The following is a 72089-nucleotide window of genomic DNA, read 5'->3' as shown; positions in this document are numbered from 1 at the left end:
TGGCAAGCGTAATCTTCAACAATCGTCCTACAAAAACTAGTTAGGTTGCTAGAAAAATCAAAATCAGACAAGGTCTAGCATTAGTAATAGCCAAATTGAAGCATACAAACCCTTAAAATGCAAACTATTTTGAAAACCCAGAAGTAAAAACTCATATGAGTATTTTCATCTGATAGTATGAGTATTCTCACATACCCATACGACTGCACAAATTAACTCGTACAATGCTGCAAAGGTACTCGTATGAAATTTTGAGACAAATATGGCCAGAAACCTGTGAGATTGAAGATTTGATGATGCAAAGAGGCCAAAAATGAGATTTCAGGCCCCACGGTCGGTGCCAAAATGTTGTGAGTGTGAAGTAGGGTACCCACAACTGCAACACAAACACTCAATAGATCATTATAAGCATGGTTAGCAAATTGAAGTCAAATGAAAGATAAACCATGGAAAAGCGACCTATCAGCTCCTAAGAGATGCAAGTGTGGATTTTCTCTCAGATCTTGATGAGCAATCCTAGTGACTTGACTACATCAAGATGGAGGATTTAAAATGATATGATGTGCAAGCTAGATGAATGTATGATTATGCTAGATTGATCCAAGAAGCTAATTATGCTAATGATATGCATGATTATGCTAAATGATAGATGCAATTAAGCTAGATGAGAGACTGATTATGCTACAGGATTAGCAATTATGTTAGAAGATGATCAAATTAAGCTAGATCTAAGATGCAATAAATGATAACAATGTTAAACTAGAATGCTAGAAATGATATGTCTATAGTCACAATGCTTTTGAGGGGATGAGATGGATGCAAGAAGGAATCTGCCTATAATAACAATGCTTTGAGATTAGATGGGATTCATTATGCTCCAAAATGGGGGAGATTTATAGAATTTTCCAAGGCCAAGGATGAGGTGGCAGGAATCAATGGTCAATATTGAGTCTGAAGATATCAAGGGTGAAATTGGAGGAGTTTGAAGAAGAGGTTGGAGGGAGAGACATTTGTCATCTCTGTGGTGACAAGTGTTAAAGATTCTTGCTCACAAGAGGGAAAGTATCCAAGGGAGGAGACATGGGGCAAAAGTGCCATGTGTCTCAAGGGGAGAATATCCAACCCATAGGAGGTTTGGATGTGCAAGATAGGACAGGGTTAGTTAAAACCAGGACTAGGTGGAATGGGTTAGGTTAGGGGGTGGTTACGTTAGGTGGTTATAAGCTAGAAGGCGTGTGGGTAATTTGAATTTAAAAATTCACATAATAGGAAAAGGCTAATTAACTTTCAACAACTCATAAATTGATTTATTTTAATTAATTAGGGGATTAGATGAAATGAATTAAATGGGGGGGATTAATCAATTTAGATTAATTAATCAAAGGAACTATTGAAATGAACTTAATGAATAAATCTTTAGATTTATTGATAAGTAGATGAATGGGGAATTAAGAAAATTGCTAGTGAATTTGACTAAATTAGAAAGGGGGATTAATTAAATAATTGCTTATTTAATTAGTTATCTTCAGACCATTTTTAGGGTATACACAAACTACCCAGTACTACTTTTTTGTCCCGTGTCTATCCTCTTCTATATTGTCTGGCCAGGGTGCCTGCAAGAAGTTGTGTCCACTTTTTGGCCAAAAAGTGGAAGTTTTTTCCCTTTTATTTTTGATTTCGTCTTGTTTTACCTAAATATTTGAGGAACTTAAAGAATGATTATTGAATAAATTCAGTAATAGAAAATGTAGTGCTCAAAGTCTACTTTCCAAATATGTAATTTATTTTAATACCCAAATCTTAAAAATGAAGTTTGAATAGGCATCACTAAAACCTATAATTTAAAAGTCACTTTTTAGGACCATACCATGCCCGTGTACGGAAAGCATAATTTGACCTAAATGAAAGTATTTTTCTTTATCCTTTTGGGAAATGATATGTAAATCACTCACCTTTGATGAGGATATTTTTTTGCAATTTTTTTCCATATATTTTTTTTTTGTTATTTTTTAATTGGGCATAATCACTGTTTTGAAAAATCCACATGTACGGCAAGCATAATTTGACCTAAACTTAACATTTTAAAATTTTTTATTAACTGTATAGATTCATCTCTAGTTTGATGCCATATAATGTTTTTTTCAAAAAACTTAAAGACAAAAAGGTTATTAAAATTTTTTTAAAAACCCTGTTATTTCAAGCTTATGGACCTCTTTCATTAGAAATTATTTTAAAATTAAAAATATTGATCTATTATTTTTTAAAATTATATATTTGGAATCTAGACAATGTGTACTATAATGGGTTTTTGTTGTTTAAAAATCTTCTGAAAATTAGGAGTTCAGATATATTTTTTAAGTCATTTTTTTGTATGAAGCTTGATTTGGCCTTCAAGTTGTAGGTCAAACCAGTTCCAAGCCTCGGGTTCGGCTTTTTGAACCATTTTCCAAGCCAAATTCTGAACCTACAAGCAGGCCGCAAAAACATTTTTTTACAAACAAGATCCTGTATCCAAAACAGGATCCCATTCTATTTTGCCAATTAATTAAAAATGCAAAAACAAAATGGGATCCCATTATGTTTTGCATTATTTTATTTTTTTTCAAATTTGTATAAATAAGAGATATTAAAAATCATAAAACATGTCTTCAAATGTGCAAGTTTTTACATAATATTTTATGATTTAGTTGTCCTTTGGATGCTCTTTTGTTGTAATTTTAGATCCATTTTTTGAAGGTGGCATTTATTGCATAATTTTTTAGTCATGGGGTCTAAACAACATCAGAAGAAGAAACAAAGGAGGGAATTGATCATCGAGGAAATTCAAGCAAAAAGAGAGAAGGAAGCCAAACGTCAAAGAGAGAGAAGAATGAGGATTCGACAAATGAATAATCCTGATGCTTTTGGATGCACAACAATGGAAGAGGCAAACATTCAAGATGATGCCTTGGGGGATCAGATGGACATAGATGATGCAATTATGGATGATGTTGATGTGAATGAAACAATTATGAAGAATATTCCAAGTACTACATCCTCAAATACAGGTACATCTTCAAATTATCCAGGTACATCTTCAAATCCTTCTCTAGAAGACATGGATAATGTGATTATAGGTAATATTCATATTGATGATTTAGTAGAAGCTAGATATACCAATGTTGAGATTGATAGAATTTTTCATGAAAATGAAAACCTTCATGTTGGTAAAAATGAAATTCTTTTGAATGTTGAAAGTGAAAATCCTTTTGAACATGGTGAAAATGAAAATTCTCCAATTGTTGAAGATCGGGGAAACTTTTTTATAAAAATTTAAAAAAATGTTTTGGATACTCTTCTTGGTAAGATTTCTTGGAGATAGATAAGAACATATGGCAATAGAATATACAAAAAAAAAATATTGAAAAAAACTTGCAATTCAATGTCAACTTATGATGCAATTGATGAGAGTGTGGAAAATGAGAAAAGTGATGAAAAAAATAGGCATCTATGTGAAACCATAAAAAAAAGATGAATTATTTAAGCATGCTATGTCTACTGCTACAAGTGCCATTGAATCTATTGGTACAACGAGACGATCTAAAGATAAGAATGCGGCACAACGAGCTATAACAACTATCATAGTGAATAAAGCAACCTTGAATAAAAGGATGGTAAGCAACATTAGTGGGATTTTAAAGATGCATCCTAAAACATTGGTTAGAGCAGCTAAAAGAAGAGAAAGTATTGAAAATGATCCAATCAACCAAAGTTGGAGTTTTAGTGGTAGACTTTGAAAGTCGGATATGAAATTGAATATTGAAGTGAAATCTTTGGTTGAAAAGTTTTGGCATGATAATACAAGGGTATCATCTAATGCTAGAGATGTTCTAAAATTGAGAATGGGGTCTAAAATTCGTGACCCCCATCCAAAACACCTATTAGACACAACTCAAACTGAATTTTATAGAGACTTTTTGGATGAAATTGTGTTACCTGGAAATATTACTATATGTCAAAGATCATTTGAAAGCCCTGGTATGTGAAAATTAATAAGCAAAGGGTCTCTTGTTGTTGTAAAACGCACATGCAATTTCATTACTATTGTGATGTTTTTTGATACATACTTTGTAAAATAGAAAAAAAGTATATAATATAAAATATTATATCTTTTCTAAATAAAATCAAGGTATAAAAATGGAATCAATCAAGAATGTGTTAAAAATCAATCAAGGAACATCCACTATTACATAGTAACATGTTTATCCAAGAATGTGGTATTGATATGCCACCTGAATCAATCAAGGAATTTGTAACAATTTTATTTTGTGAAAAAACTAATGGGAAATTATTTTATTTGCATTCATGTATCTCTGGACAATGTTCTAGTTGTGGCAATTTTTCATAACTAGTAGAATGTATGCATGAGACTAGTGAAACTGATTTTGGACAACAACTAGTGGATGTTAGAAGATTTAAGAATGTTGAGTATCCCTTAAAGGATGGGAAAATAGGAAAGTGTGTCGATTTAATCACAGAGAAGGTTAGTGCACATGCAATCATGTCAGAATTTAAAAGTAAGATTGTACCAAAATATGTGACACACTCTCAATGTGCTAGATGGCTTGATTCTCAATTTCGCACATGTAGAAATACATTTCCAGTTGGAAGTATACTATCAGTGGTGGACAGTTTAGAAAACTATACCTTTAAGCCATGAGAGGAAATTCAATCTTAATATTACAATTCCACTCAAGTTGCTATTTTTGTTCATATTTTTTATAGACATGCAGATGATAGCACAGAGGATGATAGAAAAATCCTAAGGGAGTATCATTTCTATGTGAGTGATATAGGAGGCACTCATCAGAGTTTGTTCAATATTGTTTCAACATATTTTATAGAAATAAAAGAGAAAGAGGAATCCAGATGATAGAACATCTTATATGGTCAGATAATTGTACTAGACAATTCAAGAATGCTCGAATGTTTTAATGGTTAAGCAGGGCTCACAAGGAATACAATATCCAACATATATGGAGTTTTTTTGAAGATGGACATGGTAAAGGAGAACATGATGGAGTTGGTGCATGTGTTAAAAGAATTCTTGCTAGAGAGCGATTAAAATTTGAAGATAATGTAAAATTTAAAGATGCACGTGCAATTGTAGAATGGTGCAATACAACCTTATCTACTGGATCAGGTGTGAACTCTACAATTCAGCAATTCTTTTGGTTAGTTGAAGAGGAAAAGATTGTGCCGAAACTTGATTGAGAGACAATTAGCGGATTGACAAAATGACATTCATTTAAGAGTTCAAATGCAAGCACATGGACTATATGGATAACGGAACTTGCATGTTTTTGTCAATTTTGTATTTTAGGTGATTTTGATGTATGTGAGAATACTGAATGGGTTGAAGATTGGAATCAAAGATCATTGACTCCTACTCAAGCACAAGATCAGATTAACACAATTGAAGATAATGATCAATTGTTTGCATCAGATGATTATGATCATGTTTCAGACCTTGTACAAAAAGGTAATCATTCAATTTTTTTTTGACCATTTAATAAAATTAGTTTCAAACTTTTTTATATTTAATGTAAATTAAAAATGGTAATTTTTTAATTCTAAATTTTTATAATTTATTAATTTTTTGTTTGTAGGACATGTGTATGTTGTTGTTGCACATGAGAACAATGAAGAGGAAACAAAATAATGGTTGGCTCGATGTGTTGAGACTAAACAAAAATTAGTTAATCCTCGAGAAGATGATGATGGTTTTCATTATCCGACTAGTTTAGTGGTAGTTGTTGGAACTTGGCTAAGGAAATATTTGACAAGGAAGAATGGTTTGCCTGCTTTTGAAGATTATGAAACACACAAGAAGATAATACACTACTCACATTTGATTGTTGCAACAAATATACAACTAGTGAGATATCGCGACAAACCTAGTAATAAAAAGTTGTGGACAATTTCTATGGAAGATCACGAGACAATTATAGATTCTTTGGAAAAAAGAGAGGATGCAGATGGTACAATGGAATAAGTATTTAAATAAAGAGGTATGCATGTATGTATGTATGTATGTATGTACATGTATATAATATATATTATATATAATTTCTTTTTATTGTACCATTTGATGTAGATGGTTTAAATATTATTGTTTGATATATAGGTCCATCCCCTTATTGAGAGCTCTTACCCAATTGTGGTACATGTAATGGAATAAGTATTTAATATATAGAGGTATGTATACTTGTTTTAAAAAGTGCATGCCTTTCAATGATAAATTGATAAATTTCTTTTAAAATGTAGGTTTTCATAATTCATTTAAAATGTGAACAACTATTTTGCACTTCCATCTAGATTCTAATTTTTTTGTCCCCTTAAGCCATGTCCTTTTTATTTTGATCCCTTTAAGCCAAATGTCCCAATTGTACACCCATCCCCTTAAGCCTCATGTCCTAATGAGTTAATTTCCCTTTAATCCATGCCCTATTTAGAACAAATGATCATCTTTTAAGCCACATGTCCTATTTCTAGTTTAATCCCCTTAAGCCACATATCCCAATTATGCCCACCACTTCCAGCTTGCCTCATGTGTCCTAAATAGTTAATTTCCCCTTAAGCCATGTCCTAGTTAACTTAAATTCACCCCCCTATAAATCCTATATATAATCTATATCTAACTATTTTTTGTTGTTGTAGGTTTATCTTTAGTAGTTTTTTGTTGTTGGTGGCATGTGACATGAGTTCATGAATCTTTAGAATTAAATGAAGATTTCCAATGAATTGGTAAGCATCATTTTTTTTATTAAATGTTTAGTTTTAATTTCTATATTTGATGTTTTTCAATGATAAATTGTTAAATTGCTTTTAATAAATTTTGAAACCATTTTTTAAAGTTTCTATCTAGATTCTAATTTTATGTCCCCTTAAGTAATTTGATGTTTACTTAATTTCATATATAGTTAATAGGACATATTATGCTATTTAATATATGGCATTTAATAATATATATAGTTAATAGGTCCTCGTATGATAAAAGGGGTATTGTCGTAATAGTATGTTAAGAGGGGTATGGTCGTAATTAGTTAATTTCATGTACTTAGAATAGGAATTTCAAATTTAGCATCTACAAATTTTGTAATTAGTCATTTAAGACACATGACTTAAAGGGATTGGCCTAATTAGAATGTATGTGGCTTAAGATGATAGGCCTAATCATGATGTATGTTGCTTAAGGGGACAAGCCTAAATTATAGGATGTATGTAGCTTAAGGGGAAGAAGAACTACTTTAAATAGGACACACATGTGGCTTCAGGGGATCATTTTAAATAAATAATTATGACCATCCCCTTAAGACACGTGCATGTCCTAACTACATGTGTCTTAAGGGGACTTGGTCTTAATTAAATTAAATTTGAATGTAATTACTTAATTCCATACATAGTTAATAGGACCTATTATGCTATTTAATATATGGCATTTAATAATATATATAGTTAATAGGTCCTAGTATGTTAAAAGGGGTATGGTCGTAATAGTATGTTTTAAGAGGGGTATGGTTGTAATTAGTTCGTTTCATGTACTTAGAATAGGAATTTTAAAATTAACATCTACAAATTTTGTAATTAATCATTTAAGACACATGACTTAAGGGGATGGTCGTACAATTAGGACACAATATGAGATCTTATTTGGTCAAGTTGGGTCATAACGAGTACATGTTGTATACCATAATGTTAAAAAGGTGACATTGTGTCCTAAGGGAATGTTAAAAAGGTGGAATTGTGTCCTAAGGGGTTGGACGCATGTTTTTAAACTAGATATACATGTCTTAAGGGGATACAAGCCTAATTGGGACATGTGACACTTGAAAGGGGATCAAACTATTTATTAGGACATGTGGCTTAAACGGGGAATGAGACATGGCTTACGGGGACACACATACATGTCCTAATGTACATGCATGATCCCTTAGGACCACATAATATGACCCCTTAGGACACCATATGATCCTATGGGGTCATACATGTACATGGTCCTAGAAGGGGTTGAACACATGAGTTAGAGTGCGTGCATGTGTGTGACGGGCCTTTAGGACCACATTGTGTTATGAGGGGTCATGTATGTGTTCTAACACATGTGTGAACCCTTAGGACTACATATGAGCCCTTTTAACATCCTATGCTTAGTGTATACAATATACCCCAACTACTAGGATGTTAAAAGGACTCATATGTGGTCCTAAGGAGTCACACATGTGTTCTAACACATGTGTGACCCCTTAGGACCACATATGACCCCTTAGAACACAATGTGGTCCTAGTAAAGGCCCGTCACACACATGCACGTGTTCCAACTCATGATATAATATGGACATGGATCAAACTAAATTATAGGAAACATGTGGCTTAAAAGGGGAATGAATTTGAAAATATGAGATGGCTTAAGGGGAAACGTGCATGTGTTCTATAATGTACATCCGTGACCCCATAGGACCACATATGACCCAAGCTTAGAAAACAATATGGTCCTAAAGACCCATCACACACAAGCATGCATTCTAACTCATGGTATAATATGGAAATGGCTTAAAAGGGGATGCACGCCTAATTGGGACATGTGGCAAGAAAGCGGATCAAACTAAATTGTAGGACATGTGGCTTGAAAGGGGAATGAATTTGAAAGTAGGAGATGGCTTAAGGGGATACCTACATGTGTTCTATAATGTACATGTGTGACCCCTTAGGACCACATATGACCCCTTAGGGTCAACTATGTGATCCTATGGGGTCATACACATATACATGGTCCTAGAAGGGGTTGAATGCATGAGTTAGTTCATGTGTGCATGAGTGACGGGCCTTTAGGACCACATTGTGTTCTAAGAGCCATCAAATATGTGATCCTAAGGGATCATGCATGGGTTAGAACACATGTGTGACCCCTTAGGACCACATATGAGCCCTATTAACATCTTAGTAGTTGTAGTATATATATATACCACAACTACTAAGATGTTAATAGGGCTCATATGTGGTCCTAAGGGGTCATGCATGTGTTCTAACCTATGTGTGATCCCTTAGGATCACATATATGACCCCTTAGAACACAATGTCATCCTAAAGGCCCGTCACACATGCATCCAACCCCTTAGGACCATGTACATGTATGACCCCATAGGATCGTGCATAGTGTCCTAAGGGGTCATGTATGTGGTCCTAAGGGGTTGAATGCATGTGTTATAACACGTGTACATGACCCTTTAGGACCACATATTTAATGACCCCTTGGGATACTAGGATGTTAAAAGGGGTCATATGTGGTGGACTAAGGGGTCACACATGTGTTAAAACATATGCGTGACCCCTTACGACCAATTATGACCCCCTAGGATGTGATATGATCTTGTGTGGTCATAGGGGGTATGTTGTATACACTAGATGTTAAAAAGGGTCATATGTGGTCCTAAGGGGTCATGTGCATACATGTTAAAAAACACATGCATGACCCCTTAGGACATGATGTGATCCTATGGGATCATAAGTGGTCCTAAGCAGTCACGCATATGTTAGAACACATGCGTGACCCCTTAGGACTACATATGACCCCTTATGGTCCACTATGCTCCTATATGTTCATATATTAGGTCATATGGGTCAAATGGTCATGTATGTGATCCTATAAGTTTTGGTTTTTCAAAATTTTCATTTTATTTAAAAAAAAGGTTTTGGTTTTGGTTTTTCTACGTTTTAGTTAAATTTCTATGTTTTGATTTTCGTTTTGGTAAATTTTAACAATGTTTTAGTTTCATTTTTGTTGTAATTTTTTGGTTTTGGTTTTCATTTTTATTTTTGTTTTGATCTTGTATTGAATGTTTTGGTTTTGATTTTTTTTCGGATTTTGGTTTCGTTTCAAGGTTTTCAACATTTTTATTAAAATTATTCATTTAAAAAAATCCTAATCTAATTAATTCATAAAAAAATTCATTATCAATAATTAAAACAATAAATTTCAAACTAAATTTAACTAATTCTTAAACTAAAAACATACTTTTCTAATGAAAATAATAATTATTAAACTACAAATCAATTTTTTTTAACAAAAAAAAAAATTAAACTAAAAATCTAATTTTTTTAACTAAAAAAATAATTTAAATATGAATTATTGAAAAAAATGGGTGTTGGGCATACCTGGAAGACTTGCAGATGGCTTGTTGGCACTTTCTGGGGAGGGCTCCACTCCTTCAATCGGGATCCCATATGGGGTTCTAGGCTCGGGATCCTGTTTGTTTTTCAGCTCAGGATCCCGAGCATAGACAGGATCCCGATTCGTCTCCTATTAACTCCGCTTGATTTCCACTTTTTTACTAAGTCTAAAACTTCCACATTAAGTGGACACAACTTCTTGCACTTACCCGCCAGTCAGGTCAATATCTATTTCATCTTGTTTGTTCTTCTCCTCTCCTCATAGAATTCATTTTCTTCTTTTCATCCCACCACTATCTTCTCCCCTTTGTTTTCAACCTGACCTCTTATGCCTTATTTTCCACTTTTATGTTTCCACCGTTTGCATTTTTACACAATTGTCTCTACCAATTTGTTTCTAAACATGAGACACATAATTTACAATCACATACAGTAAACTAAACAAAGGAAATAAGTAGATCCATAGTGACATGATGCTCCTACATCACTTAACATTTGTACCTAGATAAAAAGAAAATTGTCTAACAAATTTTCAAAGCTCATCAACTACTCAATAATTTCAAAACATGTAGAAAATATTAACAAAGTGATGGAAAAATACTTTTTCAAGTAATAATTAGAGTATGTCATAGTTCTAAAGATTTCTTAAACAATTGAACTCCATAGAAATTTCAAGACTTATAGAAAAACTATAATAAAACAATGGAAAAATAATTTTTTAAGGTATATACTATATTTATTATATATATGAAGGTTTTGTATTTTGTTGGCCCCTTGCATTTCATACTAGGGCACTCCCACCCTCAACCTTCCACTCACCATGAGGGCTTGAACACTTGAAAGAAACATTATACAAATTATATAAAATGTGTGGTCTCATTAGTGATATAAAAATGATTCTCCCTATATCATCGATACCCCTGCATCCAAGTAGATCCACACTAAATTTCTAATGTGATGCAAGTCCTCTCCCCGAGGATTACTCAATTCCTCCTTTTTCTTTTATTGATGTGTCCTGATGGCGCTAGTGCTATTTACTATGTGCCTTAGCTTTAAAAGTGCACGATCTGAAAATGATACTGCTCCCAGCCAACGTAGCGATTTTTTATCAGCATCCGAAACATCACTCTCCTTATCTACATTTAGCTAAGCAGCAAAAGTGCCATTTTCCTCAACATTGTTGTTAGTATTTAAAGCTTGTCCTGTTGGATATTGCTACTGCTGGGATATGTTGTTGTCATTGATGTCAACATATTCTAATGTTGCAAAGAATTATTTTGGTGTTCCCATGATTGTTGTGAGTTGATTTGGTTGGTTTATCTATTTGATTTGTTAAATCAACTAGAGACACTTCATTCAGTGTTGGTTTCATGATGATATGTGGTGGTTTGATTGAGTTATGGATTTCGGTATGAAGATTGGTCTTCCAGTGTTCAATGTTGCATTGTTCTGGAGTTTGATCTATTGTGCTCTAGAATGATTATATCTTCTGCTACAAATTTGAGAAAGTGTTTGGGATGTTTGTGTGTATCTTCAATTCCAATGGTTTTTGATTTGGTGCTCTGCAAGTTATCTTTCTTGTTCCAGTTGTTGTTGTTCAAGTGTTCTTTTGTATCAGCATGTTGATTGATGGAGATTTGATTAAGTGGCGTTGGTGCAACTATTGTGGATGATTTTAACATGCTTGTTGATGTTTCCTAATCATGTCATATTTGTTTTGTTGGTCCACATTAATCATTGTGTGTGTTATTGAAGATCTTATGGGTCCAGTGATATTCTTCGTGCTATGCAACATTTTCGGTGGTGTAGCCTGTTGTGGTTGAACTTGGAGATATTTTTGGTGGTGTTGCGTATTCGAAGGATTTGATTTGGGTCCATGCTATGTCATCTTGGTATTGTATTGGTCCTGTGGTTGATTTATGTATTGTGTGATGCAATTTTGTAATTAGGTGTTAATTAAGGTTGAGCCGACCTTGTAGTCAAGGTTGATGATTTGTATAAATATATGTTATATTCATGTAATCTAGGGTATGGGTGTTGTGTCTACATTATCAAAGAGTCCAGTGTATGTGTGAACAACTGAAGTTATCTTTCGGTGTGAAGTGTAGAGCAAAGTGTGTTGCAGGGTAGACAATTGTGCTTAAGCGGAACTGTCATCAGGCATTTAGAGATGTTATTCTTTCAATTCATCTAAATCATATTGTACTCCAAACATTATTGTAAGGTAGCGAACCTTTCCTGAGGGTTGTAGTCTTCTGGGTCATTGTATTTTGAGCAGTGTTCTTGAATGCATGTGCATTGCCCATTGTAATATTTTCACATACTATTGCAGAGTATCATCTTATTATGGGTAAGATCCCATTATGGTTTTCCCTTAACCAGTTTTTTCATGCCAAAAATCTTGATGTTATGTGTGTTTCTATTGTTGTTCTTATCTCCATTTGTGTTGCACTTGATCAGATTTGAAATTATACTTAAATTGTTTAATCCAGTGAAAATTGATTCACCCCCTAGTTTTCCTTCATTATTGTTGCCAATAATTGGTATTAGAGCTTAGTTCCTCAGAAGAAGCCTAATAACTTGAGGAAGATCCGAAAGATTGAATCAATGGACTCTGGTTTGCAGAAGTAGCTTACTATGGCACTTGAAGATCTTGATGTAGTGATGAAGGAAAAGAGTATCTCGAGGAGAAGTATGGATGCTAGTGAGGATTTCATTGAATCTCTGAAAGAACAAGTGAGTACATATATAGAGAAGACAAAAGAATTGATGGATAAACTAAAAGAGAAGGAAGAACAAAGCATTGATAATCAAGCCCTACAAGACAAGATAGATGAATATGTGAAGCTTGCTAGAGATAATGCAGCCCTGAAGAATGAGATACAATCTATTGTGATGAAGCTGACAAAGGATATTGAGGACCAAAAGAAGAATGGAAGAAAATCTGACTCGGGACATATCTGATGAATGTTGCAGGTTGAACTATGAGAATGATCACTTGAAGCGTGAATTGGTGCAATGCAAGAATTATGGAGAAGAACTTGAAAGGTAGATCATAATTTTGAGAGATGAGCTTTCTACTGCTAATGAGTACAAAGAAAAGTTCAAAGCTAGCTCATCTTGGTTAGATTAAATGATGGCAAGTTAGAGACATGGGAAAGACATGTGAGGACTTGGCTTTGAGAAAGGAGAATCCTCTAGTACTGGACAAAGAAATCATTAGAAGAGAAAGAAACCTTCGGTAAGATAACCTAATGCCTATAAATTCAATAGTTAATGTTTTGTATGTGAAAAATTAGGCCATATGGCAAATCAATGCAAAAATATATGATTAATAATGTGGTGAATAATGGTCCTACCTTTGTCGGTCAATGTTTCATATGCAACAACTTTGGTCATAAGTCAAATATGTGTAGAACAGTGATAAATAATTTCCAAAATAAGAGATTCTATGCTTGTAGAATGTTTAGACACATTTCTAACTAATGTAGGTTGAGAAAAATCAGATGAATTTCAAGCCTATGCAAGGAAATTTTGTTTTCCATGCATGCAACAAATCTGGTCACATTGCAAAATATTGCAAAAGCAAGAATGTGAGAAAGAATGCTCTAGTGGACAAGAATAAATCAAATGAGAAAGGTAAAGTAAAGGTTGAAGAGGTTAGAGAGCGGCATAAGAAGATGTAGGTTAAGAAGGAAGATTCAAATGTTCAGAATGGCTCAACACCTAATTTTGGTGTTGGAACCTCATCTGGTAACTAAGGCATTTTGGCCTTAGAGGGAAGCTTTTCATAAAGATTCTTAAAACCCCCCTTTGGAGATCTATAACTGGCTGAGGATGGTTGCAGATGATTGAGATTAGACGTGCAGAGGTAACAGAGAAGGAGAAAGGAGAAGAGAAGGATGATCAGGCTCTGGTGACAGTGGCAAGAGACAATGATAAAGGAAAATAGGTTGCCAGTAATTTAGATGATTTCATGTTATGTGCTTATATTGATGTTGATTGGGTAGGTGATGTTGATGACCAGAAGAGCACCATTGGTGAAGCTATATTTTTGGGGAAGAAGTTGGTTTCATGGGCGAGTAAGAAACATGATGCTATATCTCTATCTACTGTTGAAGCTGAAGACATTGTTGTTGCTAGCAATTGTACTCGGGTAGTTTGCATGAAGCAGATGTTGAAGGATGTTAGAGTTGTATATGATGAGCCTACTATTATGTATTGTGATAATTCAAGTGCTATTAATATTTCCAAGAATCTAGTACAGCATTCTAAAACAAAGCATATATCAATTAATTATTATTTCTTGAGGGAGAAAGTCGGTGAGGAAGAAGTCAAATTGGAGTATGTATCTACAAAGGATAGAATTATAGATACTTTTACTAAACCTTTTCCTGCAAATACATTTGTATACTTGAGAGAAAAGTTATAGGTTTCTGCCCCTCTTGATGAGAACTAGATGCATTGAGATGCATCAATCCTATGGACTTCATAGTCTTATCTTCTTATTCGGGTTGATGAGTTGGTGCTACGACTCCCTTGGAGTAGTCAGCATGTGGTTCAGTGTTTGTGGCAGAAAAACATGATTTGTATATGTCTTTGGCATTGATGTCAAAGAGAGAGAGAAGCATGTGAAAAATTGCCTTATCTTGGAAGCTTTGTGTGTATGATCTTAGAGGGAGTTTGTTGGTGTTGATTTATTCCTTTGCATTGATTGTTTTTCACATTCATATGTTGCCATCAATGCCAAAGGGGGAGATTGTTGGATATTGTTGCTGCTATGATATATTGTTATCATTTTTGTCAACATATTCCTGTGTTCTAGTGTTGCAAAGAGTTGTTTTGGTGTTCCCGTGATTGTTTATCCTGTTTCATTTGCTGAATCAACTAGAGATACTTCATTCAGTGTTGGTTTCATGATGATATGTGGTGATTTGATCGAGTTATGGATTTTGGTATGAAGATTGGTCTTTCAGTGTTCAATGTCGCAGTATTCTGGTGTTTGATCCGTTGTGCTTTGAAATGTTTATATCTTGTGCTCCAGATTTGGGAAAGTGTTTGGGATGTTAATGTGTATCTTCAATTCAGATGGTTTATGATTTTGTGCTCTGCAAGTTATCTTTCTTGTCCCAATTGCTGCTAGTGAAGTGTTCTTGTGTATCAACATGTTGATTGATGGAGATTTGATTAAGTGGTGTTGATGCAACTATTGTAGATGATTCTAACGTGCTTGTTGGTGTTTCCTAATTGTGTCCTATTTGTTTTGGTGGCTTGAATTTATCATTGTGTGTGTTACTGAAGATCTTATGGGCCTGATGATATTCTTCGCTTTATGCAACATTTTCGGTGGTGTAGCGTGTTGCGGTTCAACTTGGCGATATTTCTAGGGGTGTTGTGTGTTCAATGGATTTGATTTGGGTCCATGCTATGTTGTCTTGGCATTGTGTTGGTCCGGTGGTTGATTTATGTATCGTGTGATGTAATTTTGTAATTGGGTGTTAAAGGTTGAGTTGACCTTGTGGTCAAGGTTGATGATTTTTATAAATAGGTGTTATATTCATGTAATTTATGGTATGGGTGTTTTGTCTACATTATCAAAGAGTGGTATATATGCGAACAACCAAAGTTGTCTTTCAATGTGAAGTGTAGAGAAGAGTGTGTTGCAGGACAGACAATTGTTCTTAATCAAAACTATCATCAGGCATTTGGAGATGCTATTCTTTCAGTTCATCTAAACCAGATTATATTCTGAATATTATTATAAGGTAGCGAACCTTCCTTGAAGGTTGTATCCTTCTGGTTCATTGTATTTTAAGCAGTGAGCTCTGGGTAGTGTGGCTGAATGCATGTGCATTTCCCATTGTAATATTTTTACATACTACTATAGAGTATCATTTGATTGTGGGTAGGATCCCATCGTGGTTTTTCCCTTAACCAAGTTTTCCATGTCAAAAATATTGGTGTTATGTGTGTTGTTGTTATTGTTCTTATCTGTATTCTTGTTTCAGTTGATTAGATTTGAAGTTGTACTTAAATTTTTTAATCTGGTGAAAACCAATTCACCCCGCTCTGTTTTCCTTAATTGTTGTTGCCAACATGGCCCACACATTTTGCCTTCATTCATTCATATTGTGCCCCCCATCTGGATTCACCATCGACTCAAATGTAACTGAACATCAAGAAAATATCCATGTGCAACCATCACCTCAATGCATTCCATCTCGTGGCTCCATATTTCATAAATCAAACGCGATTGGTTGAACAATCTTTTGCCACTGAATGCCAAATACATTTGGTGATCTCTACCTTTGCTGCAAAATTGGGAACGTACAGCCACATTGACATTTGATAGGATTCTGTCAATTTGCCTTTTCATAAATTACATATCCACCTTACTATCGTGGTGTCTCAAATAATGTGCTACCTCACTAGCCTCTTGGTATAGAAGTACATGCATTATTTTAGAGAATAAAGACTTAACAGATTTAATTGCAAGCATATTAATTTTCAAATCTTCCCACAACTGCACTAGTTTCTTGCAACTAGGAACACCTCTTCTTTGGAAACCAACATCAATGCTTAATTCACATATCCTTACACATGTCTATGTGGCCACATTTCTCATGATCTCAGCCAAAACCATGATATACACCTTCAAAATCCTAGGTAAACCTGCAATGACCATCACGAAATCACAATCAAGTGATACTATACTAGGATTTGGCAATGACATTGCAAATGGGTGATTTACAATAATTGGTTGAGTTGCACTTATCGCACTAAGGAGAATGTTTTTGTGTTGCTGGTTCATTCACAAAATTTAAATCTCTCCAATTTGAATCATCCTCTCCTTTTCTATGCATTTTACTCTGTATATATGCCTGCTAGTTAGTGAAATCCTAAAAACACAGAGCTCAGGATTGAGCAAGTACGAATCTATGGTTTTCCATCTGTAACAAGCTTGAAGTAACTCCTTCTGCAAACACAAACCCTAACATGTCTTTGCTCTTCCCTAATTCCTTGATCACTGCAAAGCCAAACGACTTCCCTGCAACATGTTTTGGTTTGCCCAAATCTTTCTCATGTTTTCGGCATTCACTTATGCTTTGACTTGATGCCTATCCCACTATCTCGTGCCCAAATTTGGGTGCCCTTTGCTACCACGTGGGGTGGCAGGGAGAGCTTTTCTCCCTTCCCCGCTACCCTACAACTTCTTCTACACTTTCTCGTAAGTCATGCAGGGAAGAAGAGGAGTTAATTTTCTCCTCTCCTCGCTACCCCATGGCCTCTTCTTTGGCTTTCTTCAAAAGCTTGTGAGGAAACAATTATTTTTTAAGTTTCTAATTTCTTCAAACTTTAAAATTTCCTCTTGTGCGATTCCTTTTGTGGGCCCACCATCTCTCCAACGAGAAAAAAATGTGAACCCTTTTAAAAATTTAAATTACTATTTACGTGATTTAAATGCACTTCATCTTATTTTATACCCGCTTGAGATTCGTGAAACATCTGCATAGCTCCAACAATTACATTATTAAAATATAATCATTCACTTAATATTAAATCATTATAAGAATGATTTAATAAATTTTGCACTTCAATCACATCAAGAAATCACTCGAATATAATATTATATAGATCAAAATAATTTAAGCAATATATATTTATCTAAAAATAAGCAATTGTTGATCTCTCTAGGCCACAATTTTAGTTGGGTCCCTAGTGGGCTTGGCTAAAAAAAAAAATTGTTTCTAGACAACTGGCCCTCACGAATGCTCTGAATCCTCAACTAGATAAAATTTGAATTTGAAAAATTGAGCAAGTGGTGACTTAATTTGGCGTTTTTACACTTCTGAATTTTGACCAAAATGATTTGAGTAGCCTCCGAAACTGGCTTCAAAAATTGACCAAATTGCCTCCAAAACCCCTAAAAGTTGGCACATTTGTAGAACGTCATGCAAATAATTTAGAATGCCAAATATTTTCTTATGACGATGCCTAAAGTGAGATATTTTAATCCCCAAAGTCGCCTACTCAATCATTTCTAAAAGTGTACTTTTCAAACCTCTCTGAAACCCATTTAATCACTAAATTGAAAAAATATCACACTTTCATTTCAGGAGCTACCACTTGCCAAATTGCTACATGTAGATACCATGAGCATGTGCACAAGATGGTTTATCTTAATTTGATCACATGTGAAAAATATTAATGCCCAAACTTGCCCTCTTTGAAAATTCTGGAAATGTTGTCATTTAGACCCTGAAAAAGTTCATTTGGAATTGGCCTTGAAAATATATCAAACAAGTTGTTGGGGGGCCACAAATTGGAAAAGTTGTGCCAGATAATTATATAGAGAATCGCTAGGAATGTTCACCTTTGCAAGCAGATCATTAGGTGATAAAAAAAATAAAATCAAATTTTGGGCTACTTTTGCAAATTTGACATTGTTCAATTTGCAAATCTGAATGATTCAAGTTGGAAAAGTTATTGAATGGATTCATGGGGCTATGCCAACTGATATGGGGCTTCATTTGGATGTAGAGAATCACTGAAAAATATTGGTCGGGCTTGATACTCAACTAGCATAAAAATGCAACATCTCAAAGATGGCTTACTCAAGAAGGTTTAATGGTTGCAATCAACAAACCTACGTTAGGGCCCCAAAACAAGGGCATCAAAACTCACCAAGACTAATCTAAGGAGGTTGGAAATGATTATATGCCATCTTTGATAGGTTCTCAACAAGATCCCAAAGTGGTTTTGCATGAAAATCAATGAGTGTCAAAATATTAGCCCTCAAAGTGAGCTACATGGGTTGATTCTATAAAGGCAGTTCTAAGCATTTTAAGCAAAATTTTACATGGGCCCTTAAAATTTAACCAAATTTTGGAGGTCCCAACAACACCCTCATCATATATACTAAACCATATTGTGTTGTTGACTTGAAATATGTCTGGTACACAAATACAAATATGACTTATGTTAATATGTCTTGGTTGTGTCTGGTATCAACCAATTAGACACCTTTTCTTACTTATGCACCATTGAAGCATCTACTTGCATAATCATTTGAATTATCTATGTTGAGTTTTATTCCCCTTAACAAATTCAATTATCACTAGATTATCTTATCACACCTTTGGGCATCAAACCACTACAAATGTTGACTAACTAGGCTAGCATTATATTGTGGCCATAGATTTGATTTATTTGTAGGTTGCTTGTCTAAAATTTGTGTGACTCAAAGTGACTCTTTTCATGCACTAACACTATTTCACCTTATCATATTTGCATTAGCATTATACATCATTGCTCTAAAATTGTGTATCCTCATTCAACAATTTATGTCTTTGATTAAAGTGATGAGGGGCTCTAGAACCCATTATAGATCAATCAAAGTAAATTAGAGACCTAAAAGAAGTAGTAGGGTTTCCCCAGGTAACCTGACAACAAAAATAGCACTACTAACACAACCAACCTATTGAAAACTAGAACAAGGGCCGAGAATTGGGCCCAAAGGAACATAATAAGATCTCTGGTTCAAAAGGGAATGACCCTTTTCCTACAATTCACAATAGTCTAAGAGGAGTCGTAATCTTGAGAGCCAAAGAGAACAATGTTAGCAGAACACTCAAAGGAAGAATTCAAGTTTGAATGTCAAGTCGTTGAACTCAAGAGAGCAGGCAAAGGATCTTGAGAAATGTTAGACTCACAAGCAATAGACACTAGAGAAAGAGGGGGTCCATAAGTAGGGGCCACAAGGGAAGTGTAGCCACAAACTTCAGTAGGATCTAGAGAAGAGTAGCAACAAACCACAGATGAAGGGGGAATCATTGTAGAATAGGGTTTCAAAACAATCAATGATTGTGAAGCTGCATTAGTAGGGAAGACTATAAGATGACACCTCTTAGCATCGTTTAACTAGGTAGGAGATGTGCCAAGAGGCACAAATAGGAAACACGAGGAAAGATGTGCAATACCAAAGAAATGTCTATAGTGGAATGGGATCCCCTCAAAATTCACACTTTTGCCATTGAAGATCACTAACCTTGAGAGAAATCACAACTAGGAGAGGCTTAGAGAGGTTTAGGTCTAACAAGATGCACACAAAAGAGGTTGGGAGAAGAGACTAGTGAGGGTCAAATTTAATAAAGTGGCCAAGAATATTACTAATGGATTCAAAGGCAATCTGATACCAGATGCGAAGAGGGAGATGTAGAAGTATACCCATATAGGGGAGACTTCAATAGGGTCTATAAGGGGGTTGAGTGATGGTTCTAAGGGCAAAGGACCAAGGGATGTGTATTCCATCTCCAGGGCCCTTAAGGAAGAATAACCTATTTATTGTCAGTGTAATAAAAACAAACAATAATAAAACCCCACGTGTATGGGTATATTTCCAACTTACCAAACACCAGAGGTTTCCTATAGGTTGAAATCCAAGAGAAAATTTCTAAGGGAGATGACCAAACACGGTTGCAATGGCTAATAAGAGAATATTTCTCATAGTAAGTTATAAAATCAAGAACCTCCTTACCTAGGATCACCTCTAGGACCACAGAAAAATAAGGAAAGCATTTAACCAGAGGAGCGAAATCGAGGTTTTTTAGCTAGTTAGTAAAGAAGCCTTTAAAGGGAGATTTAACAAAAGCATTCATCCTAGAGGTGTCAGGTAGGGTGTGCTACATAAAGGGTGTACCTGAGACATCTATAACCAGCTTGTAGACAAGGCATCTGTAGTTGATTTGTTAGTAGGGAAAATATTGCAATATGCCATGAGCGAGAAGAAGGATTTTAAAACTTGAGACCTAGAGCAATAACATCTAATACCCCTAATAAATAATTTTTTTGTTGATCAAGTTGTTATTGGGACATTTTTCTATTAGATGAAAAGCTAAAACCATTAAATGGTGTGCATTTTATGTAAAACACAAACCATAAACTCTTAATGAGTAAAATCAAGTAGGAAAATATGGATTGATTTGGGACAATTTATTGTAATACTTTCTAATTTGCTACATTTTTTTTTCTTTAGAAAATTTCATTGAGTAGTATTTCTTGGGGACAAGAAGTCACTAAGTGATTAGGGTTGTGTTCTTTAGATTGAACCCCTTGATAGAATTGATTTTAAAATATGACATAATCGAGAGCACCAATACCTAGACATGCAAATAATACAAGCATCGTCAAGTTGGCTTAAAGGGGGAAAATAAATGTGCATGAGAGACAAAATTTGGATTTAAATTTTAAAGGTTATTTGTGGATCAAACCTAATCAAACCCACACTTATGGGATTGACCTAGGACATGAAAGTGGTAATATTTAGGTAAATAATAATATGTTTAGAAATGGGTGATAATAATGAGCATGATCAATGTGAAAGATGTGAAAATACATTTAGATATGTGACAACAACACTTAGCACTAGAGAGTATATAAATATGTATAAGTAGTATAATGGAAGAATGAGACCAAGTTTATGCATCTCATTGTCATTTATTGATATATAGTGCCAATTTTAACATCTTAGTAATTTTTGTATATTGTGACAATTTATAAAACATAAATAAATATCTTTGAATTATATATTTGTAAATTTTGTAAAATTCATTATTAAATTTTTTAAGTAATAGATATGATTTTTGTGGAATCAACACAAATGAAACAAGTGCCACATAGTGGCGAGTACTTGCTATGTTAATTTGTATAGTTGGAATAGTAATATTTGTTATAGTTATCAATAATATTTATTAATTATAACTAATATATTGTTTAGTTAAATTTATTTTGTTTTATATCATTTATCTTTTTTTATTCATGTAGTGTTGGAGTATGATAGTGTACAATTACTTATTATTTTTCAATTCATTAAAATTGTATAGTGTTTAAAGTGGTATAGTGTGAATAACACATTAACAACTATAGTGATTTGGAGCAATGATGGATATTATTAAGATTTTTTATTATACTCTCATAAGCTCTTGTGGATTGACTTTTAATGCAGTAGAGGCTAATTGATTTTAAATCCAAAGCTGTAATATTTAAGTTATTCTTTCATAATAGTTAGTTCAGTTTTTGTTAATTATAAAGTTAACAAGGAAATTTTTTTTTTAATTATAAAGTTAACAAATATTATGTTGCTAGAGTGAAAAAATAAAAATAAAATTAACACACTATTATTTTCAAACTAAAAAACAAATTATGAAGACATATGTTGAGGAGTTATTCTTTGCAAGGAGTTTTTCTTAAAATTTTAAATTTTAGGCATTAAAAAAGTTCTTTATGCACATAAAATATGATTTATAATGTTTTATAATGTTGGTTTAAAATATATTTCATGCAAATTTAAAAAACAAAAAGAAAATGTAAAATTTTTTCAAGCACATCATTCATAGAAAAACTTAATTCTGAAAAAGTAATTTCTCAAGTAAAAATTACTAAATTTAAAACGGTTAACACAAATTTAATTAAATCATATATGATATAAATGTTTAAAAGTTCAAGCATGTCAAATTTGAAGGGGTTCCTTCAGGAACAAATATTTGACCCCTTCTAAAAAAACTTTTATTTATTATATTTTCGAACATATTTAATTGTCAGTTTGCAACATATTTTAAGGAAAAAAATTGTGAATTCTAAAGAAAAAGCTAAAAAAATATACAAAATGCCATATCAATCCAAAAACATAATTTGATACCTTAATTTTTTAAATTTTACAAATGAACCTTTGAATTCAAAATATCATTAGCTGATGTAGATTTGAATTTTTGTAGCAAGGTAAATGTAACAATTTAAGTACGTATAAGATTAATTTAATTACTCAAAGCAAATAAAATAGTGTTGGATGAACTCAAGTTCTATAAAGTTAACAAATATTATGCTGCTTTCAAGAAATCTATTATGCTGCATCCCAGAGGAAAAAAATTATTAGCCAATCGTTTACAAGAGAAATATTTTTTTTTAATTATAAAGTTAACAAATATGCATGTACACTTTAAAATAAATTTAAAAATTTAAAAGAAAGAAAAATATTTGTTTATGATTGGTCAAAATAATTTTTTTTAATAACTATTTAAGCATAACAAAAAAAAATTCATTACAAGAGTATTGCCTAATGGCAAGTACTAATAATATATAATAATATATATCTAGATATAAATATGTAAACATCAATTTAATTTATAAAGATTTAAAATAGATGAACTTGAACACAAGAATTCAAAAGAGTTGGCCTTGGCCTTGAATCGAATTAGTCATTTTAATCTTGACAATATTGGTAGATTTTAGAAGACAAATAAAACAGCTACAACGGGCTGAACAAAAGAAGCTACACCTCAGCCAAACCAAAAGTCAATTAAGGAAACAAGGGTAAAAAAAGATACAACCTACAGGTCCCAAAATTGTAGACAGAGCAAAGCAGGTTCGCAGGCCATGGAGAATAATTTTTTCATGATCTTATAGCATAGTGTCCTCTTGAGCAGAATTGGAATAGTAAGAACAAATTGTTCTAACAATTGTAGAGCCATCTTCATCTGTATCAAATGAATGAGTCATATATAAAGAGATACATATAGATATTACTCTAATGCATTTACCAGATCTGCACACCAATAACAGTGTGAAGGTTGGAATCCTCAGATGCTAATTTTCTTAAATTTTCCTGGATTGAAATGTGAGCACATGGAAATACCACAACTAAATTGCAACAAATCCCTCCTGATCGCTCTCGCACACCTGAACATGGACAAAATCAAGTAAAACATCAATTGTAATGAGTAGCATATATTATTATATTATTATATTATAAATCGAAAGCTCTTGAAATCCTACCATTAAAATTGTTGCACTTTGATCAGTTGTCAAGGGAGGTGACATCTAGGTGTGCACAAAATTTCTGTAATCCACATCATTCACATAGAAGTTAGCACTATTTCCTTTGTCAATCCTCTTAATCTTCAGATGTTGTTGCAGACATAGAAGGGATTTACCAAATTTTTTTATTTCATCGCAAATAAAATACCTAGTTATTTTTCATGGAAAGGAAGATATAAAGTAAGAGAGGAAATTAAACACAAAAGAATAATGTGGCTAAGTACCTCGTCAGGAGGGAAAAGACCACGTCTTATAATAAAATTCTGTTATGGCAGTTGGTGAAACTCAGTTTGATTGTCCAATAGCATATACTGGGACATTATAGTAATGATATTACAATCCATGTATGACTGCAAAACATTTAAATATTTCAACATCCTAGCATCTTTATGCTAGGACAAAATTAAGATCTAAAGCTAACTAAAATCGAAGGAAAAAGGGAAAGCCTAATTTCTAGTCTTCAAAATTGCACAGCTTACCTGATGATGTCTATACTTTTAAAACACAACCAGCAACAACAATATATACTAAGCTAGCTAGAACAAGCAGGTGTCGAGGACTAACCAAATCTTGAAACATTTTTGCCTGCAGAGTATACCACCCACAAGAAAAACAATTATGTCAAAATAAGTGAAGGTTATTTGATATCAGTTCCAAGGAAAAAAACAAATACTAAACAATTGTCCTTAAATTGAAGCCTAAACAGAGTAAATGAATTATGAATTATAAAGAAATACTGATAGACAATACACAGTAAATGGATTAAAATGGAACTCTTAGCATTCATCAATATCTGGAAAATGGGAAAATGAAAGATTCAATACACCAGTGAAACGAAACTTTTATTTGCCCACCCAGGTTTAAAATAGAGCAACACTTTATACCAAAAAATCATAGAGAAATAATGGAATCATATTTCCCCATCTCTAAACCAGAGAGTGAAAGAACACCTTCACACTTGTGCTCCCTAAGTGTCTCATATCCAAACTACGAAGAGATGCATTATCCTAAGTAAACTTAAGTAAAGTGTAATAATATCCATAATGAATATTTATTTACACCAACACCCCCCCTTAAGTGCAACTTAGGGGAATGAAGACTCAAGTCAACAACGCAAGATGGGTCCCGTGAGCAGCGAGTGATTCATTGTCATCGACTTGGTACCTGGTTTTGTCACACTTTGACATTATTGGTGCAGCATTGGCTCTCTTTCTTCCTTATGGGGAGGTATTTTGGTCATCATCATTGGACCATCTTTGCAAAAGATTCGACATTGAGGGAGGGCTTCATGGTCTCTTCTTCTCTCTCATCATCACCAAGGAAGCCAGTAGGGCATTGAGAACTGCTAGGTTGATATTCCTATTAATTTTAGCGTAGACACAATAACGAGCAAATAAATGAAACATGAATTCAACCCACAGGATAACATGTCTCCAACTTACAAAACCAACCAGCATATGGTCAATTAAGATGTAGAGCTAACTAAAATCAAAGGAAAAAAAGAAAGCCTTTTCAAGATTCTTTAAATTTACACAACTTACTCGACATTTATACTTGTGGATTGCATAACCAGCAATACCAATACCTATTAAGTAAGCGAGAACAAGTAGTGTCAAGAACCAACCAAATCTTGATTTCTGCATACATATTATACTACCCCATAAAAACAAATCCCTTTCAGAAAAGTGAAAATTATTTGATACCTAAAAAACAAAGAAAAGAGGAACTGCAAGGAAATAACAATTATCCTTAAATTGAAGTTGTAAAGAGTTAATGAATTATAAGGAAATCATAAGAGTCAGTACACAATAGATGTATTATAAAGAAACTCTTTTATCTTTATAAGTAGGTAAAAGGATGTGTCCTATCTATGAGATCGAATCGTCTAATTCCTTGTCTCTCTGGTTGAAATGGATGAAGGTGTTACTGATGAAGAATCTAAGGATGAAGAAAATGAAGACATAGTATTTGTAGTTGTAAAGGAAGAAGTGTCTGACAAGAAAGCCCTTGTCTCTTGCATTGACAACTCCAATGAGTAGATTATTGATAGTGGGTGTTCTCACCACATGACTGGTGACCGGAGAAAGTTTCTATCTCTGGAAGAATATGATGGAGGTATTGTCCGGTTTGGCAATGATGCACCATGTTTGCTGAAAGGTAAAGGATCCATCTCATTGAATGGTAAGAACAATGCAGATGATGTCTACTGGGTAGAAGGTTTTAAGCATAACCTGTTGAGTGTTGCTCAGCTAAATGATAAAGGACTCATTCTGGAGTTTAAAGGTGGAGTTTGCAGTATAATTGGAAAAAGTGGTGAACTTATTGCCACCGGTAAGCAGACCAGAGGTAACTTATTTCAGTTGAATGCCAAAATTAGTCAATGTCTGATGGCTAAGTTTGATGACAGTTAGATATGGCATAGGAGACTCTGTCATATAAACTTTGACAATATTGTAGTACAATTGTGAAAAGAGAGGCAGTAAAAATCATAATATTGATTTCTTATAAGAGAAGCCTAAAGCACAAATATCTTAGCAATGCATGTACTCTATTCTGCAATGTCTTACATTTGCAATCAAATTCTCCCCATTTGGTTTTTCCTGTAAAATCACTGCACTGACAAGCAACTCCTTCGCATTAATTCATCAATATCTTATTATATAGAAAATGGAGAAAAAATTGATTCAAAATACCAATGATACTAAACCTAAATATCTTGCATCCTCTCCAGATAACATTGTCTTGCATCCTCTTCTGAACTCTATGTCGTCGATCCCTCAGCCAGGTCACTTCCAAATCACACAATCAAATTAATATTTTATATTACTTTCATCATAATTATTCATTAATCATTCAGATGTAAAAGAAATACAACAATCAACTCAATATTCTATAAACACTTCATCATAATCATTAATAATGATATTTAAATCAAATTATTAAATATTTAATACATAATTGATTTTTGACAATTTATAGTTTATTTTCTCCCTATTTAAATGAATCTATTAGGATATATTTAGAAAAAATTGGTATTTTTTTATTGGATAAAAGAGAAAAAAATTATATATGAAACATATAAACTAGGAGAAAAACAATCACAGAAGTGGACTGAACAACAACCCACATCAGCAGGAAATATAGAAATTACTGTAGTATGTCAACAATCACAGCTGCTCCAAGAAAACAAAAAAATTAAAAAAAAACTATAAAAAAGAAATAGAAAAGAGATTAATTGATTACCGAGACCCATAAGAGCATGAGAAAATTGATTATCCATTGCCACAAGTTGCAATTCCGAGCAAATCAAAACAAAGAGAATATAACACGACTGCAAAGCAATATACATTTTTCCACCACAACTTTCCAAGAGGAAAGTCTACTATAATTACTTGATGTTTTTTAGTCACTCAGACACAACGACTGCAAAGCAATATACATTTTTCCACCACAACTTTCCAGGAGGAAAGTCTATTATCATTACTTGATATATATTTTTTTAGTCACTCAGAGTATCTTCGCGACTCAGTCCAGTAGCCTCAGAGTCGAACCCGAGACCAATGGGAAGCAAACCCACGGTCCAAACAAACTCTACTACCTGTCCGAGCTAAATTGATTGGTATATATTGAGGAACTTAGAGAACTCAATTTAGTTTTTCTTATTAATAAATACTGGTTCTTATTAATGAATCTTGTTAGTAGTATTAGTGGAATTTTAAATTTCTTTGGGCTTTCAAGCATTTCAGTTAAATTAATTTTTTTTAAAGCTTAAATTAACTTTGAAGTTTTATTTTTAAATGATCAATAAAATGTGAAGAGATATAATGTTTTTTTAAGATTTGATTTATTTTATTTTGTTCATTAAAATTTTATAGATTTTAATTGTAAATGTTATTAGAACATTAATTTTAATACTTCTATGTAAAAAAACTGAAATCACTTTTAAAAATAATATTTTCTAATAATTTTTACATACATTTTTCTAAAGATGGATGTATTAATATTTACTACATTTTTCAAAATAAAGAAAAAATAATTATCAATGATAACTTTTCTAAAAGTGAAATTAAATATTATAGATAAACATAAACAATTATTTTACAAATAAAATAAAATAAACAATGCATATAAAATAACGGAATTCAAAAATTAAAATTTAATATAATATGGATGCTCTATAAAAAAATCTTAAATAGACAAAGTAGCTTCACATTAATATTTATCAATTCTTAAAAAATAAATGTATTTTTATTTACATTGTAGTATGTGTTATTTTTATTTGAATAGAATTCATTGGATGCTATCTTAGTTTTGAAGAAATTAAAAATTAAAGAGAAATTATTCACTGAGCTCACTTTTACACGTCATTTGTTTGTAAAATGCTCACATTTCATATGCATTTAACTAAATCTATATATTACTTGTAAAATGGTATTTTAAACTCCTATAACAACCAAAACATATTATGAAATCATTCTATACAAATATCAATATATTTTAATAAATTATATTTTTATTAAATTTAAAACATCGTAAGCAAAAAGATTTCTTACTATAATTCTATTTTTCCAATAACAGATCAATTTATTATATTAGAGAAAGAAAAACAAATTACAGAAATCTTATTTGAAAATATGAATGATTATAATCTTCAATCTTTAGTTAAAGTTACAAATAAAATAATTGTACCTATGAAAATTGAATCATTAATGACAAAATGATATTATCCTTAATGTACTTATAAATCTTTCAAAAGTAATTGTAAAATCATCAACTTTAAAAAAAATTACTACTCGTTATAAAATATATACAATTAAATCAAAATATATGCTTAGTCCAAGGTGTTGAGCTTAGTTGGTTAAAGCATTGAGTTCTCAATGTGGAGACCCAAGTTCAACTCCCATGAAGGACACATCTTTGTGTGAAACTCTAAGTTGTTAACAAAAAATAAGCTTTGTGATTCTATGATAATTAATACAAAAAATATAAGCTTAGATAATACTATTTTTAATAAAAAGATTTACAATTTACCTTTTCCAAAGATGACGGAAAGCCTCTATTATGCTCCCCTCTTCGCCCATCACTAACCATGCCGCTTCCACTTTCACTTTTACATTCTCCCCCTTGCCATTATGTGTATAAATATAGTCCTGCCAACCTGAAGCTTGTGTGAAGACACCCATCCACACCCATTTTCCTTTACCCAAATTGAAAACAAATGAATTTATGTAGAAGTGTAAGTCCGGATGAACACAATCTATAATTAAACATATCAGAATGACTTTGGCATTGGCAAAACTCTCCGGCTGCCTCAAAAAAGAGCTTTCTTCTGATAACCTTTCATAGTCAAGAACAGAGACATTTGGCAATTCTTCAAAGTTCTTCTTCAGCTGGCCCACATCACACATCGCCCTCGTGCATATGATCACTTCCCTTGGCCATTTCTGCACATTGTTTGCAAAAGGCACAGAAAGCACAAAATTAGACGACTGATAATAACAAATAGACTTCCATATCTCTAATTTAACTATTTTCAATTACCTGCATCTTAATGATGACTGGTTCAACAGTTGATTTGTCGTTTGTTACGACTACCAGCTGCTCCAGCTGCTCCAGCTGCTCCAAGCCGACTATACACGGCGCATTCCATCGGATATACTCTTCAAACTTCTCCAGTGATCTCGATTGTTCTAAACCTTCGATTGTTTCCAATTTGTTGCACATTTGCAAATCAATTTTTTCAAGGGAAGTTAGTTCTGCAAGACTTGGAAGCCCAACTAATTCTGGACAGCCACATATCCTGAGTATTTCCAGTGACCTTAAGTTTTCTAAACCTTCTATCTGTTCCACTTTGGGGCACATTTGCAAATCAAAATTTTTAAGGGAAGTTAGCTCTGCAAGACTTGGAAGCCCAACTAATTCTGGACAGCAACATATCCTGAGTATTTCCAGTGACCTTAAGTTTTCTAAACCTTCTATCTGTTCCACTTTGGGGCACATTTGCAACTCAAATTTTTTAAGAGAAGTTAATTGTGAGAGGCTTGGAAGTCCATATAATTCTGGGCAGTCATTTATCTCGAGTGTCTTCATTGATCTTATGTTTTCTAAACCTTCTATCTGTTCCACTTTGGGGCACATTTGCAACTCAAATTTTTTAAGAGAAGTTAATTGTGAGAGGCTTGGAAGTCCATATAATTCTGGGCAGTCATATATCTCGAGTGTCTTCATTGATCTTATGTTTTCTAAACCTTCTATCTGTTCCACTTTGGGGCACATTTGCAAATCAAAATTTTTAAGGGAAGTTAGCTCTGCAAGACTTGGAAGCCCAACTAATTCTGGACAGCAACATATCCTGAGTATTTCCAGTGACCTTAAGTTTTCTAAACCTTCTATCTGTTCCACTTTGGGGCACATTTGCAACTCAAATTTTTTAAGAGAAGTTAATTGTGAGAGGCTTGGAAGTCCATATAATTCTGGGCAGTCATATATCTCGAGTGTCTCCATTGATCTTATGTTTTCTAAACCTTTTATCTTCTTCAATTTGTGGCACATTTCCAATCGAAGAGAAGTTAATTTTGGACAATCATATCTGTTTTCTAAACTTTCAATTTTCTCCGCTATGTTGCATCCCTTCAATTCAATTATTTTCAGAGAAGTGATTTCTCCAAGACCTGGAAGCATCTCTAATTCTGAACAGGCACTTATTTTCAGGGTCTCCAGTGATGTCAAACCTTCTAAACCTTCGATCTTCTGCAATTTGTGGCAGCTGTACAATTCAAATTTTTTAAGGGAAGTTAATTCTGCAAGGCTTGGCAGCTCATCTAATTCTGGACAGTCAGCTATCAGGAGCTTCTTTAGAGAAGTGGATTCCTGTATGTTTGGAAGCGCCTCCAAGTCTGGACACCGACGTATCTCGAGCTCCTCCAGTGATTTCAAATGTTTCCAACTTTCTGTCTTCTCCAATTTGTGGCAATCATACAATTTAATTTTTGTAAGAGAAATTAACTCTTCAAGACTTGGAAGCTCATCTAACTGAATAGTCAGTTCTTGCAGTGATCGCAACTCTTGTAGACCTGATATTTTCTTCACCTTGCTGCTACCTGTCAATGCGAAGGTTTGTAAAGACACTAATTCTTCAGAACCTGGAAGCCCCTCTAATTCTCCACATTCATATATCCGCAGACGCTGAAGGTTTCTCAAGGCGTGGACACCTCCTATGTCATGCAGGACATCACAGTTACCAACTACTATGGTCTTCAATGATGCTGGCAGGCTTTCCAACTCCCTTAAATCCCTATTATCTCGAAGAATAAGTCTCTCAAGGAAGGGACAACAATCTCCACGAAATGAAATCTTGGACACTTTTGTGCTCACTAGATATACAGTCTCGACCATGCAGCCGGGCTCAAAACTCAACTCGCTGATTGGGGTGTAGGATATTCGCAACTCTTTAAGACGGATTAATGATTTTGGTAAGCACTTCAGTCCTGAGTCGGATATGCATAAATCAGTTAAGGAATTTAGATGCTCCAGAGAGTCCGGTAAAGATTCCAGCTTCTCACAGTCTGAGATTGTAAATGTAGTTAAGGAGGACAAATTCCTAGGAGACGCCGGCAAAGTTTCTAAATTATCACATTTTTTAATTTCAAATCTAGTTGAGGAGGACAAATCCTCTGAAGAGGTTGGCAAAGTTTGTAAATTTTCACAGCTGCTAATTTCAAGTTCAATTAAGGAGGACAAATTCTCAAAAGAGGTTGGCAAAAGTTTCAGATTATGGCATTTATAGATTTTAAGTTTATTTAAAGAAGACAAATTTTGAAAAGAGGTTGGCAAGGTTTCTAAATTAGCACACCCTTTAATTTCAAGTTCACTTAAGGCGGGCAAATTCCCAAAAGAGGCTGGCAATGTTTTCAAGAACTTACTCCCTATCTGCAACTTGGTTAACTCGGTTAGCTGAGAGATATTAGCTGGCAGTTCCTTCAAGCTGGTATCTGTTAAATAGAGCTCTGTTAAAGAAGCCACTTGTGGGAGGCGCAACTCTTCCAATTTCATGCATCCCTCAAGATTCAAATACCTTAGCTTGCTCATGTTTTCCAGAACGTGTAACTCTGACTTGATGATGAGCTCGCTGCACTCCAATAAACTAAGATATTCTAGGTGTGTCAGCTTCTTAAAAGAATTTGGCAACTCCTCCAACTTACTACAACCTTCCAAACTTAGATGTTGCAGATTAGTCAACTTGCCAAAATTACTGGGCAGCGATGACATATTTCTACACCCTTCTATCTCCAGGTGCTCGAGTGATTTGAGATGACAAAATTCTTGTGGAAGATCAATGAATCTATCAGAATTGCCATTAAAAGGATCAATTATTAATATCTTTTTCAAATTCTCAAGACGTCCTATTGACCTTGGAAATCCGTGCAAACTGCAGTCCCGAATAACCAACTCTCTTAGGTTCAAAGGTGCCTGTAACCAATTTTCGATACAATTAATATAAAAAAATTAAAAAATATTTCCGAGGAACCATTTTTAAAGAACCATAACGTAAGATACTTACTTCCGCATCATGTTCCCACAAATATTCTAAGCTCCCATCATTGACAAGTTCTAAAATCCTTAAATTTTTCAATGAAAACCACGAGGGAACATTTTTGTGCCCAAACCCCTCACACTGAAACCAGACCAGTTCTCTTGATATTGCGCTATGTGCGTGATTAATAAAACCTCCATTACCAAGAAAAAATTTCAATCCAAGCGAGGAGAGCATGAGGCTACGCTCTCCTTGGCTTGTGTTTATTATGATCTTCCCTTCCTGCTGGTTACAATTGTCCCCAGTTGCATTTGCCATTCCTCGGACTCGTACTGCTTCCTGAATTGTCAAAAGTAAAAATCAGAAATATTTTAAAAACAATATAACTGGAAGAACTGGTTCCCATGCCATGATTAATAAAACCATAAAGAAGGCAAATACTTCCACCTGTTGATGGGGAATCTCGATAACCTGCTGGGGAGACCAAAGGCGATGAGGTGACTGTCCATTTGCAATGACCCTTCCCAAGTCTCTCAAGTGATCATGCATTCTTATCAAACCATATTCGTCTTCTTCAACAAGACACTTGTTGAAAAGAGTTTCCCAACCGAGCAATCCATCCCAGTTTATCTCTGCGTCCCATGCTGCAATGGCGGCACTTTTTCTTTGTCCAATGAACAAACACGCTACATCCAGGAACATCTCCTTGTCTTGTTTCTCTAGCGCATCGTAGCTTACTTTCAGCCTGTTTGTGATGTCCTCGTGGGGTATCTGGGAAAATTTATTTAAAGTACGCTGCCAATAACAATCCTTATTAGACTTGCCATAAAGTAGTCCCCCTAAGACCTTGAGTGATAGAGGCAGTCCTTGGCAGGCATCTAAGACCTTCTCAACAAGGTCCTTGAATTCTAAAGGTGGAGAATTAAGAACGAATGCATGCCAACAGAAAAGCTGTCTAGCATGGGTAGCAGTCAGAGGTCTCATTTGATAAATGGAAGAGATGCCCCACTGTAGAAGAACATCTTTGCTGCGTGTGGTAACAATAATCAAACATCGTTCACCAAGGCTCTCCTTGGGTGGTAACAGAGCATCTAGTTGGTCTAGATGATCAACATCATCCAAAACAATAAGCACAGACATAGATCTCAAACGGCTCCTAAGAATCCCTTTGCCCACATCTACATGGTCAAAGGATACATCTTTGACATCAAGGTCTTTCAGAAGCTGTTTTTGTTTCTCAACCAGTAGTCCTTTCCCAGCAGCATCTCGAAGATCAAAAAGAAAACTTGATCTATCCATGGCCAAGCATCTTTTTTTGAAGATTTCCTTCGCGAGGGTGGTTTTTCCGGAGCCACCCATGCCCCAGATTCCCACTATCTGTATCGAGCCAGCAGATTGAGGTGCAATCGTGTTGAACTCTTGTACAGCAGCATCCAAACCCACTGGATACTTGGCAACCTCTAAAGCAACCTTGTTCATTTTTTTCATTACACGATTCACCGCCCTGTTCTCATCACTGAACAATATGAAAACAAATTAAATAAATACAATAGCCTAAAAATAAAAATTAATGCAAACTAGAGAAGATTGAATTTAATTTCAAACCATTTTTTAATTGATATTTCTTTTTTAATCATTTGTTGTGAATAAACAATCTATTTTTAAATGAGATGGATAGACTATTTTTTTTATGAGATGGACAAGCTATTTTTTAAAATCAATAGTTCATAATTCAATAAAAAAACAAGAGACACAAAGCATCATGTTCCTACCATTAGTTTAGAATTGATAAAATTAGAGATTAAGATAGAATCCTATAAGAATTAATTGTGCTACATATTAGATTTTATATCAATAAGAATTGAATTTTTTACAATAATAAGAATTAATAAAAATTAAAATCTATTGAATGAAATGTGAAGCTTTTTTTGTTTTTTTTTGATAAAAGTGGATGAGACCACTAAAATTATATTGATTATATATATTTTTACATGTGTCTGGTTCAAAGAGCACTGAAGGGAAAGAAAATGAAATGTGAAGTTGGAGTAGATAAAAATGTACTTTAGTATAAAGGTCTAAAATTTAATGACCTTCAACATTTTTAATTATCAAAAGCACAAACTATATCTAAAAAAATTGGAAGAATAGTGGAACAGGAATAATAATTAATCATTTTATTATATAATTAATTGAAATAAATTCGGAATTTATTTATAAAAAATTAAATTAAATACAAAATTGAAATATCAAAAATCAAATATTAATAAAAAAACAACAATTTGAAAAATAATTGTGACTAATCAATTTATTCAATTGTTACATAGTACAGTAGCAGCTTGTTTTTTCTCTACAATTTAAAACACTTTTTTATATAATAAAATATAAAAAAATGATATTATACTTTAAGGTTAACCTCTATGGCTATTAGATCTCCAAAAATGTGGAGTTTTGACGGGTTGGCATTTGTATTTTTAGTGTTTGAGCTATGCAACATGGTGCATTTAGAATATTAAAAATCTTATTTGCATTTTTTAAAATTATTTACCAAAAATTACTGTAATAGGAAACATATATACCTTAAATTTTAATTTACTTGTAAAACTTGATATATATATATAATTTCCATGTGTTCTGATGCCTAGTTTCAATGAATCCCAAAATGTGGAGTTTTGACTGGTTGGCATTTGTATTTTTAGTGTTTGAGCTATATGCAACGTGGTGCATTTAGAATATTAAAAATTATTTAAAAATTACTGTAATAGGAAACATATATACCTTAAATTTTAATTTACATTTAAAACTTGATATATATATATAATTTCCATGTGTTATGATGCCTAGTTTCAGTGAATCTGAATAAAATAATATAATAATTATTAAAAAAGCCCATAGCATATGAACATATATGTAAGAAGGAAAATTTAGAAACATAAAATGAAAGATACTTGTTTTTTAATACCCTATCTATAAGTTTTTTACTACATGCCGAGATTTTTGTACGGATAAAGTTTTTAATCTCATGTATTTTTTATTTTATTCATTTTAATTAATGCACAAATTCTCAACGGCCGAACCAATCATATCACCAATAAATAATTTAATATTAATTATTAATTATATTTAAACACTATAAGGAGAATTAATCTATACATTTGACAACTTGTATTCATTACATATGTTTCGGTGATGTGATAGCCAAAATGTGCCATGCAATCCGCAACCGTCAATAATAAATGCTTACTGACGTTCAAATAATACAAAGTTTTGAAACTTTATTAAATGGTTTTTGTGTCATATATTTTTTATAATATTTATAAAAAAATTGAATAAATAATACTGATAATAAATAATTTTATATTAAATATTAATTTATGTAAATATATAAACATTTACTCAAATCTAAAAGAGCCCCCCAAAAGAAGATTAAAGAATAAAATAAAAAATAAATAAAAAATAAAAAATTCACCTTGATTAGAAGAGCTCAAAAAGTCAAATGTAGTCAAGAAATGCAACCGATGCTTAGTTTTCTGCCTGTCGGCAGGAACTATGAAACGAAATTGAAAGCTTTTAGTGGGTTATAAATACTAAAAAATTTAAGACAGGAAAACTTTGGAGGAATGCTTTCCATCCATCCCTCACGTCCACGAACTTTATTAGAAACGCTTTTAAAGCCACCCCCACATATTCACGTCTCTGACTTCTTTAACTTTCCCAGCCACTTCCTTTGACTGCTTTTTCTTTGTCCTGTGACCAGCTTGTTCTGTTGAGTTCCATATAATATATATTTATATATTTATATATTATTAAATTTCCTTTCAAAATATGTTGTATCATATTATCGAATGTATTTTTAAAATTTAATTAATTTTTTAAAAATGTTTTAGTTTATTTATTTAAAAATGTTAATTTTAAGTATTATATAAATAATAAATTATATTTTTTATTATAAATTGTTTTATCTAACATTTATTCATGTAAATATATGTTATTTAGTAATATAATATTTATTTTGGAAATCTTGATAAGAAAAATATTTGTTTTGTAATCTTTTGTTTGAATTTTGGTTTTTACATACATTATTACAATATTAATATATTAATTAGAACATATTATAATTTTTTTTATAAATATAAAATGAATTTCATTAATGTAATATAGTTTGAATGATAAATTAGTAACAAATAATCAATCATTTTTTGGTTTTTTTTTTGAAGTGTATATAATTATCTCTAGTTTGATGTCATATAATTTTTTTTCCAAAACACTTAAAGACAAAATAGTTATTAAAAAACTCAAAAAAACCCCATTATTTCAAGTTTATGAACCTCTTTCATTACAAATTATTTTAAAAATAAAATTTTTGATCATTTAAAAAAAAAAATACATATCTAGAATCTAGATAGTCTCTACTATAATGAGTTTTCATTGTTTAAAAAAATTCCAAAAATTTGGTGTTCAGATATATTTTTCAAGTCTTTATTTTGTATGAAGATTGATTTGGCCTTCAAGTTGCATGTTAAATCAGGTCCAAGCCAAAGGATCGATAGTCCAAGCCATTTCCCAAGCAAAAATCCAAAGGAACAACCGAACCAAAATTCAAAGTTTTTAGAAACAGGATCCCATTTAGGATACAATATCTCGTTTTACTTTTTTACATGATTAAAAATTAAAAAAAGCAAACAAGATCTATTTTAAAAAAGAATGGGATCTCGTTTCTTTTTTTCTTGTTATTTTTTTTAAACTATTAAAAAGAAGCTATTGTAGCATCATAAAATTGTGACCTTGCAATTTTCGATCGCATTTGTTTCTTCACATTGGTGAACGAATCCCTAAGCCTGATTGGAGACTCAAGACATGCTCACATCTTTCGAAACCTACATTTCCTTGCACCCTGCATTGCCTCTTCTTTCTCTCTATCCTAAATTAAGGCAGTAGAGGGACGTGGTGCCCCTGTCCTTGTCCTATTTTGGGCCCCCTCCACTCAAACTTTGCAATTTTGAAGCAGGAAAAGTTTCCCTATGTTGGCCAAGAACAAAAAAATCAGTCAAATAACCCTAATTGACGAATATATAAGATGCATTCTTCTCTCCTATTTGCATAAGATAGGCATACATGAAGTTCAATTGCGATCCTAAGTGAAATCAAGCATTCAAATGTCCATTCAAGCATCCATTGAGCATCTTAAGTCTCCTTTCAAGGCTAGGCATTGCATTCAAGTCAAGGATTCAACCATTGAAGTGGAGATCTCTCTTAACATTCAGTTCTACATATCCTTTCAAAAAACTCTATCAACATTTCAATTGCACCCTATCTTGAGGTGAATTCTATTTCAATCATTTACTTTCATTTACTTGCAAGTACTTTTCATCATTTGGTTAATTCCAAAACCAAGGTTTGACTTGAAGGCAAATCCCCAATCCCAACAACATTTCCTCTCTTTTTTGTGTGTAGGTTGCAGGTGCGCAACAGTATTTGCAGATTCAGGCTTCATTTTCAAAGACAAAAAAAACCCTTTTCGGTGCACAAATTTTTTCGAAAGACTGAGTACACTTTCAACACAATCCCGACAACTTTCGCCCAAATTTGCAGGGGAGCTTCGTTTCGGCCTTTTATTGCTAATTCTGGGTGCACAACTTCATCCCGCATTTCTATCTCAACTTATAATCATTTCTTTGTCGCTTTTACACTTGGTCTTAAATTGCATAATTCAACTTATCCATTCTAAAAGAGGGGTTACTTCCACTTTCCAAATTCATTGTCAATTTACTTAGCATTCAATCTCTTTCTATTGAGATTTAATACTATGAGTCTAGGTCATCAATTTTCATATGAAAGGAGTGATGAAATCCAAATATCCCATGTCAGACAAATTTTATTTCTTCAACCTAGCCTTTTGACCTTTTCTACAAGACATTTTTGCTCAACTAGACACAATTCTATAGAGTATATGGCACTCTGATAAATCAGTTAGCCTTCATTCTCACCCTAGGGGGTTTGCATTGAGATACATCTAACACAACATTTTTTGAGCTTTATCAAACTAGTTGGACTCAGGTTTGAGTTGAACAATGTGTTAATTAACATAAGAAAACCCTATGCTTATTTTTATTGTCGTAGAGGATGCCTCATCCATGAGTATCCTTTTTGTAAATCCAAAACATCTCAACCATAGTAAAAAACCCATTGCATTATCAATTTGGCTTTTGTTAATAATCTTCAAAATTCATCCCTTCTTTCTCACTCCTCTCTTATCCTTGACAACACTCGTTCCACTCCCAATACCCTTCCTCAACCTTGTACGCATCCCCCTCCTTAATTACCATTCCCATGTAGATCCATGCCTTACAAAGACATTGAGATTGTGACCTAGTGTAGACCTTCTAAAATAAAAAAAAATGAGACACCCCTCATTGGTAACAATTCTTCTTCTCAAACAACTCCTTGCTCTCAACATAATAGTCTTGTAAGAAAGCACTAGACTTCCTCTCAGAAACCTCTTAGTAAAGGTCACCTCATGGTCACTCAAAATTTCTTGCCAATGAAATAATTTAACGTGCTACAGTTAAATGAGAAAATTGATTTTAACTCTTTCCAATAAAGTGAAAAATTCAATCTTGGAATTTGTGGGGCTTAACAATCCTCACTCATAACTATCATGTAAAATATTTTATCCAAAATAATCAAATTGATTTCCTCATACTTTGAGAAATGAAAATTGGTGTGATTAATATTTGGATGCTACCCTCACTTCCATCTAGATTGAAGCTCACTTCCTTTTTACCACTCATGTTAATGGTATATGTGGTACAATTATGTGCCTTTCTCCTTGGTTAGTGAACCATATCCTGAGCATTAGATCTTATCACAACCACCATTGTGCTTGGGCTATAATTTTGATCAATGAAACACTATTGAGTTTTTGTTCTACCTATACTCCAACTCCTCATATTGACAACTTTTCTTTGGGAGTGGTTGTACTTTCATCTTCCCAATATTGAGTGCATTTTGGGGGGTGATTTTAACATGATGGAGTATCCTTACGACTATAGTTGGAATTGAGTTACTTGCTTGAATCATTTTTAATTTGAATCTAGGATTTTGGCCCAAATTATTTTTAAAATTCATGACCCCCAAGGTTTTTGGTAAAAATGTGCTTCTGTATACCTCAATGGTTCAATTAAAACAACTATTATGAGGGTACATCAAGAAAAATGATCTAGTTAGACCACTTCTATATATGTCTTGATTGCCCTATTCTACCATCACAAGCTAGTTACCTTGTTTTATAGAATTCTCAACCACTTGCATAGTATATTCTCATTTTTATCACTCTCTCCTCCTCAAGTTTCATCCCCCTCTCTCAAGACCTTACTTACAAGTTGAATTTTATCTCGCCTCAAAATCCAAGATTGCATTGATGGGTCTTAATGACATACAATGAAAGAATTCATTAAATATATAGAGCTCTTTGGCCTCACATTTTTGGGGATTTATATAATGTTTACCTTTAAGGTGTTAAGCCTAGAAATCTAGGAAGGACAATTAGCCAATGGTTGATTTACCTTATCACTATAGGTGATATAAAGAGAATGTGAATGGATGATGACCTATAACCCTCCTCAACACTTAACACAAAATTATTTCTAAAGTATTAGCTTGAAGAATTAAGTATGTCTCTAAAGCAATTGTCCAACCAAAACAAACTATTTTCTTCGAAGGAATATTTATCTTAGACAACTTGGTATTTTCCTAGAAAAAGTCAAATGGGCATTTATAGCTCAACTACCCAAGATGTTCACATTATAAAGCATGACTATGGCAAAGCCTATGACCACCTCTGTTGGCCCTTTATCCTTAAAATGATAAAATGGTTTAGCTTTGGCCCCAAAATCACAAAGAAAATAAATATGTTGATAGTGGATGCTAATGTAACAGTTGCAATTGAGAATATTCTATCTCTCTAATTCCCTTAATAAAAATCCATCCACTTGGGTTGTCCTCTTGTTTCATTCCTTTATGTCCTTTCAATGTATGCTCTTGGATATCTCTTTTGACATACACTCTCTAATTAACTTATTCAAGGTATCTTGCTTCCTATCAATGCTAAATAATTTAACTCACTTTTTTTTATGACAACGTATTTTTCATCCAAAACTCAATAGAGAAATTAACTCAACTCTTATAAGAAATTTGTTGACGATAGCCTACTACTTGGGTTTGCCTTTCTGGCAAAGGCTAGAGGCTAGTTCTCCATGTTGTTAGACTATACTTGCACCTGTAGGGAAAAAAATAATTTAGACTAAATTGTTTTATTCTTTGTGAATGTTCCCTAGGATATCCAAATCCACATTGAAAGAATTCTAAATTGTTAGATCCTAACCCTCCCATCTTCTTGCATAGGCTTACCTTTAAAAATATTGGGAAGGTGTAGGAGTCAGATTGGATGGGGCTCCTAGAAAGAGTTCAAATAAATCTTGTTGGATAGTAAGGTTTCCTTTTGAGTAATGTAGGTAAGCTCTAGTTGCTTAAAGCTTCGATTCAAATCACTTATATTTTATCTTCTGTCTCTTCCATATCCTAGTGATATAGGCTAAGAAGCTCGATCAAATCCAAAGAAGGTTCCTTTGGCCAAGAGTTGAATAGAAAATTAGAATGTCCCTTGAAGACTAGGAGAAAGTCTATTATAATAAGAGATCTGGTGGTCTTAGCATTTGGGACTCTGGCTCCCTAAATCTCGCCCTAATGCCTAAGGTTGGTTGGAGACTTGTGTTTGAAGAAGTGGATTAGACAATGGTCATGAATTATAAGTATCTCTAGGTTGGAGATATCTATGCTTTTTTTACCACTAATGTCCTTCCTAGAGGCTCTCATGTTTAGAAAAATCTACAAAAATCCTAAATACCTTCTCTTAAAGGGTGCTCAATGCAAGTTGGCAATAGGCAGAGGATAAGATTTTGGAAGGATATGTGGCTATCCCCTCTCCTCTTGCAATTTCATTCAATTTGTTCAGCTTTAGAAGTAATCCTCTCAAAGAGGCATGGTATTTATGTGAGTGACTACTGGATTCTTAGTTGTTGTTCTACCTAAGTGGAAATTGAACCTATCTAACTTTGATCTTCATCTGAAGATGGTGGTTGATGAACTTATTAGAATTATTAACAATCTCATATTCTTCAATTTGGATTCTTGAGGATAGGTTGATATGAGCTTTCTCAAAATATGGCAAGTAGCCATTCTACTCTGGTTTTAAATTTTCTTCTCCCTCTCCTCCCCCACTCTTCAACTAGCCCATCATTTAAAGAACAAAAAAATTCTAAATGTATGTTTTTTTTGGTGGATGTGCCTTGGTCAAATCCTAGTTGATCATAATCTTAGGAGGGGTTTTCATTTTGCTAATAGATCAACATGCTATGTATGAGCAGTAAGAAGAAAGCATCAATCAAATTATTTTCACTACCAGTTTTCATGGTTTTAGACAACAAATTTCCCACATGTTCATTTTTTAGTGAGTTTGGAATGGAGATTTAAAAGATTGTGTCTCAAGAAAGTCTTCCCCTTCAAATCATCCCCTTATTAGAAATAATTTGATGGCAAGCTTTGTTCCGTGTTGGTTGGTGCTTGTGGAAACAAAGAAACAAAAAAATATTTAGGGACAGGAAGAATAATTGGGATGCTTTGACTAATGCTATCATGGTTAGTGTCAAGGAAAATATGAGCTTCTTTGAAAGATATAAGCATACTAATCTACCCTTGGCCCTGGATTGGCAAATATGTTAAAAATTGGTGCCTAACAAATTCTCTAGATAGATTCATTACTCCACCTATTGTATTTATAAATTCTATAAAGTGGGCCCCCAAATGCTGGTTGGCTGAAATTGAACATGATGGCTCCTCTAAAGGTAATTCCAGTCGAGTAAGAGGGGGTGGGGTTGAAGAGCATAGAAATCTCATTGTTTTTATCTGTCCTTTTTCCTTGTTATCTTCATATTTGTCTATCTTCCCGTCACCTATTGTTGAAGGAACTCTAATTATTAATAAAAAGTGAAAAGAAGATTAGGATTGGTTATAATACTGAAATACATGATCATTCTGATTGTTCTATGTCCGAAATGGAAGGAGATGGTTAGAGAGGAAGTTGAAGCTGTTATGAGCACGCGGATCTTGGGAGATCGGTGAGATGAAATTAGCAAGACTTTGTTAGTGACCAATCATTTTGATTTAGGTCATTTTGTTTTAATGTTATAAGTGACCTGCAACCTTTTTGTTGTTTTCATAGCCTCTTGGTTGTGAGTGGCCGATAGGCCAAATGAACAAACTTAAATTTCATTATTAGTATGATAATTGATATTTATATGTATGTCCACTTCAACCTGAGATAATAAGATGTACACATTTTTGGGCATGAAGTTTGAATTCAAAAAGAAATCTGTGTTCGTTCTTGTTAATGAAAGAGTAGTATATAGTAACAGTGAGTGTGTAATCCATCACTCGACAACGAAGGAGGCAGAGCCCACTCTGGAATTACTTACTGAATTTCATGGTTTTTCGTAAGTTATTTTAATTTCAATTTTGTGTATTTGATTTAGTTTGAATGTTTGTTAATACGATTGTTTTTCTAGATAATTCATTTTCTATTTCTTGGAGGACTATGTTATGGTGTTGTAATCACTTTGGATTAAACTTGAATGGTTATTCTGATTGATTTACACTAGGCAATATTTTCATCATAGATCTTTTTATTATATGTTTTAAGAGTATTTGATAACTTATTTTTGTAAATTCATATATATAAGAATTAAGTATGGATGGATCATCTAAATGGCATTGAGGAGAAGGCTAAGGTTGTAATCAAGAGAGTTTCTCGTTTGGAGGGACGAGGTTAATTTTCTCAAGAACATTGTTTCTCTACTTGGAAATGATCAAGTTGGGTTTGGAAGAATCATAATAAAAAGACTAAAACATAGAGGATACCATTTCAGGAAAAGATATGCTATGTTAGGTGTGGGTTGAGGTTGAGGGAATAGACCAACATGCTTTATAAAGTTATGTGAACCTCATAAACGAGCCAAGCAATATTTGCAATAAGGTTAGTGCCAAAAAATGGAGGTCAAAGAAAATGCAAAATTTGGAAGCACCAAAGGTGAGTACTCAAATTGCAAAGGATAGAGGAATCTCTTTTTCCATCGATAGTCATGCATGGAATGACTTGGTCACACATTTGAAAGAAAAGGGGTTTTTTCTCAAATAGGCTAGGGAGTGGTTGACTTTCAATCGGGTTAAAAATTGGTGTGAGGAAACTAGAATTTTAAATGTGAACCCAAGACATTGTCAAAAGGCTTCTACCTAGTGATTGTAGAGGATGGAATTAAAAAGGCATGGGTCTTGAACAGTGGCACTTTTTTAATGGGAGGTAGGGGTTTCTATATTAAATATTTTGAACCAAATTTCCATCCTTACACAAAAATATTAATGAAATCCCTATTTGGATAAGATTTTATAATCTTCCAAGGGAATATTGGAATGAGGAAACCCTTAAGAGAATTGGTATTAAACAAGAGTTTTTTTATTAAAGCAGATGAGGAGATTGAAAAGAAAGATTTTAGCATGTATGCTCAAGTATATATCAATTTGAAACCTTACCATCCATTACCGAAACCCATGGAAATTTGAACCAATGCTGGTGTTTGGTGTCAATAGATAGAAGTTGAAGAGTTAATGGAACATTGGAACCAATGTAAGATGGAATGTCACACTGATGCGGATTGTCTGGTATACAAAAGGGTAAGGAATCTACAGAAGAGGGTTTAGTTAATAAGCTCAAGAAATTATTAGAAGGGGTAGATATAGAGGGAAGCACTAGGAAGATTCAGGAGCAACTTGAACTAGAGATCTTTGATGGGTTGATGAGTTCGGACAAGGATTAGGGAAGGAGTGAGAATCATGCCTATTGTAATAATGTTGTAAGAGATGCTTCTCCAAAGGAAAATATGATTGCATCCCCTGTATACAACTAAGTGGGGTTGGGCTTGAGGGGTCATGAAGTTTGTGGTTTTGTCCCAAGTAGGGTCATTTAGGACTTCAAATAAGTGATTTTCTCTACAAAGTGTCCCCTTTCGTACTTCAAATAGTCATGAGAGAAGTATGGAAGGGGATGCTTTGCAGAGAAGAATATCTTCACAAATGTTTCAAGATGAAAACATTGATTAGGTAGTTTCTCTTGTGGGAGAAGCTATTGCAAAAGTGAAAAAGGTCATTGCGGTCATAGGATGTGTTGGGGCCAATTTGAGTGGTGTGGACAGTATGGCATCAAGGAAACTTCCCCTAAGGAGCGTACGCAAGTGATGTCTTGCAAGGATACTCATATGTCCCCTTCAAATCATCCAACAAGGGAGATTAATGATTGTGCAAATCCGAATTTGGATAACTTTTAGAAAAGTGGAAAGGATGATTGGGAATTAGATTCTGTGGAGGAGGATGAAGATTGGAGCTTGGTAGGGGAGGAAGACATACTAGAGAATAGAACCATCATTTAAACCTTGGCTTAAATCAAAGAAAAATAACATGGGTGAGAAGTCAAGGGGCAGGAAACCGAACAAGGTAAAACTTAAAATTGCAGGTTGCACTAAGGGTCAAAGCACACTATTCGTCAGGAAGGACATTAACCTTCTTGAGGAGCCGTGAAAATCCTCAACAGGAGTGTAAGGGGATGTAATTGTTGGATATTTTTGTTAGCATGAGCTTGTATGGTTGTCATTGATGTCAAACTTGGTTATCCATATAGATATTGGTCCAAATATGCTTTGTCAAATCTTGGTTATCTAGATGGATGCTGGTCCAGATATGCTTTGTCAAATCTTGGTTATCTAGATGGATGCTAGTCTAGATATGCTTTGTCAAATCTTGGTTATATAAATGGATGCTGGTGCAAATATACTCTTTTGGGATTGGTTGTGTCATTTTGTATTCAAAGTAGTCCAAAATTCTTGTGGTGCCCTCTAAATATGTTGTTAACCGCATTACATTTTTGTCAATCATGTTCTTTTGGTCTAGATATGTGTTGGAAGATGTGTTGAGATGTTTATTTAGGTCTCACTTTGGTGTATGGATACTTTCATGGAATATTTTGCATTGAAAGCGGTTATATGGTTGATTGGTTGATTATATCTACACATTATGCTTTGTTATGTCTTCTAAAATATGTATTAGTGTTTAGATTGTCAAAACATTCATGGAATGATATTTTATTATATGTTTTGGTTCCCTGTTTCTCCTAGTGTGGACCAATTTAAGTATTTTAGGTCCAAACGACTTATTTTGTGTACTATTGCTTATTCTGTTTTGGTCAACCCTTGATTAGGATTTGAATGTTGGAACTCATATATAAGATATGCGGATGGATAAATTGAGTATGTGTATTGACAACCCAAAAGGACCCAAATTACACACAATTATTTTTCCATTTAATGCATGACAACATTTTATCCAATAACATACAATCGGAGCAGCATTAAATCAAATTTTCATAACTCATCATAATGGAGTTAAACTACTAGCAATACCTTGAAGCATACCTTATGAGCTCTATGAGGTAGTATAGACTTCTTATTAATAGTTTCCTCTCGTTTTCTTAAGGTGCAATGTGAACCCTCCATAGTGGATTTAGTCCCTATCCACCCCTCCAAGGGAATTCTATGGCCTGTGGTGTGAGAGAGACATTGATTCGATCCACCTCCTAAAGACAAAACACCTAAGGTTTTGATTACGTCAAAGTTCAAATAAATAATACATGTCATTCCATATTGAGATTATTCAGGTTGTTATCTATCCATTCCCATTAGAAATTCTCCTTTCCTTGTAATCCATCGAATGGCTAAACAATGAGAACTTCCATCGTCGACATGCAGTTGACCCCTAGGCCCACATGCTCTTGGTGGAATCTATCCAGTTACCCTATATCAACGCGAAAATCCCTCAATTGCATGTAACTAGCAGCATCCATTTTCTAACTAGGGGTACGACTAACAATCTATCGACATATTACACTCCTTAACTATGGTCAATCTCAAGCAGATAAACTTGTCATGTGCAGGTCATGGGATTTAACCTTTAGTGATCACCTCAAATAGAGAGGAATAATTTGTGTTAGAGGAATACAATCCTCTACCTATGCCCTCATAGGGTCCAACTCTATCTGACTGTAGCCATAAAAGTCAGTTCGTGTACTTGCTTAGCACTATAACTAGAAAGAGATTCCTAATTTGGAAGTAGGTAATTTTTGGACCTACCTAATGAAGACTGGGAATGTATATAGTTCACCAAGCATCCAATGATGGCTCCTCAGACTTCTCCCAAAAATGACATAAAGAAAGAAGGTAAATTCATCTATTCCAAGTCCTAAATTCTTTTAGCTAATAATAAGCTGTCGAAGGGAGAAGAAAGAAAGTATGAGCATTCCTTGGCCACCCATTCTCAAATACTAATTTAGTGTTTCCATTCTCATGGTGCATAAAAGAATTTGCAATTGTTCTATTTTTTATTGCACCGTAGGTTGGCTTTAAAAGTTGTGCATGGGAGGATCATACCTTATCTAGAAACACTCCTCAGATGTACTAAAGTTGACCAATTCTTTTCTTAAATAAATCAGTTTGCAATTTCCTAGACAACATACTTCTACTACGATGTTTGTAATTTTTCTAGTGGATGTCCTCTTTCCTTATGGTTATGCAAGGCTGTAATTATTTTAATTGCATGTCTTAGTCATTTTAAACTATCATTTATTTAAGATAAAGTATTCAATAGTCAATTAGGCTATGTTCAGGCTATTTTGAGAGGATTGTTTGAACATAGAAACACTAGATTTTCTTTTTTGTTGTCCTCATACTAAATTTGTGTGGCAATGTTGGAGTTATTGTGCATGTGACAAACATACGCCATGAGACCTACCTATGAAGTAAGATTGCATTGCATACTATAATTTGTTTAATGGCACGAAAACTTCTAGATTTACTTTAGCCATCTACATTTGACAATTTAGAGTATGAGATAGTAGAACAAATATATGAATGTGAGATTTGTTGAAATCCATTCGAACTATAACTAATGGTTATATTCCTTTAAGGATCTCATGACCAAATTCGGGTATGTCTAGGATCATGGTGGGCCAAAAAAGCCCTCAAGTGGCAATGAAAATCAGAAAAATAGATTTAGGCACATTGACGTAAAATTTTGAATAAGTTACCAATATTATTTCAAAAATATGTAAGAATAGAATTTGTAGCAAAGTGGATGTAGTTTCTAAGCTAATAGTTTTTTTTAAAGTGAAAAAAATCTATTTGATGAAAATTTGAAATTTCAATGCAGTATCACTAAAATTTCAAGAAAAAGGCAAGAAGTAGGTGTCTATTTGACCACGCTAACCACAACCAAATCATAATATTTTTTAATTATAATTTTTTAGTAAAATATTTTAAAAATATAAAAAACGCGTCTGTCTAACCACCATTACTTGGTCAAAACTTTATTAAAATCATTTTTTCTTTTTTTAATACAATAGTATACGAAGCATAAAATGTGACACCAATACTTGTCTAGAAGTATTGTCTTTTTTGTTTTTGTTTTTGTTTCGAATATAGTCATAGAATCACATAACAGTAATAATAGCTGTCAATTTTAAACAAACATATATGCGTCATTTTTCACTTTCTTTGGTTTTATTCTTTTGGAGTTCTAAATATTTTGAAACAAAAAAATTAGTATTTCTTAAAAATAAATATGACAATAGTAAGAAAGTATTTAAAGTTTTAAATTATAAATAAAATTGAAAATTTATATATGAATGTTTACAATTAGTAAGCAAAAGTAACAAAATTGTAAGAATATTATAATTTATATAAAATATCTTATAAATTTGATAGAACTATAATTAAATTTATAAATCTTTTATTAAAGAATTGACACAGCATCCAAAGTGTGTATTAGTCATTATTAATCATATAAAGGTATTGATATAATATTAGACGCCGACCCTTTATATGAGTAATTGTAGCAATCTTGAATGTCATGCTCGTTGACATGTTGAACTACAACTTTTTGTTGAGTATAGAACTGACATTCATACTAATATACCCTAGCAACTATCAATAAGACCTTATTTTTCTAAGGAATCTAAACTTAGAACTTTTTCAAACTATACAATGAAACAGACAAAATATCATAATTAATATATTCCTTTTCAATGTACTTTCTATAAAAGCAATAGTGATCAGATCAAACACCATTGTACAATACAACGCCTTTAATTATCCATCAAATTTTAAGAATAGATTTCCATACACCTTAAATAAAATATCTTATAAATTTGATAGGAGAACTATAATTGAATTTATAAATCTTTTATTAAAGAATTGACACAACATCCAAAGTGTGTATTAGCCATTATTAATCATATAAAGGTATTGATATAATATTAGATGACGACCCTTTATATGAGTAATTGTAGCAATCTTGAATGTCATGCTCGTTGACATGTTGAACTACAATATTTTGTTCAGTATAGAATTGACATTCATACTAATATACCCTAGCAACTATCAATAAGACCTTATTTTTCTAAGGAATCTAAACTTAGAACTTTTTCCAACTATAAAATGAAACAAACAAAATATCATAATTAATATATTCCTTTTCAATCTACTTTCTATAAAAGCAATAGTGATCAGATCAAACACCATTGTACAATACAACTCTTTTAATTATCCATCAAATTTTAAGAATAGATTTCCATACACCTATTTACTTTAAGACCTAACTTTGATAATTTGAACTATACCCGAAATATCGTTGGACTAAAAGGAGCAACTTGAATTTCTCTTTTGAGTAGGATTTCTTTCCATTTCATCATACATATGGATGTTGATTGACATATGCTAATGAAATTTGTATGATACAAGAGGATAAACAAAACTAAAATAATTCATATGTAACATATTCAATTTGGATGACGAAATGGGCACACAATTTGAATTCAAATTAATTCAATTGAAATGCTCTGGACATATTGAATTCAAAATTAACTCAATTGAAATGCTTTGGACATATTGAATCAAATTTTGATATGATTTCTGTAATAATAAAATGTTATGTCAACACAAGTCATGAATTAAGGATGTATTGCTTGTTGGAGTAAAATTAACTCCAACTAAGGCTGACTTAGCACATGCAACTTTTTATTTGACTACCTATTGTTCAATTCTACCCTTTATTTATGGAACAGTGCTCATGCAAGTTGTTTGTAATAAACTAACCTAAGAGAACAATTGTTAGCACATATGCTTCCTCAGATCTTCCTTCATTTCTTCAGATCTGTCTTCATTTCCTCCATAACTTCTTCATTGAAAGCAATGGTTAACTTTGTATAAATCATGCATTCCACAGATTGTAAATTAGACACAATAAATTAATATAATTCCATTCGTGCAGCTCTATTTTTTCTTCTTTGTTTTCTCTGCAAGTTTGTCTTCTTTTTCCAGCTAGATCTGTATTCCGCTATGCAGAAAATTTAACATGGTATCAGAGCTTGAGAGATAGAAGGAAGGACAAATTATTTGCATACAGATTTATGAAGAATGGAAGCTTACGCAAACCTTTGTTTCTAGAGCACACTCCTTGCTTCATTTGTTCATGTTTTTTTTTTTGCACGAGCCTTGCCTTCATCTTCTCCTTTGGGACACATCATTTTAGTGGACTTGTTATGCCTCTCCTTTGTCATATTATGAAAGAAAATTTCTATTGTTAGTGCTAATCTTCTTGGTTTTGTTTCAAGTTTGATCAATTCACAATTGGCACCTGAATTTCGACTAGCAACTTCTTCTTGCATGGTTGAGTAGTATCGTTGGGTCACTCGTGCAGATTCACGTGCCACGTGCATCTTTGAATGTCAAATGTTTTGCCTTTATTTGCCATATGATTATTGTTTGAGTAGTGTCATTGAGGGCACTCATGCATATTCTTGATCTTGATCATCATCTTAGCTTTTGAGGAGGTTATTCATTCAACACTATGGCAATTATCATTTGACAGTTGTCCACACTTTTCTTGTATCTCAAAGGATTTTCTTTTGCACTTCTTATAATTTCATCTTTGTAATTTTGAGGGGGGGTTTTGTTCCCACTGGGTTTTCCCTCTTTCATTTTCTCCTTAGTTGGAATTAAGGGGCCGGGGGGGGGGGGTTGTTGGAGCAATGTTAATTCCAACTAAGGCTGACTTAGCACATGCAACTTTCTATTTGACTGCCTATTGTTCAGTTCTACCTGTTATTTACGAAACAGTGCTCATGCAAGCTGTTTGTAATAAGCTAACCTAAGAGAACTATTGTTAGCGCTCATGCTTCCTATGATCTGCCTTCATTTCTTTAGATTTGTCTTTGTTTCCCCCATAGTTTTTTCCTTGAAAGCAGAGGTTAGCTTTGTATAAAATCATGCATTCCATAGATTATAAATTATAGACACAATGAATTAATATAATTTCATTCTTGCAGCTCTGTTTTTCTTCTTTGTTTTCTCTACAAAGTTGTCTTCTTTTTCTAGCTAGATTTGTATTCTACTATGCAAAAAATTTAACATTGCTGACTCTGTAATAATAAAATGCTTCGTCAACACAAGTCATAAATTAGGGATATCTTGCTCCACTCTATGGTTTTTATCTTCTCTTTTTATACATCTTTGTAGCTTCGACCATGAGGTTTCAAATTAACAGCAAGAAGACTTGAAAGTATTCATGCATGGAAACCAAAAACCCATGTAATGGCAACCTAACCAAACAATGAAAGTATATTTGAAGATTACGGATAGCGATTCCTTTATTGGTTGGTGCACTAAAGAATGCAAAATAACAACTAAAACTATGGTTAAACTGTGAAAGATGCCCTTTAATGAAGGGAAACATAATTCACATCATGAGTTGCATGTCCGACGAAAAATTGAGTTGCAAAATAAAGTCCAAGAAACATATTATCAAGTGCACACCTATATAAAGAAAACAAAAGTTCAATTTTGAAAAATAACTGTTTCCCTCTATGATGGGCACAAGTGTGTATAAGGCAGATCAGGCTTATGATACAAGGGTCAAAATTGCATTGTTAAAGTGCATGGTCTAAAAAAAAAAAATGATCTAACTTAAAAGTTTGAAAAATAGAAGGAATATCTCCAAAATCAAAATCATTTACACGGGGTGTTCCTTTTGTAAAGTAAATCAAAATCACAACCAGTGTGACAAAGACAATAGACGAAATATAGATCCAAAAACATCAGGATTTTAGGCTCAATAATAGGTCACACATTATAACAAATCCCACATTTTTCTATCACAGCCTCAAACACAACACGTAGTTCGCAAAAACATGGAAACTCTTCAGAACTACCTCTTGCTCTAACATATCAATGTAAAGATAGTCTAGCCCACTGAAAGCTGAAAGAAAATAATCTGTAAAGCGTAAACTCTTCAGAACTACCTCCTGCTCTCACATATCAATGCAAAGATAGTCTAGCCCACTGAAAGCTGAAAGAAAATAATCGTTGTACAAGTACCAATCTAGACCATGAAACTAACACCCGTATGTTCAAAACCCAAGCCATTAGATTTGGTACCCACTTAATAAAATCCTATACCTACTTCAGAAGTAGTCTCTGCTCTCGCATATCAATGAAAAGTTGGACTGTCCAAATGAAAGGGCTCAAAATTAAATCCTTGTTTCAGTACCAATCTTGACAAAAATTCAGCCAACGAAATGAAAAATTCAACCCTGTACTTAGTTCAAAAACACCTACTGTTCACATTTCAAAACTAATTTATCAAGAGAGTTAGGAAAACACCCAGATGAAGGGATTGTAAAAAAAGAAGAGATATGTTGATTCAGTCCCATTTGAGTATAAAAATTTCTCAAGAGAGTGAGGAAATGTTGATAATACATAACAAAACAAATGATGCGATGGCGTACAGATTCCAAAACATTAAAGTCGCTGAAACCATATCAAGTGGCATACCTCAAGATTCTACATAAATTGTATCCTGCTGTCAACACCGCCGATAAGAGAAAAAAATCGCAGATTTTGCAAAATTTTCTTACTAAACCCTATCACATCTGAATTTTTTTGAATGAGAGGAGCCAATACTATTTCCCTACAGTTGTTTCAATCTATTCACAGTAAACGACAAATCAAACTCCCTGTAGTCGCTATTGCAATCTAGGTGTTCAGAATAAATGAAAAGTGGATCTAAAAATATCGTAGCTTTAGGGCTAATGAAATTTGATCTGTTCATAGATCCCACAACAAGATTTTGAAAGCCTCTTAACGAAAATATTGAATCCAAGTCCAAATTTGTTTTCAAAAGTGAGACGAAGAATATTTCTAAATGCACAGTTTCGGAATTTTATTCGACATGAGAAATAGGACAACGCTCATCCTATATGGTCCATCGACTAATTAAATTGAAATTTGTGAGAAAGAGATAAAATAATGATTAAAATAGACTTTGACCGCAGAAATTTTGATTAAATATTGAGACAGAATTTTATTGGACTCTTAAAATGTAGATTCTTATATTAAATCATTTTCCTAATAAATATATCTATATATTTTTTATCATCACAATAAACACCAAAAACTTTATCTTATAAAAATAAGTCTTCCAATTTTCATATACATAAAAACTACTAAAACTATAAAATCAAACTTCAAAAAATAATGTATAATATTTGTATACATTTTATTAAAAAAATATCATTTAAAAAAAATTATATATTAAGAATAAATCTTCCAAACAAATAACTCTAATTTATGTCTCTAAACATTATTAAAAACAAATATATTTAAAGTTACTAAATACAATACTTCATTTCAATCTTTTAAATATTATCACATAAATTTCAAATTTCACTTTTAAAAGACATAAAATTCCACTTACAGAGATAACTCTCAACTTATTGAAACACACTACACTAGACATCAAATCTGTAAGTGGATGAAAGAATGCAAACAAAGAAACATGAGCGGGAGGAAGGGTTTTGAAGGGTACGTACTCAATATTGTTAATGATGCTCCCATGACGCACTGAAACCACCTGGAGAGCCCTTTTCCACCGCTGAAGCACTTCTGGAGTGTATCTACCTTTCCTTCCATGCTCGGCGAAGGCCTTTGCATATTTTCCGTTTCCTCCATCAACCCATCTTAAATCAGAAGGCTCAACATGATAGAAGATAGGGATTATTTTAGTCCTCGTTTCCATCATAAATGCCAGTTCGGCCAAACACCAGGGAGATTGTGCATAATGCTCAGAAAATATGGCGATATGAAGTGAAGCACTAGCCATGGCTTCTTCTATGGCTGTAGGGATGAGATCCCCTTGTTTCAGCTCATCTTTGTCCAAAAACACTCTCAGTCCTGTGGCATTCAGAGAATTGTAGATTTTGCTGGCCAATGTATGCTTAACATCTTTTCCACAATGATTTATGAATACATCGTATTTCACTCCAGATGAGGATGCAATAGAAGAAGACTCTAGTGGTATTATGGGACCAAAAGCAGAAGTAGGGAGAGCAATTTTTAGGCCATCGGAATCATTTCGTAGGGGATATTTGGGTTTTCCACCAGTGGTAGAAGAAGCAGCCATGGATACAGATTGAAACAAAGGAGAGTGATAAAAGCAGCTTTCCTATAAATTGAGGTGGACGGGAACAGGGAAAACAAATCAAAGCTGTCTTAAAGCAAAAACCCTTGAAATACAGGATGCTAATACTATTATTGAATCAATAGGATGTCCGCCAGAGGTAGAAGTAAATGCCACAGAGATAACTAAATTCCAAAAAGACAACCAAGAAATACGAAAAAAGGGCCTGGTGTTTGCTACAAATTAAGGCAGACAGAAATAAGGAAAACGACAGGTAAGGAGTAGAGAAGTTTCTTGAATTGGAATTGAATTGGAATTGAATTGCATATTAATAAAGATGAAAGAAGAGAGAGCGGACTACGAAACAGAGATATGTCCGGGAAAACGACAGGTAAGGAGTAGAGAAGTTTCATTCTCTCTTTCGACGACTGTGCCACCAAACCAAGTGAAGTGGTCATTTACAGACGAAAGCGCGTGGAAAGGGGAGACGAGTGGTGAACATCATGTTATCTCTTAAGATGACTTTGCTCAGTAAAGCACGTGAAAGGTCGAGTACGATTCTTTTAACTTGTCTTACAAGAAATGGATTCACGCACGAAAGCGCGTGAAAAGAAGAGATAACCATGACCCACGCATAATTATTACACTCCGTACACTAAACAATTTTCAATTTAAAAAGGGAAAAGAAAGTTTCTTTTACAGTTCATATACATACTTGAGGCATCTAGGGGTGAGGATCAATAGTTGTGCATTCTAATTTCTCACTTTTCAAAATCTTAGGTGGAAATTTCAAATCACTTCCAATTTTTTACACCAGCTTACTTGGCAAGTCCCCTCCTTATAACTAAGTTTTCAAGGCCACACCATCAAATATGATGCCACATTGGCATGTTTTTGGTCAAAGTATAGGGTGAGACCAATAGGCATGCAAAAGGGACCCCAATACTTGTGAAGTTGATGTGGCATCACATGATTGGTTGTTTTTTTACAACAAATGATATATTTCTTTCCAATATTGGTACTCATCATTAGCAATAACAACTTTAAAGTCACAACTATTGATGCAATGTTGTGCAAAAATTGGACATTAAATCAGCAAGTATGGGGGTAATGTTGTACAAAAATTGGTCATTAAATGATTAAATATGGGGTTTTAAATTAACAACTTCTATCACAAGAATTGAAATGCAATGCAATATTGTACAAAAATTAGACATTAAATCAACAAGTATGGGGGTAATGTTGTACAAAAATTGGACATTAAATCAGCAAGTAGGGGAAGAGCACAAGTCGCCGTAATAGCTAACTTCGCGCACCCACAGATCCTAAACGATATATTGAATTTTGATTTTTTTTTTGGTTGTCTTCGTATGCGACTTAACTTCTTAAACCTATTGATTTGGCTTTTGGGTAGTAACGATCCGATCTCTATGGGTCGTTATGCGTCAAAATGTCAAAAAGTGGTCATTTCAAAGTGTCGACCGATACTTGACCTCTTTTGTGCCAATACCCGCACACCAAAACACCAATATCCATTTATAAAATACCTAAAAACTAAAATATTTTCCACCTTTTTATAAAATATAATTAACCTAAAAAAATCATGACATGCATATAATTAAAAAAATGCTCAATGTAAAAATGTTTAAAATGGGTGGTCAAAAAACATGTTGACCACCCATAACCCCCTTCCTGCGGAGGTATGGTGGCCCCACGTGGCACGAACTCCCGCTATCTTTTTTGCCCTAAAAACTTAGGGAAATAAAGAATTTTGAAGGTATTTGCACTCGCAACCTTCCGTCGACGGCCTCCTCCGCAAGCTTGGCCTCCTCTGCAACCTCCATCGGCAACCTCCTCCGCAACCTCGATGTCCTCTGCAACCTTCGTCGGTGGCCTCCTCCGTAACCTCGGCTCCTAGGTAATAATAACTTGTCCTCCTTGCATATTGGATGTCCAATGACGCTTTTGCTCCTTTGCAGCTGCATAATGCTTTGTCTATTGATGAATTCTCTATTTATAATGTCGAAATCATTGCAGTTAATGCGAAAAAAATTGATTATTGTTCATAATAGTTTGAAACCCCTTCATTATTTATCATTTCCTTTTATGGGTGCGTTGTTAAATGGTTTCTCTCTATTTATAATGCCAAAATCATTACAGTGAATGCGAAAAAAATGACTATTGTTTATAATTGTTCGAAACCCCTTCGTTATTTATCATTTCCTTATATGGGTGTGTTGTGAAATGGTGTCTCTCTGTTTATAATGCCGAAATCATTACAGTGAATGCGAAAAAAATTGATTATTGTTTATAATTTTTCGAAACCCCTTCATTATTTATCATTTCCTTTTGTGGGTGCGCTATTAAAAGGTGTCTCTCTGTTTATAATGCCGAAATCATTATAGTGAATGCAAAAAAAATTGATTATTGTTCATAATAGTTCAGAACCCCTTCATTATTTATCGTTTCTTTTTATGGGTGGGCTGTTAAATGGTGTCTCTCTCTTTATAATGTCGAAATCATTACAATGACTGCAAAAATAATTGATTATTGTTCATAATAGTTTGAAACCCCTTCATTATTTATCGTTTCCTTTTATGGGTGTGTTGTTAAATGGTGTCTCTTTGTTTATAATGTCGAAATCATTATAGTGGCTGCGAAAATAATTGATTATTGTTTATAATTGTTTGAAACCCCTTCATTATTTATCATTTCTTTTTATGGGTGTGTTGATAAATGGTGTGTCTTTGTTTATAATGCAGACATCAGTACAGTGAATGCAAAAGTAATTGATTATTGTTCAGAATTGTTCAAAACCCCTTCATTATTTATCATTTCCTTGTATGGGTGCGTTGTTAAATTGTGTTTCTCTGTTTATAATGCCGAAATCATTACAGTGCATGTGAAAATAATTGATTATTGTTCATAATTGTTTGAAACCCCTTCATTATTTATCATTTCTTTTTATGGGTGCAATGTTAAATGGTGTCTCTCTGTTTATAATGTCGAAATCATTACAGAAAATGCAAAAAAGATTGATTATTGTTCATAATTATTCGAAACCCCTTCATTATTTATCAATACATTTATACAAATATACATATATACACACACATACATGTGTGTGTACACGTGGCACGAACTCCCGTTATCCTTTTGGCCCTAAAAACTTAGGGAAATGAAGATTTTTTGTGGCATTTTCATTGTTTGCTCTGCCTTCAATTTGTTAATATACTCACTGTAAATATTATCAGGCATACCATACATTACTTCCAATAAATTTCATATGAGAAATACAACAACATCATTCAGCCATTTACTCATTTTATTTTCAGCTATATGGTTATTGTCTATATTATAATGCATACAGAAATAGAGACACAATACCATTTTATTTTTTTCAAAGATGTTCAATGATGAGTTACAGAAATAGATTTGTTTTTCATCATTTATCTCAATGGCATTGAGGGTTTCATTTCAATGATCTCTCTCTGTATATATATTTATACGGTAGCATTTTTTTTGTTGTTGAAAGATGTTCAATGATGTAATTGTTCACTATCTAGTAGAATATCAACAATATCCAATTTTCAATCACATCACAGTTCACTATCTCGTGCTTCTAGTTTCTCTCCTTGTTATATAATGTTTCAAGTTTTCTACCTATGTCTGTGTGTCTACACACACACACACACACACACACAATTACATACTTATAACTCCTGCATGGCTTTTTTGAGTTCTCTAACTATATTGTTATTGTTATATAATGTTTCAAGTTTTGTACCTCTCTCTCTCTCTCTCTCTCTCTCTCTCTCTCTCTCTCTCTCTCTCTCTCTCTCTCTCTCTCTCTCTCTATATATATATATATATATCTCTGTGTGTGTGTGTGTGTGTGTGTGTGTGTGGACACACATTACAGGTACATACTTACAACTCCTGCATGGCTTTTTTGAGTTCTCTGGCTACATGGTTATTGTCTATATTATAATGTATGCACAAATAGAGACACAATACCATTTTATTTTGTTGAAAGATGTTCAATGATGAGTTACAGAAATAGATTTTTTTTCATCATTTGTCTCAATGGCATTGAGGGTTTCATTTCAATGATCTATCTCTCTATATATATTTATACGGTACCATTTATTTTTTGTTGAAAGATGTTCAATGATGGAATTTTTCACTATCTAATAGAATATCAGCAATATCCACTTTTCAATCACATCACAGTTACATATTTTACTCCTGCACCTCATGTTTTTAGTTTGTCTCCTTGTTATATACAGTTTCAAGTTCTCTGCCTATATGGTTATTGTCCATATATATATGTATACATGTATACATATATATATACGCTCATATATATATATATATATATATATATATATATATATATATATATATATATATATATATATATATACATATACATGTATATGTATATGTATACATGAAGAAACACACAATAGCATAATATGTTCTATAACGATAGTTGATGCGAGTTCTCTAGCTATATGGTTATTGTCTATATATATTTTTATATGTATATGGACAATAGCCATATAGCCACAGAACTTGTTGTAATCAATAACAGTTTCCTTATTCAAGGGCGGTCATTTAGATTGGTACACATTGAATAACTAAATTCCTTCTACAGTCAATGTTAAATGTTATAAATATTTCAATTTAAATTATACTGTTTTTAGTAAACCAACATTTCTTTCAATATAGTCATTGTAAATAATATTAACAGCCATGTTGGATGTCCAATGATGGTTTATGCTCCTTCGTAGTTGCATTATGCTTTGTATATTGACGATTTCTTTGTATGCGGTTTACAATTTCATTTCAATGCTCTCTTACAATTTAGTGTGCCTATATTTTTGTCATCCACACACACACATACATATATGGTTATTGTCCAGACACACACACACACACACACACACACACACACACACACAGAGATACAATTCGAAGCAATGAAGGTCTGCATATTCAATATGACATGAACGAATGTTTCCCACAAAAATTCAAATTTGAAAATTGGTAGCTACCACAATTTAATGCATTGCGCATTCGAATTATATTATAAGACAAAAATTTTCATGTCACTTTAATTACAATCCAATTCATTGCATATTTCTGAGTTCTGCAAATTCCCTTTGCACATTCCTTAGGTAACTCTTTCTTTGCAATATATATGTACGTTATACATATGCATATGTATGTACATGTGCATATGTGCAATTCTATGTACATGTGTGTATGTATGTAGCTGGATATGTATATGTATGTAATTATGCATTCAATAATGTATGGATGATTTGTTGTTACAACGTTACGCTACCCTCGATTATTGTTGTTTTTTGCAGGCGTGCTAGAGCATCGAGGGAAGAACCATACTTGTGGAAGATCATCATATCATTGTAAATGTGTTTATTAACACACTTCAATTCTTTGGAGATTGTGCTTTTAATGCTTACATTTTATATTAATTTGTGTAGATATCTTAGGTAGTTATGCATTTCTTATTAAATGTGTTTATTAACACACCTTAGTTTGTTTTGCATTTTGTTGTGATTGTTATGGCAAGCAATGATCTAGGACTCACTATGTCAAAGACAACAAGCATGCCTCTCAGGTAAAGTCTATATGACTTTACTTTGGCAATGATCTAGTAGACAATGCAATTTGTGAATTGTTTATGTTTCAATTTCTGAATTCTTTGTGTTTTATTTGTTTAAATTTCTCACTTAGTTCATATGTTTCAATCTTCTCTTTGTTGGAATTGTACTTTCGCAATGATCTAGTAGACAATGCAATTTCTGATTTGTTTATGTTTCAATTTCAGAATTTTGATCTTTTTCAATTTGTTTAACTCATCATTGAACATCTTTCAACAACAAAAAAATGCTATCGTATAAATATATAGAGAGAGACATATCATTATGCACACACACACACACACACACATAGGTACAAAACTTGAAACATTATATAACAAGGAGAGAAACTACAAGCACGAGATGCATGAGTGGAAGATGTAACTGTGATGTGATTAAAAAGTGGATATTGTTGATATAGTATGAAGATGCAGATTCATTTCTCAAATGAGTAAATGGTTGAATGATGTTGTTGTATTTCTCATATGAAATTTATTGGAAGTACTACATGGTATGCTTGATAATATTATTTACACTAAGTGTATTAACAAATTGAAGGCAGAGAAAACAATGAAAATGCCACAAAAAATCTTCATTTCCCTATGTTTTTAGGGCAAAAAAGATAGCGGGATTTCAACATATTTTTTTACCACCCATTTTAAACTTTGTAATAAAAGTTGTCTAGCCTGGTATATATATATATATATATATATATATATCTGTGTGTGTGTGTGTAGTCACTGCAAGTAATAGTATCAGGCATACACATTATTGTAATGATAAATAATGAAGGGGTTCCGAACAATTATGAACAATAATCAATTTTTTTCGCATTCACTGTAATGATTTTGACATTATAAACAGAGAGACACCATTTAACAACGCACCCATAAAAAGAAATGATAAATAATGAAGGGGTTTCAAAGAAAACGAAAAGATATTCAGTTGTTTTGCCATTCTCTATGATGATTTTGGCGTTATTAAACATTCTTTGTGAGGATTTTGGCATTATTAAACTGTAAGAGAGCATTGAAATGAAATTGTAAACCACATACAAATAAATCATCAATAGACAAAGCATAATGCAACTAGGAAGGAGGTAAACCATCATTGGACATTCAATATGGTTGTTAATATTATTTACAGTGACTATATTGAAAGAAATGCTAGTTTATATTATTTACAGTGACTATATTGAAAGAAATGCTGGTTTATTGAAAACAGTATAATTTGAATTGAAAGATTTATAGCATTTAGTTAACAATATTCATTGAACAGAGGGAATTTAGTTACTTTGTGTGTACCAACCTAAATGTGCGCCCTCGAGTAAGGAATGTGCAGAGGGTATTTGTAGAGCTCAAGAATATGCAATGAATTGGATTGTAGTGAAAGTGACACGAAATTTTTTGTCTTATAATATAATTCAAATGTGCAATGCATTCGATTGTGGTAGCTAGCTATTTTCAAATTTAAATTTTTGTGGGAAACAGTCGGTCATGTCATATTAAATATGCAATCCTCCATTGCTTCAAATTGTTCAATTTTTTTCCCTGCTTTGAATGAAACTTGGTTTTTTAAATTGGATTTTATGCAAATTCTTGGATATTGGGGAGCCTTACACTAGTTGTTGCAAATGCAAGTACCAAATGCAGATCCATTTAATGCATAAAGTTGTGAAGTGATATTTGGAAGAATGTACACTTGAGTGTCTAAGAAGTTTACAATTGATTGTTTTTATGTCATGTAATGCACCAATAGCTGTGCATATGTAATTGTAATTGGAGTACATCTGTACTCTTAAGCCACTTGCATAAAGTGGCAAATGTAAACATTAAGTTTTTTAAAAAATAAAAATGTTTATTATTTGTGCAAGATGTTTTGTATTAAAATAGGAAATGTACCAGTAGTTGTTTATTTTTTTTACTTTTTGGTTTTCAACTACTAATTCATTTGTGAACATTTATTGGTGTTAAAATAAATATTTACTGGCATTTTTTTATTTATGTACTAACCATTTTTTTTTATGTTTTGGGGGGTCAACATGGTATTAAGGTGATGGTTATTGGAACTATTTCAACTATTGGTACTCTTCCCCTATGGGGGTAATGTTGTACAAAAATTGGACATCAAATGATTAACTATGGGGTTTTAAATTAACAACTTCTATCACAAGAATTGGAATGCGCTCAACTATTGGGTCCTCTTCCATATATACTTTATCTTTTATGGGATTTGATCTTATGACCTCTCTTTCACTTATGAGACCAACTCACATTGTATAAACCAACATAGACTCTCCTAGATAATCACTTAGAAATGAGAAGCATAAAAGTTTTACTCTCCTATTTTCTTAAACAATTAAATTTTCACTTGTTTAATGTTTAAATTGATATATTTAAGTTGATATAACTAATTTCCACATTTTTATTAGGTAGATTAATTTTTTTTTACAATAATTTATATACTTAAAATGGAATAGTGGATGTGGTTTTATGATTTAGATTATTTATATACATCATTTAGCTTTCGTAATTAAAATTACATTTTACTATTTTTAATCCACCTAATATTATAGAATTTATAATTAAATTGTTATATTTAAGTTGATTTAATTTAGAATTATTCATTCAATTTTCATATTTTTAATTATGTAGATCAATTTTTATATTTTTAATTATGTAGATTTTTAAATGGAATAGTGGGTGTGGTTTTATGATTTAGATTATTTATATACAATAGTTAGTTTATGTAATTGAAATTGAGTTTTATTCATTTTAATCCACATAATATTAAAGAAAATATAATTTATACATTAAGTGAAAATGAGGATACATATGTAAATATTAGATCTTTCTATCTTTATATTTTGATTATATATGCATTGTAGACACTAAAAGTGTGTATCATCTGTGTTCTCCATTTTTGACCTAATTGTGCACATATAATCTTCATTATTCATGTGATCCTTCCTTGTTTCCTCTTTTTCATTTTCTATCCAAATCTTTCCCTTGCCTCCCCATTTCAGGTTTAGGGTTGCATTTTGCCCTTAACTTCATCCCTCTTCTGTTAGATCTTTCCCTTATCTCTTTTATAGTAATGTTTTGCCTAATTGTCTTGATTAGGGGGTTTTACCCCTGATTCGGTGCTCTCATTTCACCATTTTTGATTCTCAACACTTCTTTTGTAAAGTAACAAATCTTTTACTTTTTAAGTAATTTATAAATAGATCTTGGTTAGCTTAGCATTATGCTCATCTAATTTAATACTATTAATTTTTGATAACATAACAAGATTGAAACAATAAAAGAATAATAAATTTATTAATATAGTCATAAAAATTATAAAATAGTAATATAATGCTTTAAATAAAAAATATTCTAATAATTAAAGTATTAACATTGATAATAATATAATAAGTCAACAGTCCAAGGGGTTGAGCTTAACTGGTTAAAACACTGGGTTCTCACTATGGAGACCCAAGTTCAATTCCCAAAAGGGACATCTAAAGTGGAAATCTAAGTTGTGGCTCTTGGCCTTCCATAATGGGGAAGGTCATGGGTCAATCTAATCAAACATAATAATAGTAATAATAATAATATATATTAGTAATTACAATAATAAAAAATAATAGTCTAATAATTTTAACATGAATAATATTAAATTAACAATATAAGATTAGATTTTTGCTTCAGATTGAAGATCATTTAAGTGAATAAATATTAATGTAAGATAATACAAAATAATAATTTTTAAAAAATAATACAATGAATATCAGTGAAAAATAATACAATGTAATATAAATAGAAATTGTTTCCACTTCTGTCACTTTTTCTACAATTTATATTTAAATTTTCTTTACTATTATTTAAGTATCATTTATGATGAGTTATAGTATTGTTTACATATTATTTATATAAATTTATAAAATCAAAAGCATTACTAAACCTCTCATTTATTTACTACATTTATATGTACTTGTTTAATTGAGTTCTTCGATTACCTATTCATTCATTATAATTAATACATAGTATAAATTATTAATCTCTTCTTTTGCTAATTATTTGCTAAAAAAAACATATTCAATTACTATTACAAATAGGGTTAGGATTATAGCTCAATATGGGTTAGATTTATAGCTTAGTGTTAGAGTTTAATTAGAAGTAGGGTTCAATTAGGGTTAGGACTATGATTCAATTAGTGTTCAATTAAAGTTATAAAAGAATTTTTTGAGTTAGGATTAAATTATGGTTATAGTTCAAACATGGTTAGGGTAAGGATTTAATCAGGGTAAGGGTTAGGTATAAAGTTAAATTGGAGTTAGGGTTAAGGATCAATTAGGCTTATAGGTAAAACTTTTGATTTAGTAGAGTTAAAATAGGGTTAGGGTAATGGTTAATATTAGTGTCCAATTTAGGTTAGGGATTATTATGCATTAGCTTTAGGATTCAATTAAATTTATAATTGACATTCAATTAGTATTATAGTTAGGTTCCAAATAAGATTACAACTTAATTATGGTTAGGATTTAATTAAAGTTATAGTTACAAAATTAATATCTTCTATTTGCTAATTATTTGCAAAAAAATATACTCAATTACTAATACAAATCTAAACGACAAGTACTAGCGACTACATGGCACTTGTTATAAAATGTCCCCAACACACTCAGAAATAATTAAATGGTCGTGATTTGATTCCTAGGCAAGATGAACCTTATGTGGACATAACTGACAAGGTATAAACGCTATAAAACAACATTAGACAGTTTATCTCTCACTACCAATTCACAAAATCCACTTCACCTTGCACCTTGATCACATGTAACCAACCATTAACCTCACACAACTCTACAAATTTATTAGCTTTTATTAGTAATAAAATATAATCAAAGCATTAATTAACCAAAACATGATAATATAAAAAAAAAATCATTAATTATGACCATCACATGTGCACTCATGAGCTTCACATTCATTATGAATTTTAAGAATATAACCCAAGAAATAATTTGGAGATTGAGAGATCGGTCAAGTTTATTGGCATCATCGATTCTGCAGATTGTCATCCTATAAATTAGAATTAATTCGAGTACTTCAATTTACACGAGTGCCTATCTGTACTTAAACACATGCAATCTATCCTATAACTCCCTTTGAACTTGACAGCTAATTTCTTGAGGATCATTTTTTAATTAAGCTTCTTTTATTTGTTTTTTTTTCAACTATTTTTTTTAAAGTATGATTCAAAATGTTTATACAAAATTATAATTAAAAAAAATTACATGGCTCAACTACAAGCGTTTTTGTAACAATCAAAATCATTTTAGCTAACTACCAGGGTAAGTGCACAAAGATGGTGGTTAGAAAAGTGGACACACCAAAAAACAAACGTGAAAAACACCAAAACGCGCACGGGGTATTTCAAATTTAAAAAACCCCATATGCGTTTAGGCTCGTTTTGCCGAGCCTAACCAAAGCCTAACCGCATGCGCGGATTAAAACATACTAACCGCATACGTAGTTTAAAGAATACTAACCGCGTACGCGGTTTAAAAACTAAAACCGTGTACGCGGTTTTCTCTGTCAATAAAATGCAATTCACTTAACATTCCATTAGGTTTTTCAGTAGGATATATACATAAAATATAACATTTAAGTATAAGTGGTATAAGTGACATTTCTCTTTGTCTTTTATCTTTCTTATACTTTAAGTTATATTTTATGTATATATTGTCAGGATGTTTGAGAGTGGTTCCAGATCTCTAACAATTATAATGCAGATTCTTGTTTTTTGAGTATTCTTATAAATTTTAGACTTAGTCAAATTTCAGTAATCAACATGCTCATATCCGCATTATGTCTCTCATCTCTTCCCTACATTCCCGGGTTCTCTCTTCCTTAAACCCTACTTTTTTGTCTCTTAGGCATCTCCCTCTCTACTTTCTTCCCTCTCTTGGGTATCTCTCTGTCTCTTTCTCATCTCCCTCACCCTCTTTCTCTCTTTCATATATCCCTCTCTTTCTCTCCCTCTCTCAAATATCTCTATCTCTCACTCTCTCCCCCTCTCTTAAGTGTGTGTCTCTCTCTCCCTCTCCCTCTCCCTCCCCATCCCTTTCTCTTCCTTTGTCAAGTATTTCTTTCCCTCTAACTCTCTTTCTCTCTCCCCCTCTCACTCCATTTCTCTTTCTCTCAAGTCTCTCCTTCCCTCTATCACATCTTTGGCTATCAACCCCCCCTCTCTCTCTCTCTCTCTCTCTCTCTCTCTTTGAAGTCTCTTCCTCTCATCCTCGTTCTCTCTATCTCTCAGGTGTCTCTCACTCTATCCTTCTCTCAGGTGTCTCTCTCTCATTCTCTCCCTCTCCCCTCTCCCTCCCTCTCTCTCTTTCTCATTACATCTCTTTCTCACTCTCTCCCTCTCTCCCTCTCTCTCTCTAGTCTATTGTAATATCCTTCCACCCCTTCCTCCCTCTCACTCAGTCTCTCTCCATCTCTCACCCTCTCTTTCTCTCTCTCTCTCACCTTTCCTCCCTTCACCTCTTAGGTCTCTCTTTCTCTCCCAATCCCTCTATCCACCTCTTAGATCTCTCTATAACCCCCCTCTCTCTCACTCATTTATCTCTTGTCTCTCCCTCTCAGTATCTATCTCACTCTCCTCTTCTCTTAGGTGTATCTCTCTCCCATTGCCTCCCTCTCCTCCCCCTCTGTCCCTCTCTAGGGTCAAAAGGTATTCTCAGGGTTCATATGGTATCCTAGGGATCCATGCATGTGTCCTAAGGGGTCATAGGACACCATATGACCCATAACGACACATAAGAGATCATATGGAGTCCTAAGGGGTCATAAGACACCATATAGCATAATAATTCATGCGAAGTGATTGGTATTTTGTCTCTATCTTCGTATTTTGAATATGATGGGTTAATTAATTAATAAATTGTGATTGAGATGTTTAAGACTTTAAAATAATTAGATCAAATGATTATCCTGAGAAGAGAATTTATAAGGCAAATTTAAAAATTAAATAAATAATAATAATAATTATAATAATTAATTATTAGTTAATTAATAATTCTTCATTGTTTGATTTATTATAAATATTTAATTAAATAATTCACTAATAATATTACCACTCATTGTTTAAAAAAAATTTAATAATTAATTAAATCTAAGAAAAAGAATGAAAATAGTAATTGTGATGCTAAAATTGTGGTATATAAGAAGGCATACACATATAATGAGAAAATAAAAACATACTGAAAAGCTTAATTCAAAACTAGATAAAAAATGCAAACCATAAGCCTTCCTTGAAATGTCCCATTTTCCTCTATTCTTGAAGACCTTGAAGGTGTTGGATTGGTTGGCTCTTAGTGGATCAATGACCTCAAAAGAGGCAACTCAAGAGTTGAGTAGCTATTTGATCATGATTGATTATGAAAATGATATGAAATGCATGATCTAAGAAACTAGATTAACATGCTATGATTAATCCCGAGAGGCCTATTTTTTAGACTGAGTTGGAAAGCTTAGGTCTAGCTGTAATCACTTGGGTCATTCTCATAGGGTGATTACTTTTTCCCACTATGGCAGGCCTTCTAAAGGTATTCAAATCTCAAACTAGAAGCACTTCAAGGGTCAGGATTTCTGATTGTCCAAACAGACAAGAACATACTCTCCTACCTTTTAGACAACTTCACAAACATAGAAAACAAAGGTTCATTTACCATTAGCAAATTAAGTCTGCCTAGAAAAATTTAAGAAGACATAAAGTTTGGTTGAGTTTCCCTTAGGCAACCTACAAAACCAATATGTTAGTAATCATGTTGTTTTGATGAACTGAATTTCTTTGGCAAGCGTAATCTTCAACAATCGTCCTACAAAAACCAGTTAGGTTGCTAGAAAAATCAAAATCAGACAAGGTTTAGCATTAGTAATAGCCAAATTGAAGCATACAAACCCTTGAAATGCAAACTATTTTGAAAACCCAGAAGCAAAAACTCGTACGAGTATTTTCATTTGATAATACGAGTATTCTCACATACCCGTACGACTGCACAAATTAACTCGTACAATGCTGCAAAGGTACTCGTATGAAATTTTGAGACAAATATGGCCAGAAACCTATGAGATTGAAGATTTGATGATACAAAGAGACCAAAAATGAGATTTTAGGCCCCACGATCGGTGCCAAAATGTTGTGAGTGTGAAGTAGGGTACCCACAACTGCAACACAAACACTCAATAGATCATTACAAGCATGGTTAGCAAATTGAAGTCAAATGAAAGATAAACCATGGAAAAGCGACCTATCGGCTCCTAAGAGATGCGAGTGTGGATTTTCTCTCAGATCTTGATGAGCAATCCTAGTGACTTGACTACATCAAGATGGAGGATTTAAAATGATATGATGTGCAAGCTAGATGAATGTATGATTATGCTAGATTGATCCAAGAAGCTAATTATGCTAATGATATGCATGATTATGCTAAATGATAGATGCAATTAAGCTAGATGAGAGACTAATTATGCTACAGGATTAAGCAATTATGCTAGAAGATGATCAAATTAAGCTAGATCTAAGATGCAATAAATGATAACAATGTTAAACTAGAATGCTAGAAATGATATGTCTATAGTCACAATGCTTTTGAGGGGATGAGATGGATGCAAGAAGGAATCTTCTTATAATAACAATGCTTTGATATTGGATGGGATTCATTATGCTCCAAAATGGGGGAGATTTATAGAATTTTCCAAGGCCAGGGATGAGGTGGCAGGAATCAATGGTCAATATTGAGTCTGAAGATATCAAGGGTGAAATTGGAGGAGTTTGAAGAAGAGGTTGGAGGGAGAGACATTTGTCATCTCTGTGGTGACAAGTGTCAAATATTCTTGCTCACAAGAGGGAAAGTGTCCAAGGGAGGAGACATGGGGCAAAAGTGCCATGTGTCTCAAGGGGAGAATATCCAACCCATAGGAGGTTTGGATGTGCAAGATAGGATAGGGTTAGTTAAACCCAGGATTAGATGGAATGGGTTAGGTTAGAGGGTGGTTACGTTAGGTGGTTATAAGCTAGGAGGCGTGTGGGTAATTTCAATTTAAAAATTCACATAATAGGAAAAGGCTAATTAACTTTCAACAACTCATAAATTGATTTATTTTAATTAATTAGGGGATTAGATGAAATGAATTAAATGGGGGGGATTAATCAATTTAGATTAATTAATCAAAGGAACTATTGAAATGAACTTAATGAATAAATCCTTAGATTTATTGATAAGTAGATGAATGGGGAATTAGAAAATTGCTAGTGAATTTGACTAAATTAGAAAGGGGGATTAATTAAATAATTGCTTATTTAATTAGTTATCTTCAGACCATTTTTAGGGTATACACAAACTACCCAGTACTACGCTTTTGTCCCGTGTCTATCCTCTTCTATATTGTCTGGCCAGGGTGCCTACAAGAAGTTGTGTCCACTTTTTGGCCAAAAAGTGGAAGTTTTTTCCCTTTTATTTTCGATTTCGTCTTGTTTTACCTAAATATTTGAGGAACTTAAAGAATGATTATTGAATAAATTCAGTAATAGAAAATGTAGTGCTCAAAGTCTACTTTCCAAATATGTAATTTATTTTAATACCCAGATCTTAAAAATGAAGTTTGAATAGGCATCACTAAAACCTATAATTTAAAAGTCACTTTTTAGGACCATACCATGCCCGTGTACAGAAAGCATAATTTGACCTAAATGAAAGTATTTTTCTTTATCCTTTTGGGAGATGATCTATAACTCACTCACCTTTGATGAGGATATTTTTTTGCAATTTTTTTCTGTATATTTTTTTTTTGTTATTTTTTAATTGGGCATAATCACTGTTTTGAAAAATCCGCATGTATGGCAAGCATAATTTGACCTAAACTTAACATTTTTTAATTTTTTTTTAACTATATAGATTTGTCTCTAGTTTGATGCCATATAATGTTTTTTTCAAAAAACTTAAAGACAAAAAAGTTATTAAAAATTTTAAAAAAACCCTATTATTTCAAGCTTATGGACCTCTTTCATTAGAAATTATTTTAAAAATAAAAATATTGATCTATTCTTTTTAAAAATTATATATTTGGAATCTAGACAGTGTGTACTATAATGGGTTTTTGTTGTTTAAAAATCTTCTGAAAATTAGGAGTTCAGATATATTTTTTAAGTTATTTTTTTGTATGAAGCTTGATTTGGCCTTCAAGTTGTAGGTCAAACCAGTTCCAAGCCTCAGGTTCAGCTTTCTGAACCATTTTCCAAGCCAAATTCTGAACCTACAAGCAGGCCGCAAAAACATTTTTTTACAAACGGGATCTTGTATCCAAAACGGGATCCCATTCTATTTTGCCAATTAATTAAAAATGCAAAAACAAAATGGGATCCCATTATGTTTTGCATTATTTTATTTTTTTTCAAATTTGTATAAATAAGAGATATCAAAAATCATAAAACATGTCTTCAAATGTGCGAGTTTTTACATAATATTTTATGATTTAGTTGTCCTTTGGATGCTCTTTTGTTGTAATTTAGATCCATTTTTTGAAGGTGGAATTTATTGCATAATTTTTTAGTCATGGGGTCTAAACAACGTCAGAAGAAGAAACAAAGAGGGAATTGATCGTCGAGGAAATTCAAGCAGAAAGAGAGAAGGAAGCCAAACGTCAAAGAGAGAGAAGAATGAGGATTCGAAAAATGAATAATCCTGATGTTTTTGGATGCACAACAATGGAAGAGACAAACATTCAAGATGATGCCTCGGGGGATCAGATGGACATAGATGATGCAATTATGGATGATGTTGATGTGAATGAAACAATTATGAAGAATATTCCAAGTACTACATCCTCAAATCCAGGTACATCTTCAAATCCTTCTCTGGAAGACATGGATAATGTGATTATAGGTAATATTCATATTGATGATTTAGTAGAAGCTGGATATACCAATGTTGAGATTGATAGAATTTTTCATGAAAATGAAAACCTTCATGTTGGTAAAAATTAAATTCTTTTGAATGTTGAAAGTGAAAATCCTTTTGAACATGGTGAAAATGAAAATTCTCCAATTGTTGAAGATCCGGGAAACTTTTTTATAAAAATTTAAAAAAATGTTTTGGATAATCTTCTTGGTAAGATTTCTTAGAGACAGATAAGAACATATGGCAATAGAATATACAAAAAAAAAATATTGAAAAAAACTTGCAATTCAATGTCAACTTATGATGCAATTGATGAGAGTGTGGAAAATGAGAAAAGTGATGAAAAAAATAGGCATCTATGTGAAACCATAAAAAAAAGATGAATTCTTTAAGCGTGCTATGTCTACTGATGCAAGTGCCATTGAATCTATTGGTACAACGAGACGATCTAAAGATAAGAATGCGACACAACGAGCTATAACAACTGCCATAGTGAATAAAGCAACCTTGAATAAAAGGATGGTAAGCAACAATAGTGGGATTTTAAAGATGCATCCTAAAACATTGGTTAGAGCAGTTAAAAGAAGAGAAAGTATTGAAAATGATCCAATCAACCAAAGTTAGAGTTTTAGTGGTAGACTTTGAAAGTCGGATATGAAATTGAATATTGAAGTGAAATCTTTGGTTGAAAAGTTTTGGCATGATAATACAAGGGTATCATCTAATACTAGAGATGTTCTAAAATTGAGAATGGGGTCTAAAATTCGTGACCCTCATCCAAAACACCTATTAGACACAACTCAAACTGAATTTTATAGAGACTTTTTGGATGAAATTGTGTTACCTGGAAATATTACTATAAGTCAAAGATCATTTGAAAAATGCAAGCCCTGGTATGTGAAAATTAATAATCAAAGGGTCTCTTGTTGTTGTAAAACGCACATGCAATTTCATTACTATTATGATGTTTTTTGATACATACTTTGTAAAATAGAAAAAAAGTATATAATATTAAATATTATATCTTTTCTAAATAAAATCAAGGTATAAAAATGGAATCAATCAAGAATGTGTTAAAAATCAATCAAGGAACATCCACTATTACATAGTAACATGTTTATCCAAGAATGTGGTATTGATATGCCACCTGAATCAATCAAGGAATTTGTAGCAAGTTTATTTTGTGAAAAAACTA

General features: G+C 32.9%; 1 protein-coding gene across 14 annotated transcripts; it reads right to left on the bottom strand.

Moving 5' to 3' along the window:
* Positions 1-23534: 23534 nt before the first annotated feature.
* LOC131041514 (disease resistance protein RPV1) lies at positions 23535-54716 on the bottom strand. Of its 14 annotated transcripts, none has more exons than XM_059208100.1 (11): positions 53688-54715; positions 33059-34127; positions 32639-32950; positions 29620-32547; positions 29110-29522; positions 26786-26867; positions 26646-26694; positions 24558-24663; positions 24303-24389; positions 24037-24100; positions 23535-23940 (listed from the first exon to the last, which is right to left on the bottom strand). In XM_059208100.1, exons 1-6 carry the CDS (start codon positions 54275-54277, stop codon positions 26840-26842), a joined length of 5340 nt encoding a protein of 1779 aa, XP_059064083.1. In that variant the 5' UTR covers positions 54278-54715; the 3' UTR covers positions 23535-23940; positions 24037-24100; positions 24303-24389; positions 24558-24663; positions 26646-26694; positions 26786-26839. The 14 variants fall into 14 exon arrangements, with proteins under 14 accessions (XP_059064083.1, XP_059064087.1, XP_059064082.1 ...); XM_059208104.1 differs by having other exon boundaries at positions 24643-24663; XM_059208099.1 differs by having other exon boundaries at positions 26646-26689.
* Between the last annotated feature and the right edge of the window lie 17373 nt (positions 54717-72089).

This window comes from Cryptomeria japonica, chromosome 7 (assembly GCF_030272615.1).
Source record: "Cryptomeria japonica chromosome 7, Sugi_1.0, whole genome shotgun sequence".
NCBI classification, from domain to species: Eukaryota; Viridiplantae; Streptophyta; class Pinopsida; order Cupressales; family Cupressaceae; genus Cryptomeria; species Cryptomeria japonica.
This window is presented reverse-complemented; position numbering and strand designations above follow the sequence as displayed.

Coding starts and splice junctions, on each gene's coding strand:
- LOC131041514 (XM_059208094.1), bottom strand. CDS start 54,277: ATGGCTGCTTCTTCTACCACTGGTGGAAAACCCAAATATCCCCTACGA. Junction 32,951..33,058: donor TCGAGATTCCCCATCAACAG/GTGGAAGTATTT, acceptor TTGACAATTCAG/GAAGCAGTACGAGTCCGAGG. Junction 24,664..29,109: donor TTCCGTCATCTTTGGAAAAG/GTAAATTGTAAA, acceptor TATACTCTGCAG/GCAAAAATGTTTCAAGATTT.